This window comes from Argiope bruennichi, chromosome 6 (assembly GCF_947563725.1).
Source record: "Argiope bruennichi chromosome 6, qqArgBrue1.1, whole genome shotgun sequence".
Taxonomy (NCBI): domain Eukaryota; kingdom Metazoa; phylum Arthropoda; class Arachnida; order Araneae; family Araneidae; genus Argiope; species Argiope bruennichi.
The window spans coordinates 136,550,324-136,622,412 of NC_079156.1; the positions used below are offsets into that span (position 1 = coordinate 136,550,324).

At 32.1% G+C, this 72,089-nt stretch overlaps 3 protein-coding genes across 5 annotated transcripts in view; all 3 read left to right on the forward strand.

Moving 5' to 3' along the window:
- The first annotated feature begins 417 nt into the window (after window positions 1-417).
- On the forward strand, window positions 418-28,035 carry LOC129972483 (pancreatic triacylglycerol lipase-like). Its single transcript, XM_056086628.1, has 10 exons — window positions 418-797; window positions 3,815-4,014; window positions 7,385-7,531; window positions 8,439-8,547; window positions 9,431-9,532; window positions 9,620-9,739; window positions 12,652-12,900; window positions 14,968-15,118; window positions 19,148-19,348; window positions 27,799-28,035. Exons 1-10 carry the CDS (start codon window positions 656-658, stop codon window positions 27,893-27,895), a joined length of 1,518 nt encoding a protein of 505 aa, XP_055942603.1. The 5' UTR covers window positions 418-655; the 3' UTR covers window positions 27,896-28,035.
- Window positions 28,036-36,274: 8,239 nt separating this feature from the next.
- LOC129972480 (pancreatic lipase-related protein 2-like) lies at window positions 36,275-56,969 on the forward strand. Of its 2 annotated transcripts, XM_056086625.1 has the most exons (10): window positions 36,275-36,422; window positions 38,578-38,867; window positions 40,197-40,340; window positions 41,523-41,631; window positions 44,361-44,477; window positions 45,762-45,872; window positions 48,166-48,405; window positions 53,356-53,482; window positions 54,552-54,713; window positions 56,551-56,969. In XM_056086625.1, the coding sequence occupies exons 1-10, from the start codon at window positions 36,317-36,319 to the stop codon at window positions 56,690-56,692; spliced, it is 1,548 nt and encodes a 515-aa protein (XP_055942600.1). In that variant the 5' UTR covers window positions 36,275-36,316; the 3' UTR covers window positions 56,693-56,969. The 2 variants fall into 2 exon arrangements, with proteins under 2 accessions (XP_055942600.1, XP_055942601.1); XM_056086626.1 differs by lacking the exon at window positions 44,361-44,477.
- A 7,446-nt stretch (window positions 56,970-64,415) lies between these two features.
- LOC129972718 (aurora kinase C-like) overlaps window positions 64,416-72,089 on the forward strand; it is a 21,831-nt gene continuing 14,157 nt past the window's right edge. Inside the window, exons 1-2 of one of the 2 annotated variants that reach the window (XM_056086959.1) lie at window positions 64,416-64,590; window positions 64,794-64,833. In XM_056086959.1, the coding sequence (XP_055942934.1) occupies window positions 64,801-64,833 (33 nt within the window). In that variant the 5' untranslated portion in view covers window positions 64,416-64,590; window positions 64,794-64,800. Of the gene's footprint in view, window positions 64,834-72,089 lie in introns of both variants that reach the window. The other variant, XM_056086958.1, reaches the window with a different exon arrangement.

Consider the following 72,089-nt stretch of genomic DNA (forward strand, 5'->3'; position numbering starts at 1 on the left):
AACGAAGGATTCTCAGCTTTTTGTAGATTTAGCTTTAATCAGAATGTCGGATCTCGAAGTTTCGATCCTATATGAGACAACTGCAGCTTCTCAGATTGCGTCTTATCGCCTAAGTATTAATTGTTCGACAATAAAAAGGTCAGATTGGCCACGTTGTGCCAAATATATACCATGGGAATAAATTATGTTTATATCAGATATGTGTACCAGGAATCCTTTCAACGCAAAGAGTTAAGCTTAATTTCATCGTGTGAACCTCCTTCAATCCCTTCTCTCATATGACACTGAGGACATGATACTCATGGCAACAGATCCGTGAATATCACTGTAGAATGTTCTATCACATATAGTTAATCCTTATTGAAATTCGAATATAGCCTTAATATGAAGATGAATCCTGAGTGGACGTTGCCTGAGAGGAGAGTGGATTATTGACTCAGAAAATCTCTTTTCACTTGAATAATTATTCAATATATAAAAAACCATTCCAAGATATCCCTAATTTGGTTTTACACCTTCATCTTAATGAAAGTTTCTCATATTACGATTGGCAACATTTGCAAAGAGACACTAAAGGTGATAGTTGCGGATGGTTATTTTTTGGAATGCAATTGAAATAGAAAATTTCGGTTGAAAATGCTCCAAGTTTTTTAAAATGCGCTTCCATATGGCATCCGTAGCAATTTTGTGTCTATTATTATTGGAAAGATTTCTGGCTTCTGACATGGACACCTTCACGGAACCAGTCTTGAACGGTCTTCGGGTTCTGGAGAAAACTGCTCTCGGATACACTTCACGTAAGTTAGAGATATGTTCATTTGTTTCTGTTACTTGCAAGATTACTTGTTACATTATTGACCAATATGTACCAAAAATAACGGACTCATTGTTTACGGTTAAATAATTTTATATTTTGAATTATTTTCATAGAATTTTATAAGAGCAAAGTGTTTTCTACTAACATGATAAAAATATTAAACAAATTTTTCCGAAGCATTTTTCTTGCTATTTTAAATCTGTTATGAATAAAAATTTCTTTTGCTATATCTTGTTGAAATTGCAACATTGCTTATTTCATTCGTATTAACTATTACTTTATACTACCGTTTCGTCATTTAAAAATACCTAGTCTCATGTTTCATAATTCAGAATTAATAACTTGTTAAACATATAGAGAATTTAGTCTATTTTTATGCTACAAATACTTTTATAAACATGGGATGTTTCAGAGCCATAAAGCAGAATATTCGCAGCCTGTTTCACTGAATGGAATCGATCGATGCCGACGTGATAAAAAAAAAAAAAAAAAAAAAAAAGAAATGCCTCACACCAACTTTGAAATTTATTCCGCATTTTGTGTGGCAAAAAGAGCATAAGATGTTGATAACATGCGCATCTACGTATAAACATAAGTACTGATTCTGCTATACTTGGTTCCAAACTTGTGATCGCCTGCTAAGAAATTATGCTTTTATCAATAGATTAGAATCGGTATATTTCATATTGCAATTTTTTAAAGATGTATTTCTAATAAAAATCATTTCAAAATTATTGCTTTTATTGAAATGTACATGCATTCTTCGGAGATAAATTGCCATACAATATGTTTGAATACCGACGAATAGTGATTTTAACAAAGTTGTTTTTTAAAAGTGTTTAACCTTTTATTTGGCTCGGTAACTTATACGCAACGTGTTTTCATTGGTTCTTGTAGCAGATATACGACTCTAGATACTTTACAAGGGTATTGTAAACATGATTTCATTTACAGATTTTCTGGTAACGATTGAAATAAACGAATTAAAATGAACTTCTAAGAATTAATTTAAAAATTCTAAGAACGAATAAACATAATTTTTATATCCTTCTTTTTTCTAATGCGTTCCTATTTTATGCTACTTTTACATATCCTATTTTTTACACCTTTGCACCATTGCTAATAAGAACGTTAAAAGTTAATTAGTTCTATCTTAAATGCAGGAAATAGCTATTCTAATATCAATAATCACTTTACAATTACTAATGGACATAAATTAATAAAACTGCAATTATTAAATATGCAATTATTAAAATTATGCAATCATCAAATATGTCTGTGAATCTTAAATGTACTCGCTCTTGGATTCCGTTTTTCTTGCCATATAAAACATATCTGTCTGAAACACGATTCGAAAACAAAGATTTGCATTTTCATACGGAGTTTGTCAAAATTATATATAAACTACAAAGAGTTCCTTAAGTACTGTTAAAGTAGCAAATCTAAACTCTGGATTATTTTAGCAATTACAATACTTTGTTTATTCCTTAGTAAACAAACGAAAATAAAACTGGTCTGGAATAAATATCATTTATACTGGGTTTTACAGAAGTCTAATTTTCAAAGAAAGTTTCCTCGTACTGCGAAGTACTTCCAAACATGGGGGAGCGGGAATCTGCCAATTCGTTCTTAAATACCGCAAGACCTGACAATACTCTATTCATACAATTTAGTTATTGAATTCTGTCTTCAGTTAGAATCATACTTGCCTTCATCTGAAATTACAAATGGCATTCTCGATTAACTCTAAGTTTAACCCTTTATAGTTCTTGGGTATATATTCTTATCACCTGCAAAAGATTTTCTGAGGGCTCAAAAAAAATTTTTAAAGTGGTAAATAGAGTAATCGGATACTTAAAATTAAATTCAGCTGCCCTAATAGATCAGAAATACATTAAATCTATAGTTACATATCATTGAAATTCAAAAGTGTTAAATTTGCTTACCGCTGCTTGCTCACGATGTAAGGATTGTCGTAGCGTCTTTTGTCATTGAATTTTTAAGCCTGAAAACATTTTCAGAAATAAAACACCACTGTGTTGTGTCCCTTATGCTTCCGATATTCTTATATTTAATTACCATTATTTGTCATTGAATTTAATTAATTTAAATACAGTATTCATTTTTGAAAACAAAACTGTTGATGAAGTTGGAATTTCTTAAAATCTAATAGGAATCTTCCTATTAATGATTTTTTTGAATATTTTGACTTCATTTTTGATGCATTGATTATTTGAATGTTGTAGTTTACGACATTTTAGTTTATTTCTTAAAACAAAATGTGGCTAAGATGTTATTAATAAAATTGCCTCAGATTGCAACAGTTTTATTTTTTTGCAATGTAGCGATCTGCCCACCCAGCCTAACAATTGTAAAATGAAATTCAAACTTTTATATTAGATAATATTGAATTTGAATTCCGAGCCATTCGATGATTTCTAACTAAAAAACTGTAAAAAGTTATTTTAAATTTCCTGCAATAGAGTCGTAAGTGTTTACCAATAAACATTCGATAATAATTTTACCCTTAACACTCAGTGGTAAGTACGCTTACCACTTTCAGTTTTCGCTGAAAGTATATTTAACATCCCTTATTTCATAAATTAAATAACAAATCAACTAAATTTTGGTGTTTTATCAACAGTTTATCACGATATAATAAAAAAATCTTATTTATCAATACCCCGGAATTATGCCCTATAAAGGATTAAGACCTTTGCAAACAGTTCAAGCTCAGTAAACATGTAGAGATGCAGCTTATCGAAACTTCGCGAGCAATCCTATGACAGAATTCGGAAAATTTCATTATTAGAGCAGAAGTAAATTTTTATTTGAAATTTAGCTGGTTTGGGCGCTTACCTATCATGCTGGTTTTACGATCTTTTGGAACAGTACACGGGGGAGGGGGTGACAATAAAATTCCTAGTTTACAGCAACTTAGTAGGATTGAATAATTGTAGCAATGAATTTACTGTGAATTACCTATTTTCTCAAAAGAAATAGTTCCTGGTGGCTACTTGCGGCCAGCCCACAAGCTTTCGAGGTTCTACCTCTTCACTCCTGAGTACAGTGGCGGGGAAGGTTTGAGACTGTGGCTGGAAAACCCTCTCAATTTTCGCTATTTCAATCCGCATCTGGAAACGAAAGTCATCATACACGGCTTCCTGGACAAAGTAAAGATCGCCGACTGGATGCACGTGAGTCAACGGTTTGATTTATTATTTGTCTTTGGCTTGAACTTTCGAAGTGAATGTTTTAAAATGAACTAATTAAAATTCTGCGATGTGGATACAACTCAAAAATGCACCTTTAACATAAAAATAATGACAAGGAATATCGAATTCTAATTTCACTTTTTTTCGAAATGGATGATCAAATTTCAGAATTCTGCTATCCAACGGAAGGGAATATTTTGAGCTTTGGACAACATTGCAATAATATAACACAAAAGTCAAATAATAATGGCAAGTTCTACTGTGTTTTACTCATTTTACAGGGATATGTGTTGTGCCTAACTTCATTTGAATCTTATATGCAACATTCGGTGTTCATGACCCTTCCAAAAAAGTTTTTTAAGCATGAAACTGAGTCAAACATGAAAGCTTTGTTATTTTAATAGCTCTAAATTTATTTTGTTTGTGTTCATGAACTTTTCTTATGGAGTTCAGTCCCGTTCTATCATATTCCTATTAAAATATTGGGTGTTTGGTTAATCTATTTCACATTGCTTTTTGTTTTCAGGTCATTTAACTTTCTGCTTCTATCTGTAATTTAATAAAATCTTACTTCCTTAACTTTCAACGATGGCAGAAAATCACGCAGTTAAATATTTGAAGAAACGCTAAAAATGGTTTGTATTTAACTGAAACAATGAAATTTTTGAAAATATATGAAAATTGTACTAAGCAATAATTGCAGGACAATTAAACGGTATCATTAAAAATATTTAAATTTTAAAATGAAGTAAAAAATTAGTTTATTAGTTTTCAGTAACAATATTTTCGAGAGTTATCGGGGTGGGGACTTAATTTTTTAAAAAACTTTTTCATTAAAATTTTAATTATTTTTAAGTCTCTCCTAGTTGCATACTTTCAACCTTCAAGATGTATATCTGAGCTAGATTTGGAAGTAGATTGGCAAACAGCCTCTTTCAGAGCGCCCATTTCGATGCACCCATATTCTGCTTTATTATTAATAGATACAGATTAACCTCTTTGGAGATAAATAGTTTCTAAAAATTTCTGTTAAATATTTTATATAATTTGCTATGAATGGCTTCTTGGGCAAAACTTTTATAGACATAAGCTCACTATTTTTGAAGCCTTGTGCCGTTTTGTTTAATGTGTTATTTATCTCCCTCATTTTTTTTTATTTCACTTTAAATTTAATTTGAAAAAAAAAGTGATGAAATTTCAATTAGAGTACCTCTTGCTGAAACTAATTATTATTAAAAGATACAAGGATAGGAAGTCGAATCCATCTGAATGAATGTATTATGCAGACCACAGAATGGGTTTCATACTTTAATACTTCGTGGGATTATTCATTTAGCAGGACTCAACAAAAATTTCAGAAATACCGCTATGGAAACGCAATTTTCCGGTTATAAAAAACAAAATATTTTTATGCATCCATTATATTACGGAAAATGCCAGCAGTATTTAAAAATGAATGCACTTTTATAAAATTTCCATTGCTAAAAATAATACATTTAAGTTATACTAAGTAAGTGCAATACAATTTCAATTTTGTGGGTGAGTGCGAATGGATCACATGTATTCTTGAGAGTATAATATAATTATATCAATTTAATAATGGTGCGTATTTTTCCTAAAAATTGTCAGTTTTTTTTAATTTTTTTTATTTCCAATGATAAATTACATTATTACCCTGAATTCAAACCATTTTTATTTTCTATTAAGTATTTGATTTTTCCCCCATTGTTAAAAGCTAAGGATTCCATTTCAATGTGAGTGATTTACAAGACAAAGTGGTTACAATACCGCGAAATTTAGAAAATGGGTGAATGGTACATTTACGTTTTTAATATCACTATGATGTCATGGGACTGCTTTCCATTAAAAAGATTCATGCACACAGTGAACATAATATATACGAAACAATTGAAATAATACTGCTTTAATAACTGCCCATTTTGAGGCAATCGTGGACATGGAAATATATCTAAACGATGGAACTGAAATTGAATATCAATACTCCCAGCGAAGCAGCTGGTCTTCAAATTCGACTAGAAAGACAATATGGCTACTTTTGAATAGATTTGTTTTGCCTTTTTATTCATATTTTATTGTTGGATTATTCTTGATTTTATATAAATTCAAGACTTAATATGTAAATGTAAAGTACATTAGGAAAAAAAAAAACGTATAAGAAAAAAAAATTCATAATTTGAGAAGAAAAGCCTTAACATCTAATCATTTTATTAATAAAAAATAAACTTTTAAAATAAAATATTTTAAAAATGCTTCTTAATATTCTAAATTATATAGTTCGCATTTTAGAAGGAAAAAAATCATCTAAATGGTTTAGAGACGCAAATAAACTATGAAAGATGTTATAGGAAAGGCAGAAAAAAACCATCAAAGAAATAAATCCTATAAAAGAGAAAGCAGGTTGTGATTAGTTAACATTTTTTCTTGTAAGCAAAAAAAAAAAAAAAAAAAAACGCATTCATTTAGAGTCACCAAATTTAAGAACAGCTGAGGTACCGGGAATATAAACTGTAAATACTCTCCGGATGCCACGAAGGGACCGTTGTGTCTTCAATGTTTGAGAACTTCATCGGAGGATACCAGGTCCGAAACTCGACTTTCAAAAACTCTAGGTGGCCTTGCGCCTGTTTTGACTTCAAGGATCCAATGTCTTCTTACCTACGTGGAGCAGATGTTTCAAGAGAGGGTTACAGGTTCAGCTGACGTCCTCGTCATCAAACCAGAACTTAGAATAACCTCGGATTGCTTCAAAATGAAATATTAATGAAGCTAACAAAGTGCAAGTGAGCAGGAACTGCTTCTAGGATGAAACCTATTCTTCAGAAAAACCAGACATTTCAACGCCACCTGTTAAAATACAATGCGAAAAATGGGTCTTTGTATTCTCGCTAAATGTTCGAGGCCTATAAAAAATGGAGCGTGCATCTGAATATTGCCTATTAAGAAATATATATAAACGATCATTTTTATTGAGCCATTTATTTAACTTATTTCATGTTAGTAAATATAGATTTTTAAGAATTTTTCTCTCTTTTCTATGTGCCAGAATTTTGAAACTTCTTGTGTGTTTTAAATGACATTATTTTCATATTTTCAGGAGTTAGTAATCCGTTAATAAATTGATTTAAACTTTGATTCTGTCCAAGCACTACGCGATAGTGAATTTGACAGAAAAATGAAGTACCCAATTTTATAATATTTATAATAATGCATTAATTAAAGACTGGAAAGTAGAAATGAAAATTTCTAGTATAAATGTATATTACGACTAAACAAAAAAAAATCGACTGTCCAACTGCAGCGCGTTTAACATTCCGCTTTTCTCTTCTCTCAGGACATGAAAAACGAATTCCTGATGCTGGACAGTTTCAACGTGATCGTGGTGGATTGGAGTTTCGGCAATTTCATCCCTTACTCGAAAGCCGCGGCGAACACAGAGCGAGTCGGCGAAGAAATATCGGAGCTGCTCATCAAGTTGAGGGTGAGTGTCTGAACATAGTATATCAAAGCTTACGCCGATCTCGCCAGTGAAGGAGATCATTCATAAGAAATGTCTGTCGAATGAACAGAAGGTTGCTATGCTTTGATTTTCACATTTTATTATTTGCCAGCTGCTACCCGCAGAAGAAATAATTTTGGAAATATCGTTTGAAATTTGAAACGACTGTCTTGTTTAATTAGGAATGATAGAAAGAATAGTTATTTTCTTGTCGACAATGAATACATTCAATGGAATGAAATGATATACAAAGAAGTATAAATAATATTTATTCCATTTTTTGACCTTATTCGTCAAGTATAACTTAGGGCAGACAAAATTGTTGGATTTTCCGTATTCAGCAAATAAATTGAATGGATGTCCGACTTATGAGCATACAACCGGCCATATGAAAAACATGTATTTTCTAGGTTCAAAGCAATAATAAATACGAATAAACATTCATTCACAAAAATTCATTTTTAATATTGGATCATTATACGCTGAATAACTGAATGATTGAAAACTGATGTTATTCAAAACAGGGTCAAAATAAACACCCTGATTTCAACGCTTTATTGCGTCCTAGTTTCTTCTTTTATCACTTAATGTGATTGACCGAGCATCTCTTGTAAACCGAATTATTATATTTTAAAAATGATTTAAATTTTCATTCAGATACATTGATTCGGCATTAAATGGACGTGGAATACTTAAAAATCTCAAATGTTCATTGGATACTGCTGATTAAAACGACAGTGTATTCCCAGAAGAGAAGGCGTATTTATATAATTGGATACTGGAAAAGACTGAACCGCCAATGACTACTAAAGACAAATCATCCTTTCTATATAACCAGTTTTTTTAATATCTTGCATCTCTGTTATATAGCAGAACCTTTTTTCTTAAGGATGAATACGGAGCAATGCCCGAGAGATTTCATCTCATAGGACACAGTCTAGGATCTCACGTCGCAGGATATGTAGGAGAAATAGTAAAAGGATTGAAGAGAATAACAGGTAAAGAAACACGAATATTAACTTTTTTTCTTGTTTCATAAAATTTTACTGCTATATGCATTATATTAAAATATGTACTGTCATTTTTTTAAATCTAAATATACTTTCTTTGAATCTAGTAAGTGCAAATAAACGCAATGCTGATAGTTCAGATTTATTCTATTCAATATTTTCAAAGAACTTCAACTGTCCCAATAATTGAATAGAATTTTACTTCTTTGAGCGTTCTCCATTTCTCAAGTATTGTAATGACTAAAAAGGCACTAGATGAATGCGAATAAATAATGGAGAAAGAGTATCGAAACTCAAATTTCCTACTTCCTATTTCTCTCAAAAATTAAACTCGGTGGATTCACCGCCTCTATGAACCTTTTCTAAAGCTTCATAAGACAAAAAAAGCGAATCTTTTTGGAACGCATTACTATATAAGGTAATAAACATAAATCTAATAATAAGCACATTTTGTAAAATAGTTTTAAAATTCAGTAATGTTTTTAAATGCCAGAAGCATATTTTGATAAAATGAGAAAAAGTAATTCATCACATGAATGGTTATTCAAAATAAGTTCAATATATTGAGTTTTATAAAAACGTGAGATAGATTTTTCACACACACAAACAATATGTATATATAAAATCAGAGAAAGAGAGAGATTTGTATTTACAAGTGTCGTGATGATAAGGCAGAATATCGTGATCCTTGTTACAATGACATTTAACCCTTTTAAAGCCATTTCAGTCACGCATAACGAAATGACCAAACAGTTTACTAAGAGCGCTCTCTTTATGAAAGACAGGATTCAATTTAAGACAGCCTATTGATCGAAATAATCACTGTTAAAATGATCCTAAATCGCCTTAAACAAAAATTGCTCCCCAACAGGTCTGGATCCTGCTACGTATCTGTTCAGCGACGCATCCACCAGAACCAAGCTGGACAGGACAGACGCGTCGTTTGTGGATGTCATTCACACGGACGGAGGCGGTAGGGATAGCCATACGATTTCTCGCTCCTCATTTCAGTTTTCAGTTGAGATATTTTCATAAATGAGCTTTCGTTCCGATTCCGCAGGTATCGGCATGGTGGAACCCGTTGGCCACGTCGACTTCTACCCGAACGGAGGGCAAATCCAGGCCGGCTGCACGGCTTCCAACTCCCTCAGAGCCTTGCTAGAAAAAGGAGTGGTCGAAGGTGCGTTTTCGAGTTATCAGTTGAAAATCCTGCATAAAAAATGAAACACTTCCAATATGTAATAATGAGCCTATCTAGATATATCTAATATATACATATATTTATATGTTTGCTGCTGTTACTTATGGCACTTGTCAAAGATAAGCTCGAGTGAAGCATCTCTTGTTTCATTAGCGCCATCTAGTATCAAGAGTACATCTTAGCTACTCAACGTCGCAGCCCTTTTCATGTGGCGGACTTCATTCATACATTTCGTCCTCAGATCGTCATTTAGACCTGAATCAGAGAACGATCACCCCTGATCCAGTACCCCCAGTGGTATTACTCGCGACATGGAGGACTTTGTGACCACGACAAATTTATGCGTGCACCAAGCCGCCATGTACACTGTGAGTCTTTGACCGGGGGGGGGGGATGTCGAACACACAATCTAAAGGATGCGCCCTACCAACCAGGATATCCCGGGCACTTGAGCATGTTCAAATTCCTATAGCACTTTATAATATTAGTTATTCTTTTTATTATTCACTAGCATTTTTTAAATTCACTGGCACTTTTTCAAATCCCTTTTTACTTTTTCGCCTACGAAAATTAAAAACACATTGAATTAGAACTCCAGACTTTGTCGAATCTCCAAATGGTAGACCTAAATAAGTTCGAAAATACATTTTCGGAAAACGTCTCTGTCCGTCTGTCTGCGATAAAGATCACTCACACTTTAAGCTGGACGGATGCCATTTGATATTGTTCCAAATGTGTAGATTTCTATCCAATTTTAAATAAAATCTTTTCTGAGGAAGTCAATCGGTTCGGTTGCTTGACTTTAAGATAATGCGATAATTACAAAATGAAAAGAGACGAAATACCCAATTTTAACATCTGTAGTGTAGACACCTGTCACATTTGGAGCCAAATTCACCAAGGGACTGAACGTCTACATTTAGAAGCACGTGAAAGCGATCATTCAAAGATGCTGTGTCTTAAATATATCAAATCCTGTACTTCATTTTATAATTGCCATTGTAATTCTGTGTCATTTAAAAAAATGTTTTCAATCAGTTGGCCATTTTAGTTTCAATCTATTGGGGGGGGGGGGCGCTTCTAAAAACACATTCATCTTTGTTTTGAAGAGCATGCGAGAAATTTTGAGAAGACCCATCACTCATACCATCGTCGCTCATGACTTTAATATAAACAAAGTTTTAAGATTCACAATTTAGAAGTGACGATGAGCAGAACTTGACAAGATTTAAGACAGCATGACTTGAAACAGTATTCATTTAAAGGGAATTCTTCTTTGAAATGGAGCAGTGCTTTACTCAAAGTCGCAAAGAGTAAGCTACGCGTAAGAGATTTTGCTGAAATGAAATACAACAAATGAGTCTAGAGAATCTTCATTGTACAAGCTAATGAATCTGTATCTGTATATCTGTCTTTGGTTGTCAAAAAAATATATGATCGAACTGAAATTGAATTTCAGTGGTAATAAACAAGGTAAATAGATTATTTATTTCTATATTTGATTATTTTTTCCATTTTATATTCCGTTGCATGAAAATATTTTGGAGCTGTTGCAACTCAAAATTCTATTCGATGATAACGTCGTGGCATCTGTTTAAGAAATATAGACTTAATAAATTATGAAATAAGCGTCATTTCCCTTTTCACAAGAAAGAATAATCGGAGACATGCAATCAGGCAGGTGCATCAGGTTTCATATAATTTTCTCTACAAATTTTGAAAAAATAATTACTAAGTATAATAAATATAGAAAATTTCTGCCAGTAAGTCAGAAAAATTAAGATTTTTTTTGTGTATGGGTGTAGGATGTAAAAGTAGGCATACTATTCTCTTATACTTTACGGATTTTCTCCAGGACTGAATTTCAATGTAGAGCCTTTAATTGAGGCTACCGTCATTTCAACGAATATGAAGCAAGAACAAACTTGCAAATAGGTTGCGATGTTCTACTCTACGAGTAGAGTTAGCGATTCTTAACTTCTAAGGAATGGCAATAATCAACAGAAATGGTTCACGATGACGATATATTTATGTGTTCTAATTTGAACAGTCTAACTCCACTTGTTAAAGAGTTATTGGGAATTGAAAATGTTACATTCCCTCATTTCCTGCATGTTAGAGCTGGGATTTTTAGTTGAGAGTACTTCCGAGAATTTCCGCTTCTCTATAGTATATCTTCAGCCATTTAAATCCGATTAGAAAGCAGCCCTCGTGGTAAGATCTAGGCTTCGGAACCGGAGGGTTTCTGGTTCGAGACCCGATTCCACAGAAGAACTGGCGTTAATCAGGTCTGGTGCACGTTAAATCCGTCGAGGCCGAAAGTCCTCGTTTGGGTGTGGTGTGGAAATTTGAAGAGGGGGTGCCAGCTCAGGTGTCGTCCTCGTCATCTGACCGCGGTTCAAAATAACGAGGTCCGTCCCAAAATAACCCTAATATTGCTTTATAATGGGACATTAATATAACTAAACCAAACCGATCAGAAACTATTCTAGTTATTGTGCTCACAAAATAATATAGACAGATTATATACGCATATAATCCTTAAATGGAGGGTAATTTCGTGTTCTAAGGGCCATAATGGAAGATATACAGAAAGTTTTCGAAACTCATTTCATGAGAATTATTTACAATGTGTAGAATTTCTAAACGGTATCACCTAATGTAAAAAATAATATTCATATATCTTGTATTAGAATCCCTGCTTCTCGCAATCGAGTTTTTAACTGACTTAATCCAAAATGTTTAAGCATAATAAAAGTTCATCGAAAGACATGAAAGGTGCTGCATGTGCAAGATTGATATTTGTGTAAGCCTGTACATGATTGATGGCAATTTATATTTCCTCGGATCTAATCAAAATGTCCATGACGGCCTGTGCTTCTCTCTTTCAGGAGTTCGCAACATGATATGCAGCCACATGCGCGCCCCTCTGCTGTTCACGAGCACCATCAACGCCCAGGGCTGTCAGCCGATCGGCTACAGATGCGGCAGTTGGGAAGCATTCACCAGAGGCGAGTGCGACTCGTGCGGCCCTTCAGGGGAGGACTGCGCTCACATGGGCTACCACATGAGCATGGTCAGGAACTACGGCAACCTCTCCATGTATTATATGCTCACGGCGGACAGCCAACCCTACTGCGGTCAGTTGCATTTTGAATGCTCTGCTCCGAGTTGAAAATGAAATATTGTACTTAACAAAACAGTTATTCGATATGTTGCATTCAAAACAACAAGAATTGCTTATCGCCATTTATAATAAAAATGAGCTCTTATGTGTTTGTGTGTTTTAGCGCTAGATCATTGAAATGACTGGAATTTAAAAGATTTTATAAATCGGGAAATGTATTTCAGTTGATTGGTATTTGTTTCGACTGATTTGTGATCCTAGATGACACATTCTGCTAGGGGTTTTGGAGAAAGAGCAGGAGGCCGGATCCACGCCGTCCTTCTGCAATTGTCTCTTGCCCCTTAATACCAGTATTACTCCAGGGAACACCTCGCAATTGAGGATGAGAAGCTTCCAGCATGGTTGTTGGTTCTCTCCACTCTGGTGGGTACAGGAAAAGGTGAGGGTCCGGCTCCACACATCGATGACGGGACGTAATTCCTAAGAGAAGGGTTGTACCTTGGCAGGCGATGGCCCTTAGGACTCAACCACAGTTCCCACCAGTGTTGCTGTCCGATCATTCAAAATTTTTCGCGTGCTTCCTGGCTGGTCGGAATAGCCAGTTTAAGATCCCTCGATGCTAGTGGAATAATAGCCTCATCATTTTATCCGGACTGCCTTTGACTTTGATAAGAATACTAGATCATTTGACCTATAACCACCGAAAGTGGCACATACGTATTTTGAAGCGTGGAAATACGAATTTTGAATCTATTAGTTTGAAATTTTAATTAAAAATAAAGCCTCGTTTTGGCCATATATAATAACAACCGAAATAATTTCAGCACAAGTTATTTTTACTTTTTAATATTCAAATGCTTATGATTATGATGCTTATCTTTTACCATATTTAATCAATTTAAAAAAAAAACCTTACTGGGAAATAAGCTTAAAATATTTCACATAAAATTTTACCTGCCTGAAAAAAAAAATGAGCCTTTATCAGCGTTTTACCATTTCGCTAATGAAATCTCAAGATTAAATCATTTAAATCGTCTATCTTCTGTGTTCAAATTAAAAGGTTAAATCAATTCACTGCAAACTAAATCTAGAAAAGTGAAGCTTTTAGCATGCGTTTATATGAAATGAAATAAATGAAACATTTTCTAAGAAAATAAATGCAAGAAAATGTTTGTGATTTGTTCAAAAAAAATATCCGTGATTTTAATTAAAAAATTCTGTACTATTTAAGGCAATCATAGTTTATACATACAGGATATGCTCTCTTACAGAGGTCCAACAGTCATATTCTAAAAAGTTAGTAACAGGCATACACATCTACGAGGAAAAATATCTAAAAGAAAAAAAAATATTTTATGAAGTTTGAGTCAATAAATGTTCTGGTGAATTATGAATTAAAATTTTTATATAGACTCTCGACACTACAAACTATATTCAATAAATTCTTTCTTACTGTAGGAACTTAATTTTAAGTTGAATAAAAAAAAAACTTCTATTGAATAACTCTCTATTGCATAAATTATAAAAAAATAAACATTCTGTCTTACACTTAAAACTTCAATGATGAATGATTCTATCTTCTGTATTCTGTTATATTTTTAAAAATGCATATTTGATTTCAGCATAAGGATTTTGTATTAGTTAAAATTTAATCATTTTCGTTTCGAATTAAAATTCACATTTATGGAGAGATGAGAGAAAAGTTGAGAAACGCTTAGTACAATGTAACGAATAATGCAAAATTTCTGAAATAGTATATTCATAGTAATAGTATCAAAATTTAAAACTTAAAACATTTTGCTGTGGAAACTATTAAGACAAAGTTATATAAAATATTGAACAGAAAATTTTAGCCACCATTATTCCAGGTGAACCAGATGGGTGCCAGAGGCGGCTGGTATATGCGAAATTAAAAAAAACAATGAGGTTGAACATACACAGGAGATGGCAAAATAATTAAACTGATTTGTCTTCTGAAATATCTGAGAAAAGACGGACATTTTAAAATGCACCATTTTTTTTAAATGGAAGTGCATGGTTTGAATTTTTCTCTAGTTTGAATTATTTCTATTTTTAATAGGTTTCGAGTATAAAATCACCTTGAAAAGGGACATCGACCCCGCAGACGGCAACAGCTCAGAGGGCAAAGACGACAAATGGCCGACCTCCGATATTCTGCACGTCTCCCTGTACGGCAGCTCAGGAAATGCGAACTTTCAGATAGAAGGGAAGTAAGTCATCTCTCCCTTGATCTACTTAATTTCCTTCTACTGCTCGATAATGACGCTTTGATTTGGGGAATTTTTTTTCATTTCTAATCGGTTCTAATTTTTATAATTTCAAAAACGTTACTACTAATTCCACTGCTTTTCCATTAAAGAAATTCCAGACAAAGCCCATTGAATTATTGGAATAGATCTCCAGGAGATTGTCCAAAAAATTTGGCGATTTCGAGCCAAATTCTAATTACTTTAGCGATTTATATTGTTCCAAAATGGAATAATACCAGCATTTTAGCTTCATGTTGATTTTGTTTGCTTAACTTTGAAAGTACCACAATTTCAATGTATTATCAGAAAAAGCAGTAGCTTGATGGCAAAGTTTCAACAACGAAAGTTCACTCGAATCCAGACACGATTCAAGATTTTATGAGAAATCAGCATTGGAACACTATTAAATCGAGTTCTTTTTGCATACTACAATGTAACTCCAATTTTGCCTTATTCAAAGAAGTGAATGCTGCATAGGAAAAACGTTAAATCGGAGTGTAACAAAAACAGAACACTGAACCATGAAATAAAAATTTAGGTCACATACTTTTTATTTTTTCCTTCATAATAATTTGGGCATCAATTTTTAAAATTATTTTTTTTAAGAAATTCGAATATTTTACTTTGCATTTTGCTTTGCTTGCTACTATTTGAATTCTCAATGCATATGTGTTTATATAAACCCTTCTCTTGGCTTTCACTATTTGAAAGGAACATCATTTTCGAAGATTGAATGGCTTCTTTTGAAAAAGGAATTCCATATATTTCATTTTCATCTTGATCATCGTTAGAAATGTGCGGCTATCAAATCACTTAGGATCGGAATCTCTAATGTAATGACATTTATATTACAAGTTGCATAATATTATCTGAACTGGACAAGAACATTTTCTTTCCATTAGAATATTCATTCTCAAATTCATCACTTCTGGTATCCGGAAAGCCACCTTTTACAAAAGAACTTGAGGTGCATTCATTTCCGACTCTCTCCCATACAGAATAAATAATATGAAAGCTTTCTAGCAAGCCTACCGACTAGCTTCCAGTCTCTTGCTTGGAAGAGTATTTTTCAGAAAGTGGTTTCAATAGTGGACTTTAAACGCACCATCTCCAAATCACAAAACTGAGCTTTTTTGAGCAATTTCCAGGGAAATATTCTACTCGTATATATTTTAATTGCCATATAGACTGTGAATGGATCAATAGGCAAAATCTTGAGTATCTATGAGTGCACTTGTTGCCCGCCCAATTTGAGAAGATACTTTTCAAAAGATTTAAGATTTTTTGGTTGAGGCGTTTTTAGTGATAAAGCTTTTCACATTCTTAACACTCTTTATTTTTATTTTCTAACAACTATAACGGTGTTAACTTTCCCATTTGAATCGGTGCATAGCCAAATAACAAACGGTGTTTCGATACTTTCCCACCGTGAAGCTTTCATCCTTTACTGTACATTTTCTGTCAGGGAGATTATGGAGTTACTCAGTCTTGTTAGCACTGAAAATGTCTTTATTGGAATATTATTGTATTTAGGACGATAATGTTTATCCCATCCAGTTTTGAAATCGACAGCAGAAAATTCGCTACAAACAAAGCTGTAGGATAAATCGAACATCTTCTGAAAATGGTTTGTCCAACCGTTTGAAGCTGAAAATCCTCGAATGCACAGTTTTGAAGCAATTTCTTTTGTTGCCTTTAAAACTAGACCATTTATAGGAAAATTTCTTTCACGAACTTCAAGAAATGTTTCCCACACATCTGCAAAAAAAGTTTGCAAACTTAAATAGCTAATTCCAATTAAATTAGCAAAATCAACTTTAATGGTAAGCTTCGATTTTTTTGCTATCCAATTTTTTCAACCAAGAAAGTCGATTTTTTGATGCCTTCATTCCAACATCCAGAACTAATGAAAAATCTCGAAAGTATGTCGACTTTCAAGATCGCAATCGCAGCAACTAAATTGTATGTTATGGATGAGACGGAATTCAAAAACTCGGTCCTTTGTCTTTCAAAGATCAAGCGGGAAAGGATGATAAAGAGTGTTTTCTCATTTATGATACGAAGAGTGCGAAGGAATTCTGAATAGTAAAAGAAAGCTCTTTTTTAGTTCATTAAAATTGTTGACAAGTGATATTAAATCCGGTAGTTTTAACATTGCAAATATAAGAAATTATTTAAGATTAATGAAGAATAACGTGAGGAAAACCGTTCAAGACAAATTTTAACTCGAAGCTTCCATATATAGAAATTTGAAGAGTTGAATGCCAGAAAAAGATTAAGCCTCTTCATAGGCCTACAATTCAGAATTTCGAATTCTCTCTCCAACAAGTTCATTCAGTTTTGAATGGTTTTCTTGCATAGAAACAGAACAGTGCAGTTCAAAAATGGAATTTTATATAGAGTTCATATAATTGTATGTTTTATCTAACTCTCGTCAAATATTTTCTTAAAATACTTCAATTAATCATTGTCTTTAATACATTTAACACAAATAACACTGGCCTTTCCTAACATCACTGATCTTATGCAATGCAAAGATATCGCAGTAGATTGGATGGGACAGTTTAAGAGCGAGTGATGAGGAATCTGCAGCAGTATACTAAATTCAACAATTTAATTCTGACGAAGTGCATGCTCACAGAATGAAGTTTTCAAAATTATATTTTGATAAATGTTCGCTATAATAACCACTTTTATGCCACTTTAAAAAATGTACCTTTTTGGGGGATTATGGTAAAATCCTTTCCTTTAATTTCATTAGTTTTAGGGATATTTTAAAATAATTCTCATTATTTTATTTACTTAATTTTTACACTCGTTTATAATATCGATATTAACTCTGACTACTACTATTAAAATCACTATTCAGATACGTTATTTGCAAATAAGTAGATAAGTTGCAACTATTTGTTCTAAATTTGATTTCTCCGAAAAAATCTTCATCTTCTTACAACTCTGTAGACATTTTTAACATTAAAAATTAAATAAATAAAATGCCAAAAAGGATGAGAGTTTTGGCATTATCAGAGTGCAAAGGATTAACCTTTGTCGAGGTTAGAAGACTGAAGATTTTTATAAGCCATCTCCGCAAAACGTGCAAGTGAAATTTATAATTCTTGTTAATACATCCTCAATGATGAATTCGCTGGTATATTCGTGCAACACATGAAAATCTTATGTTGGTTGATTCACAAGGAGGAAAAATAATTTTTAACCCTCTGCGTAAATTTTAAAATCACTATTTAGATACGATGTTTGCAAATAAGTTCTAATATTTTTCAAACAAAGTGAACTGATACTGTATCTTACACGATAATAATATAATATAATAAAAGTCTGTAATCGTAAAAATAAACACTCTAAACTGTGAAAACCGCCAGATGCAATTGAAAATGGACTGATTGCTAACTCACGTTAATCTCCAGAGTAGCAGCTGGAGAGTTAAATACCATTTTTATGTGCTCGTTTTTATTGCTGTAAATAAAAGTAAATTTTTAAAAATACTGTAAGATGAGGACTGTACTGTACTGTAAGAATGGGGACATTAGAGTTTCGAATTTTTTTAATTTTCAGTGTATGAAATGAAGTTGGTTCGATATAAAGCCGCTTTCCGACGGCATGTCTGCGCCTTGAGACCGACATATTTTGCCGTCTTTCCATTTTCTTGTGGTTTTCCATGATTTTTTGATGTCCATTTTACTGACAATTTGTAGGAAGTTCCCGACCGACGTCCACAGTTGGCGGGGGTGGTCCAAGAATGGATCAGCTGACCTATTTATGACCCTATTCGTAAAGGCCTGCTTTGATGCCTGTCCAGCTTACCGGCAATTTACCAGAAAACCGCAAATGAGGATCAAGGGGAAAAAGTGTGCCCTGTCTGCAGGCAGACAGGTCGTAGGAACGCGGCTTAATAGAGCACATACTCAATTTCATGCAGGTGCGAAGTTAATTCAACGCTCCTTTTTTATTGCTTTTCCTCTTAAATTGTAGGAAAGGAATCCGTCGCAGCCACGTGTTGTTCAGCCCCACCTTCCTCGGGGATGTAGTGGGAGCGGTTATCCGCTGGAGTAAGCGTCCGCTGAGCAGGGCCCAAGGCATGATGGACATGATATCGACGGTGATCCAGGGACCGACTGAGCCTCCCTCCATCAGAAGCATTTATGTTTCTTCACTCAAAACATACACGCAATGGTAAGATGAAGTTCCCAGTGCTTGCTCTTGCTCCTGTGAATGTTTTTATAATGAAAAAAATATTCCTCCATTTCTTAAAGAAAAAAAACACAACGGAAATGATCGCCTTAAACAACAAAATTTTGCTTCATTTTGATTACAATTTCATAGAAATGTTTAGATCTCCATACTTCAAGATATAGAAACACCAAATTTGGCAGTTTATAAACAATATGCGAATTTTATAGCACGTGATGCGAATAAAAAATAATACAATCTCAAATGACATTTTATTTTAGAATTTATTTTTGTGGTCTCTGAAATAGAACATATACTGATACGGGTCATTTTCCACGTGCATTCATCCCGTGCACTTGGTGGAATTCTAGTGGAATTACGAAGCTCGAATAAAATAATTCGGTACTAGGATTTATACAAAAAACGACTTTTTGAAAAACCGGTTTTCAAATTCCATATTTCCAAAAAAAAAAAAAAAAAAAAAGAAAACGAAGTCAATATATATATATATATATATATATATATATATATATATATATATATATATATATATATATATATATATATATATATAATATAATGTGTGTGTGTGTAAAATTAAAGATTACATATTACTTGTGAAAACTTAAACAAAAATTTTGAATAGTATTTATATTGTTTTCAGTAATTTTAATTTCTCCTAAGAAAATAAGATTTTAAAAAACATAAAATATTGACTGAACGGTGGCTTTGTTCTTATTTTGGACACAGTATTGCCTGAAATTGAAAATACTCGTTCATCAGCTTCTGAGATTGGTTTTACAGTTTTAATGGCATCAAATAACAAATCTAAGATTTTTGTTTGTTGCATCAAATATTGAAAAGTCGGCTTTTTTTCAGGGTTTTCAAGAAACTTATGAATTGATTTTTTCATGGCTTCTTTTAAAAAAGCATTACTCTGTTGAGTAGTTTCTTCTATTTGCTCTTCATCAGAATCGGTTTCCACATAAGAATTTGGAAATATTCTAGACAATATCTTTCCAGATAACGTCATAATTTCGGTTTTTGAAGCTAAAGAAAGTAAACTAGATTTCTTCAATGAACTAGAAATGTTTTGTGGATTTTGCAAATACAGCAAAAGAGTTGCTAATTCTATTTGTCTTCTTTTTTGAATTCGTTCTTCTACAGCATATAATAATTTCAAGCTTATTTCAGTGTTCAAATTTTTTAGTTCATTAAACAAAAATTCAAATATACCTTCACACTTGTTAATAAATTCGCATCGCGTCGTCTTAATCCCTCAGCTGTTAAATCGGTCCCAACCGATAAAATTCAATTTTATTTATTTATTATTATTTTGAAGAATTGAAATATCCAGGCTTTCCGGTTTTATTACTTTAAAAACCGGTTTTCGAATGTGACAAATTTACTTAAAAAACCAGTTTAAAAAAAAAACTGTCAAACCCTATTTGGTACCATCCGGCCTCCACAACTCTTCATAAAATCCGATTTAGATTTAAATTGATTTAGGGATTATTTTAAAATTCAATTTCCCTTGAGTACTGAAAGAAAAATAAACATGCTCAGTTCTGAATTTTCTTCAATATTTAGCATGCAGGATGCTCATTCTTCGGTGTCCTCACATGCTCGCATATTAAGGCACCGCGGGTAGTAATAATATGAAGGATACCGAGTATGCGCTTTGGATGTCTAAAGAAAAGACATCCACAGTGCAGACTCTTTATTCATTCTTTAAATGACTGGGTCCAAAAGTTGACACATTTTTATAATTTTGGACCACATGACTACGCATCAAATCTCATTTGCATCTTTAATATGGGATCTTCAATCCCCATGAATATTCAGACCGATAAAAGATTAATTCTCGGTCGGATTTGAGAAGCCGCGGTTTCCTGGTGGTAAGGTCTCGGTTTCGGAATCGGAGGATTTTAAATTTCGGATTCGTTAAATCCGTCGGGACCAAACGTCCTCCGGCTGGTGGGGTGTGGTAGTTTGGAGAGGGGGTCCCAGCTCGGGTGTCGCCCTCGTCATCTAAATGTGGTTCCAAATGACGAGGTCCGTCCCAAAATAGTCTTAGTGTTGCTTTAAGACGGGACGTTAATATAATTAAACTAAACTCCGTCTTGCTTGGCTCGAAATCTGAAACATATGCAGGTTTGGTTTGATGATGACATTGCATGACGGATTACATTAAGGCAAAACAAACTAAAAAGTTTTTCGGACGTGTTTGTTTGAAGCATGGTTTCTCAAACTCCTCACGAATTTTTTGATTACTTTTTTGCATATTTCGTGTAAGAAAAGTAAAAATGGAAGGGAGGGGGGGGACCCTTTAATATTCTCATTTTGTAAAGTATCGAATCTAGTAAAATCATGAGATCAAAATTCTGCAACAAAATGAGTGAACGAATCCGTCTTCACAGTATGGAAAAGTGCCATGGTCTGCCGGCGATGCACTCAGACGGAACTTCGCTGCATCATCGCTCTTGAAATGAACCGGAAGTCCCCGGTGGCGGTGAGTTTCATCGAGAGAAATTATCGAGACGGTTATGGTTTCTATTATGCAGTTATCGGAAAGAGTGTGAAACGGGAAGTTAAAAAGAAATCGACGAGGAAGGTTGCGTGATTGCTTTTGTTTCTGTAAACAGGAAAATATAGACGAAAATAATTCTGAAGGATTAATGACAATATAATCTTTGTCTTTGATTTATCTTAATCCATCGCTGATTTTTTGGCTTACAAAGTTTTGTAGCTTGACTTATGAGCAAGGATATAACGGATGCTGCTGCTTGTTTCTTTTTATTATGTGTTATATAACTAGTTTATTTCGTTAAGAAAAAGGGCACTTTCTTGGGGAAACGCATTAAAATGAAAGGAACAGCTACAAAAAGTCATGTAACTCGAGTGACTTTGAAGCTAAAAATATGTAACTTGTACAAAATCCGTTCTTTCGCATTTATTCTCGATTATTTCAAAATATATTTGCGATCTGTAGGTGCCGTAGTTGTTTCGCAGTTAAAGAACTGGATTTCATATATTGTAATAGCTAAATAGATTTGTTTAATCGTAAAAATATTAGGCAAATTCCATCTGGAATTCCGAAATCAAAATGGATGACACCATAATAAAAATTCGAATTTTTAAAAAACGGAAAGCGACAGAAATAACCAAAAATGAGAGTAGCAGGATAAATTGACAACTTTTTAAGTAAAAAAACCCCCCAGCAAACTTTTAATGTAGATTTTGACAACTTTAAAGTTAATTAATGAAGAAATTTTAATAAAGAAACAATTGTTAAAATTTTAAAGATTTTTATGATTATAATAAACAAGTAATTTTTTATCTAAACAATACATAGCAGTTCAAATATAATGACCAGACAAAAAAATTAATAAATAAAATTAATCACATTTAATGTACTCAGAACTTCATGAAAAAGTGAAACTGTTTGCTTTTTTCATTGATTGCTTTGGGCAGCAATAAAATAAGATCACTGAAAACTTAAGGCATGGATGAATGGAGTGATAAATCCAATTTTTTATTATTTCTAACACCGACTTCAAATCAAGTAAAGTAAATTCGAGTAATGTATGGATATAAATTCTAATCGTAAAGAAGAAATCGAATTTGGTATTTCAGCTTTAGAATAATAAAAAGAATGAAGAAGAAATGAAAAATTCGAATTATCAACGATCAGCAACTTTTCCAGTGAATTTACAACTACTGCATCTCTCAGTTGCAATCGAAAGCAGATTCATGCACTCATGATATGTCATGATATCAATAGTCTTGTTTAATGATCAGAATTTTTCTTCAAAAAGTGAAAACATTTATTAAAAATAATATTCTAAGAATAATTTCTTAAAAATAAAACAAAGGGCCATTCATCTTCAACAGCCCCAAACCACTTTCATTGAAAAGTACCTATTTATGAATTTAAATGTTTTTTAATATTATGCTAATTTTATTCAAGGTACATTGAAAATGCATCTATAATTTTAGATAATAAAGTTATTTCAAATTTCTAAATGGTAGCAGTTTATCAAGGAGCTTATATTTTATCTCTTATTATTATTTCCTTTAAGCATTTAACATTCACAAATGTCAGATTACGAAAAGAATTTTTATCTCAAATGGCTTTTCACCAAAACTCAAACTATTTCGAAGTATCAAGAAAATTTAAATTATAAATAAAACGAAGAAAATCTACAACACATTTTGCGAGTTAGAGGATACAAAAAGGTGATATCATACTGTTCCAATTTTACAGTATGCACGAGAGTCGCTCGAAATGCGAGTAGCTATTGAATTCCACTCTGCCAAGGAAAGACTCCAGTTAATTGTTTTCAAAATGAACGAAGGGAAAAACAAAAACTTAGCAGTTTTGTATCCATTCATGTGTTATTTAATGCGGATAACCAATAAATGGTTCTAATTTTCAAAAATCAATGCAAATATGCCAAGCATAATTGCCGACAATTGTAACAGCAAGAGAATACGGACAGTTAGAGGAGCCGCCTTGTCCTGGAGGTAAGATCTCGACTTCGGAATGGGAGGGATTCAAGTTCGAGATGCGATTCCACAGAAGAACAGGCGTGTAAGCGGGTCGGATGCCCGTTAAATCCGTCGGGGCACAAACGTCCTCTAACTGGTGCAGGATAGAAGTTTGGACAGGGGGTGTCAGCTCAGGCGTCGTCCTCATCATCTGACCGTGGCTTAAAATGACGATCTGTCCCAAAATAGTCCTAATGTTGCTTTAAAACGGCTCATTAATATAACTAAACTGCGGACAGATCGCTTCTGTTGGGTTGTTTCAAAAGTCAGCTTATGCAATGATGTGTAGTAAGTATGGAAAAAAATGAATGGTTTGATTTTATTAACTTAGAATGCTTGTTAATTTGACTGTTAAATATATTCAAGGCTACATTTTAAAGTAGAATTCTTAAATTTAAAGATTCGGTTTACGGGCTTTCACAGAGACAAGTGGAAAAGAAATGGAAGCATTTTCGGCAACTCATTTTGTAATAATTTCAACCAGTGGGAGTGGTCACCTTCAGATGCCCTGTAATAAAGGTCTTATTCCCCCTTTAGTCTCGCATAAAAATTGTTAGCTTTGATCCAATCTGTGAATTTTGCGAGCACTCTGTATCTCATGCGTGATCATTTAGTATTTCGCAGTGCAGTGAAGAAACCCACGTATGCATTTTGAAAATCATCCTCGACCGACTGATACCTAAATCCACATTTCACTTTGTGAAAGTTGCTTGGATTTCTGTGTAACAGTAGATGTCCTGAAAATGTGTACAATCTTCGAATAACTATTGAGTAATTAATAAAGCACACCAAATTTTCATTTCGTAATATTTATCTTTTACATTAAATGAATGAGATACTTCTTTTAAAAAGCAATGGCAGCAAATCTGCAAATGTTTCCATTTTTAAAGATCCTTTTCCCATATTTTTGCACCCTCTTTATCCCCCCCCCCCTCCTTCTGCGGAAGAGGGAAACACTTAAAAGCTGAAAATAACGACTCTCAGACAATTACTACATTAACAAATCCGGAAAATAAATTTTCAAAAAAAAAAAAAATTAAGCTGCAATCGGGAAACATTTTCTTTTATTAAGTCCAACTGCTTAGAGTGAATGCAGAATTCTTTTGAAGTAATTTAGTATAAGAAAAATGTTCCGCCATTCCCAAATATCTCAATTTATTATATTGACTCGCATTCTAAAATACTCCTAATACATAATCATTAGAGGTTCAATAATTTTCTAGCATAAATCGTACGGAGGAAAAACATAACCAATCTGTCAAACGATAAAAAATGCTTGCTGACGAAAAGCAGAATTTTCAAAATCAAATAATGGGAGTATCAAAGGCCTTTATTACGGGATATCTCACCGTTTGATAGAATCGCTTAGACGTATCGTGTTCAAAAACCATTTTCCGTGCCAATGTATTTTACTTAATGACGCACTTTTGATTCTAAAATAACTCTATTTGGAGTGAAAGTTATCGCGCTAGAAAAAGAAATTGCCTAATTTTCTGAAAATGGGTTTCTAATGATTTAACTACATTTATTAACATATTTGATCTTTGCGAATGGCAGCCATAATATGACTATTTTTTAGTTTAACAGATGAAGACGGCTCGAGATGACAGTGAGAAAATTCTGCATTTTTTTTGTTCCTTATATACATATTGTTGTTTGGAAATGACGGACTTATAATCCCGATTTCAAAATTATTTATTCATTGAAAGCTGCGAGTTTATAAGATTATCCGAATTTATAAGTTCGATGAAATAGCTGCAGGAATATATTTTGAATGGTATAAGTTTAAGTAATTTTGATAGTTTCTAAAATAAGAAATATGACAATTGAAACATTTTTTTTAATTGAAATTCGTTTTCTTAAATTTTAAGAGCTAAATAGGAGGATATTATGGTAATGCTATTGTCATATTTGCTCCAATTTTATTCACTTTTCTCTTTCTTTTTTTTTAAGTTTTTGTTTCCACTTTCATGGAAAAAAGGATATATCTAGATATAATGTTCTTTTGCAAATTAAGGTGCTAAATCTATAATGAATACATTTTATTCAATTATCTGTTTTAACTACTCTAAGACCTGTTCGTATACAGTCTGTCAAAAAAGTATTGGAACACACTACAAGTTCAGATTTTTATCATAATATTTCACTTAAATATGCAAATGAAACCAAAACAAAGAATTAAATGTTATTTTGATATATAAAAACATAATTCAAACAGACCCCTCATTTTAAAGAAATTATGGTTATAATTGAAAAATAAAAGAAATCCAGTAAAAATACGTGCTCAAAAAAGTATTGGGACGCTACCCAATAAAGAAAGAAAAACAATGCAAACTTAAAAGTTAATATCTTGATGGGCCGCCTTTGCTTCTTATGAGCTCTCGTAGTCTATTTGGCATGGTTTGGACCAACTTTTTTGCAAAATGATCCATCGATTTTAGGCCTTACTTCGACCAAATGTTTTCTTAACTCCTGCTTGTTAGAAATTTGCTCATAAAGTTTTTGCTGCAAATTATCCCACGCATGCTCAGTTTGATTAAGATCAGGATTTTGCGCAGGAGTCTTAATAGCAATAGGATAGTGGTAGAGGATCCATTACTTGCAAATATCAGTGATGAGTCCTCTATGTTTTCGGGTCATTATCTTGTTACAATTTAAAATTTCTTGAGATTCCCAGCTTGCTCGTCCTTTTCTTTTTTTTTTTAATTTCACATGAGAATGTAAAGATAGACATGTTTATACATTGTACAACCAATAAAATACAAGTTCCCGACACCAGTGCTTGCCATATAACCCCACACTATTTACTTGCCACTTCTATATCTGACAGTAGGCCGTAAAATTTTGACATGCATAGCTGGATTTGATTTCAGCCAAATGTTTTGCTTGCCATTCGATCCGAAAATATTATATTTGCTTTCATCAACAAAAATGACATTTCCCAAAATTCTGTTGGCTTCCTTACAAACATTTTAGCAAATGTTAGCCAAGTTTGTCGATTTTCTTTGCTGTTGTTGGGCTTTCTTTAAGGTACTCTGCCATGATATTGGTTTTCTTAAAACATTTCTGACAGTTTCAAGATTTATAGATTTTCCGAACTTATTTTTACAATGCAGAAGTCAGTTTTACTGTACTTGGTTTTAGATTAAAGAGTGATGTTAAAAACAGTAGATAGAATTAATCAGTTTCAACATATGTCCTATACAGCGAACTGATTTTCCATTTTTCCAATGACTTTTACAAGATTTCGCACATTAACCAATGTATCTTTGTTTCTCGCTATCTTTTCGTATAAAAAATCTTATCTGTTAATATTTTTATGTGTAAAATTATAGTCTAAAAAAAGCGGTAATAAATTCAGTTCTATTGATGTGTTATATGTTGAATTTCACATTTCAAAAGTGTCCCAATACTTTGACTCCTATTCGTCTTTGAATTATCTTTAAAATGCTAGATCAAATTATAATTCTGAAATACCAATAAAATTTTCCTTACAAGCTGTACACCAAATGTTAAAATATTTCTTGATTCCTTTTGTTTTTATTTAAATGTGATAGTTTTATAAATTGCTCTGTAGTCATTCAAACCAAGTGTTCCAATACTTTTTTGAATGACCGTGCATATACCATTGAATAACACGCCATACGACGGCAATTCATTGTTTTTGTGCGTTTGAGGGATTGAGTTATTGACGGAACATTTTAACAGTGCGATTCATCGTAAGGCGAAAATGCAAATTAAAATTTCTAAAGATATTATATGAATAAGCACCTATGGCAAGTTTATATATTACATTTCAAGTTGAGTATTCTTCTGGTTTGAATTGCTTACGAGTCACTTTTATGAAATGAAATTCTGGCAATATCACTGAATCTGAGAGAACTGCGTCATATCTGTTGCAGGAGAATTGCGCCCATTGTTTTTGAGCTGTGCGTCAGTCCACTACTGCCAGCCGGGAACGGTCAGCAAGGAGCAACATTTAGAAGCGAGTATTGCTGATTCAACAAGACTCGCAGCAAATAATCTTACGATTCCGCAAATATTTTATCTTGTTTTGTTAAAAATCCGAAGTTTATTAAATATTTTATCTTGTATTTATTTTAAAGCTTGTGCTTCGCAAATGAAATATTGAATTTCTAAATAAATGTTACAGTTTATGGATGGGAAAGCTCATTTTTCATTATTCGTATGACACAACACTATAGTGCACTCCGAGTATAGGGCCTAATGTGGCGGAACGGCAGATCGGATAACAAAAAAGCCGCATGGGCCAGAATTCCATGGTCTCATTTCTTTATCCGCTCACACCAGAAGACAAAGTTTTAATTCCAAAACTCACTGTTATAATAGGCATTTTCTTATTGAGTTCAATACCCTCCATGTATCTCGAGCCACACAGAATGTGAACGCAGCCGTGGCCCGGTGAATCATGGAAGCAGGTAGTTACCGATAGTGGGTCGAGTTGAAATAAAAGGCTCTGTTCTGGTAGTTTATATACTGTACTGCACGTTTCCAGAATTAGAGAAAAATTAAAATATATTAATTGTTCATATTTTATTTTCACATTTCATTCTACAACTCTTAACTCCGAAGCTATATTATATGATGTTATACTAGTGTCTAGTCGCTGTATAGAGCGTCATTTTTCCGCCACAGTTCGATACAGCTTTTTTTCATTTATCACCCATTTTGAAATCTTCATTGTGGTACATTTAAAAACATTAAGCATAACTCAAAACAATTTATGATTACTTACTGTGCAGTTACAATCAGGAGCTGTGGCAACAATTTAAGTTCGTTAAGCACTGACTGAACAATGAGCAGAATGCTGCTCTTTTCCTGTCACAACTTGTATTTTGCAAACAGCACGTAGGTCGATCGTAAGAGGATCGTATTAGCAATGTTGCTCATGCAACCTCTTCCCTTCCTCATTTAATGACGATAGAAAAATAACTAGGCCGGATAGTCGAGAACTGGATACTCGAGAATGTACTGTAATTTCAATTTTGTAAGATTTAAATGCAGACACTTTTTTTTTCTCTTCAGATTTCTTATGACAATGACGGGTTTCTATGTAATCGAAAGAACTTGTAAGCTGATTCTGCTTTGACTAGAAAACACGGGTTTTCTAAACTATCCGGGTCAGTAATATAATGCTGTAGGCAATCGATTTTTATCATAAGATGATATAATGGGTGGAAGGTTAACTTTTCAATTTATAAGAAGCTGTATGGGGCAATATAAGTAAATCATATCTGGAAACCTTTCTGTCAAGAGTTATCAACGGAAAACATAACTTCGACTCGCAATCTATTGATACAAGAAATGAAACGCATAAAAGTTTCTTCATTTAATGAATCTCGATAGAAATTAATCTTCATATTAATGAACTTTCTGAATTTCCTAGTAACGCATAATATTGACATATAGTTGAGCATAACATACAGTTATATATATATATATATATATATATATATATATATATATATATATATTTAATGAAATAAATTTAAAATAATTTCTGGGCCAGTCATGAAACTTGAAAATAATAATAATAAAAAAAAAAAACTAATAACTTGTTATTTCTGTCCTTCTGAACTTTCATTATCTTCGATTTAGGATTGTCAGATATTCCATCTTAAATATTTCAGCTTCATTTCATAAACAATCTGCGCGTTTGTTTTCTTAACAAAAGCATTTTTTTTTCAGAAGAGGCCGCATTTTAAATGATGTTGTGGTCATCGTGCCGTTATTGAAATGCATTCATTGATGGATATTCGATATATAGACATTAATTATGCAATATTATCATTACAAGGATTATTTATTGCTTGCTTTTTGTCGCATAGTAGTTTATAACTCCGGAATTTGCAACACTTCTACATTAGCAGACAACAATGGCAAGAATAAAATATTCAAATGATTGTTTCTGAATGTTGCCATTAATATTGTTTGATTCCTTGATGGAAAAAAAAAATCTTTTGAGATGAATCGATCATTTGGCATTTTTAAAAGTAAATCTTTAACTCTTAAATACTCCTAATAATGAAGAAGGATATGTATTAATAGGACAGACAGAATGATTTGGAAGCTGGGAATATGCCCCTGGCCGCAATTTATTAAAGATTTTAATTAGGTCTTTAATTAATTCAAAAATTAATCGAGACCTTCTGAAAATATATTAGCACAAATTTGAACATCTTAAACTTTACATTACTTTGCTGAAACCAATTTAAATGTCGTTTTCCTGAATATTTTGATTTTTTTGAAAAAATTGCAGGATTTTCAAAAATATATTTCATTGAGATAAAATTCAAACCTCATTCATTGTTCCACCAAATATTAAGTCGGGAGATCTTTCATTGTTGAAAGCTAAATATTTTGATAATTATCTGCATAGTTTACGTAAAAAATCGGAAAGTGAAATAACATTACCGCAAAAAACAGCTGGAAATGCATCATCCTGGCATGTAAGTGCTTTGAGAATTAGGAATTTTTATGTGTGAAAAATGAGTTTAGACGCAAGATTATAAAAATAAGACGATTTTAATATTGTCAAAATTTAATGCTTAAAAAAGTTGTGTTGGAAAAAATTGCAAAGAGCTCGTTGTGTGTGAGAGATTTAATTGAAATTAAACACAACAAAATCTTTACAAACCAGTTGGTCACCAAAAGTGGCTAATTTATAATATAGCAATAAAACCTTGACGAAATTATCAGATCAAATAAAATATTTTTCAATGAACTCAAGCAGAAAATTATTATTAAAAAGATATGATATACCAATGAGACATATGAAATATTTAAAAATACCAAAATATAAGGCAAATCAACTAAAAAAAAAAGAAATTTCAACAATTTTAACGTGTGTATACAACGAAATAAAAACGAGAAAGCACCCTAGCCTTGACAAATTTTATCATTGATCAAAATGTCTATAAATAATCAAATAAAATATTCAAAATCAAATATTTAAAATTTAGTTTTGAATTTTGAGCTATGTTAATAAGACAGTAAAAACAGGGGAAACAAGAATTGTTGTCACCAGGGGAAAAAAAAATGTCGATTCTAGATATATCGAAATCCAAAAGGAGCCAAAAAATCTATAGTTTGACACTAGTAGAACATATCCATTGCCATGTTTGATAAAGTATGACTTTGAACCCGATATAGCACATTACATAACAATCCAATACAAATTGACAACTCATCAAGTGAGCTAAAATCTTATTCAATGAATCCAAGCTAATAACAGCCATTAAAAAAATATGTAATACGACCACTGGGCTTTTCAAAGATTTAAAAATGATAAAATTCAGAAATGATAAGATGCCTTGAATCACGATTACGTCTACTTGTGTGCCAAATTGCAGACTATAATTGCGATAGATTGATCTGGATGCCGCAGATAAACAAGTACATACGCAAAAACACAAAGACTATCCTCTTTATAAGTATAGATTACATAGATAGTTCAATTTTCCTTTCCACTTATCTTACTATTGTTGATTTTTACCGGATTCTTTCATTATTTTTTACATGAAAAATTGTTTTTTAAAGCATTTAAGAACGAAATCTTTGTCGATACGCTTTCCTGAACAAAGCAGGGACAAAAGGACCGTGTTACGGTTCGTGCGTTTCATTATCATTCTTTGTTTCTTTTGTTTTATCCCATCCGTAAAACAATTTATTTTTCATAGCAGAATTTGATATTTAACTGAAAAGAAAATTTAATAGATGGTGCTCCGTGTCTGTTTTTATTGCTTAATATACATTCCATATCTTAATACGATCTTTTTTGTGGATGAACTCGGCTGTTAATTTTCAGTTTAGCGGGCCAAAAATATGAAATTTTATCAGTCAAAAGGAAATATTTAGAATAAAAGATTTATTTAGCAAAGAAGTATTTTCAGTTTCGAAACTGCAATTGAAATTTTCATAAATCATCAATTCCATCTTGTAACTCAAAAGAATTGTAAAATGTTTTCCACCAGGAAAAATCAACTGGATTTTTTTTTTTTGAAATATGCAGTATATCATTTTTCATTCACTATAGCATCTATTTTCATAACTGACTTTTTAAACAGTTGAAAATCAATTGATCATTCACCATTATCCCTAGTGTTGCTTTAAAACGGGACTTTAATATAACTAAACTAAGCTCATCATTATTTTAACTACGAAAATGGGCTAATGATAGCAAAAATAAATATGGATCGATCGAGAAAAATTATTAAACAAATAGATTTTAAGCGAAATTTATCGAGCAGGAGCTTTCTTCTTTCTACTATCTCATGCTCAAAAACCGATGCCTTTCAAATTTCAACAATGATAACAAAAATCAAGCGCACATTTTGTATTTCATATCTTTGGTGCAGTGCCTTCAAAATTTCATATAAATCCGCTATTTTCATGTCAAAATCAAACTTCAAATTTTATTTTTAAATTGCTGCATTCAAATACGCACAAATAAATAGACTATCAGACATTTATTCTTCATACTTATTTGATTCAAAATTTTGCACAGATTTACAACTCTAATTCAAAATTCATAATCTAGGCTTTATCTGTTTGAACCAAAACTGTACAAATTTTGAACTTAAAGGTCATTTTGGTGTATCAATATAATAAAATTCAATGGAAATTCTAAATAATATTATCGAACTATCAACCTTTAGAGACCCTCTGGTTCGCTAGGATTAATGACTCATTATAATTTTTAGTGAAATATATTTTTAAAGTAAAATATTATTTCAGTAAAATATTTTTAAGCTTCAAATTTTGATGTTCCTTAACTCATACTACTAAAAAGGTTTTTCACCGCTCTATTCATTGTACTATGAATTTTCCCAATTTTCTGTCATCTCCTCTAAAATTTGCAATGAAAATGATGAAGCTTTAACTAATAAAAACATTTCTGCTGAAACCAAATATGGCATTTTAAAAATATAAGTACAGAAAAGAAGCATTGAAGTCTTATGTGAATATTTTTTTAAATTCATGCGATATATTAGAGAAATATTCGATAAAATTTCCTCTGATTCAGTATAAAACGTCCTTTATTAAATTTTATATTGAATCAGAGAAATTTTCAATTGATAAGAATGATATTTTTGTCTATCCAATTTCACTGCAGAAAAGAGCAACATTCTTTAAAAATGAACAAACTTTAACACATTTTCTCCGTTTCTTGCTTGTAAAGTCAAACCTTAGTGCAAAATGAAGCAAAACTTTTAAAAAAGGAGTGCTTTAAACAGAAATGGCTCATTATCTAAAATAAGCCATGTCTTTTTCCTTAGACTTTAATAATAAAAGAAAAATACAGTAAAATATTTTAGAAGCAATTAAAACTATTCGTTTCTTACAGCAATGAATTGCATTACAAAATATGCTCAAAACGTTTTTAATTAACCTTTTCTAGGGCCATGGAAAGTATGCATCCCACCAAATTTATCAATCTTTGTATGAAATTATGTAGGTTGGCATAAGTTCTGACAAATTTTTTAGAAAGACAGAAACTTAGATGCTTCAGTTCTTTATCTTACACAAAATGATGTGTCTTGATTTGTTACTTAATTATTAATTTACCTAATTAATGAATGAATCAAATTAAATTTATCTAATACCTAAATGAATACCTTTTCTTATTCTCATTTCAAGCCTAAAAATATTTTAACATAATATGACTAGAAAAAAAATGGCCCTTTAAAGGGTTAATTAAAAATATATTTAAAAAATGCATTCAAATTGAATTGGAACGTTGAAACTCTTTTGGATTTTAAGATAACGTAAGAAACCTTTTCGTACTGTAACAACTTCAGAAGTTTGGGTGAAAAACCATCAAATTTTTTTAAATTCTTAATGAATGAATTTAAGTAAAAGTAAATTAAATTTTCAGAAAAATGGCTCCGTTGTACGCATTTTAATCTTCTAAATATAACTGGGCCGAGTGTTGTAGCTCTCATTCTGATGGTGTCTTCTGTATAGCGTCCATTCATATACATTCATCTGCGCTAATACTCCCTACTGATTTTTACACCATATTAAAATCCGAAAGACAATCTTTCAAATGGCCCAATCTCATTGCAGTTTAAAGCCGCGTTATGACGATCTGTAGCTTTACGAATTTGGCCATACATCTGCCAACTGACCCACCCTCGCCTGTGGACGTCGGTTCGGAGTTCCCCGCAAATTATCGGTAAACTGAACAGACATCAAAGAACCCCGCAAAACGACAAGAAACGGGAAAGTGTATCTGTCGCCAGATGCGCACGGGCCTGTGCTCGCGCTAGTGTGTGTATATAAGTATTGATGCATTACAGAACAAATTATTTATCCTAGAATCATCAACATTTGCAATATATATTTTGAATGGTAAGAATAAGCAGTTGGGAGCTATTATTTTTTGAAAGGTTCATAAGAATTTTAATTTACAATTCATAATAACTTCCTAAAATATTACAGCATAAACATGATTTTTGCGTCATCTAATAATGCAGATATCTAATTTCTAAATTATCTATTATAATTATGCATTTTCAATTTATGAAATGCTATAAATGATGTAAATAGTAATATTTTATTTTGTTTCGTTCAATACATTTATTTCTTAAAATTTTATGAACTCTACATTTTATACGGTAATTTAGTTCTAGTAATCATATTCAGCAAAATATTCTTTACACTCTATTTGTTATTCAAGAATATATATACTCTTAATATTCTTGACGATTTGGTCACAAATAGATTGAAACAGTGTTTCAAAATCAAACAATGTTTCAATCTTTTGTGATCAAATTTGAGCAAGTTGTAAAGCTTTGAATCATTATTTTGAAAGAAGAAAAAACTTAGTTATTTTAGGCCAGTCAGCCTTGGGGAAAGTCCAGGTGCTGATTAACGTATGTTTTTCGAGACCAGCAATGGAGCAGTCTAAAAATGGCGTGTTTTTATAAAATCATTTTTGACTTCATTTTAGACCATTTTTCTTATTAAATGTATAAGCCTATTACTAACGGCTTATAATCGTTAATAAATCGTTAACGGAAATCGCTTATAATTGTTAACGGAAATGAATCGTTGGGCTCGATTAGAGTGAATGTCTTACACATATATAAGCCATGCTTGCTTAAATAATGCAGGATTATTGAATTAATTATATAGATTATTAAAAGATCACATAAATAAATTCTTGCCCATATGTTTCTTAAATTTATCATGTTCTTAATATTTGCATCTTTTCATACAAACATGTGCTGAAAATGACAGATTCCTAGGTTTATTCTGTACTGAGAATTACTTTAATTTTTTTATTTGATATTTTGTTAAATGTGCTTGATAAACGCTTCAATTTTCTCAAGTCTGAGTAACATTCTCGTGCAGGTTAAACCTTATTTTATATGAAATCTATTGTTTAAACTCACTTAAAGAGTTTTTTTATATTGGTTAAAATGAAAAAAAAAATTATACGGCAAAATAATCATGCTGGGATTTTAAATCAACTGCAGTTTGGATAGAATCTGAAATGGGCCATAGTTTGCCCAAGACTGATTCTACTTTGTTACATTTTTGAATTATTATGTTCAAATGAACATGATTGAATGCACGGAATTACCACGAACCAAATGCCGTGCACCATAAATGATGCCGTATACGAAATTTCATCCTTAACTCCTGGCGTCTTTGCACTGTCATGTTGGGTGCCGCGGGGCGCTGGTCGTAAGGTCTCGCCTTCGGAACCGGAGGGTTCCAGGTTCGAGTCTCCATTCTACCGAAGAACCCCCATATAAGTGGGTGCAGTGCACGTTCAATCCGTCTATGTTCCGCACGTTCAATTCTTTTGTTATGTGGTGTGGAAGTTTGGAAAGGGGTGTGTCGGCTCAGGTGTCGTCCTCGTCATCTGACCGTGGTTCAAAATGACGACATCCGCCCCAAAATAGCCCTAGTGTTGCTTTAAAACTGGACGTTCATATAACTAAACTGTTGTGTTGGCAGATATGGCTGAATACATCACGGAGCTTTCATATGTGATCGGAGAGATCTGAATGAGTTTTTAACACATATAGTTCCTTCTTTTCGCTTGCAAGAAAATAAAATGAATCGCAAGCACTTTTGTATTTCGATCCGATAAAAGATCGACTCCGTTTCCTTCTTTGAACTGTTAAATATGAAATACGCATAAAAATGCTATAATGATGATTACAATGCTCTTATAAACTCTTAAAAATTTAATTTCCTTCATAGCACAAATGCGCCTCCAGGGCACTGAAAAAGCAGGAAGATGCAGAGTTATTCGTTCAACTTTAGAGGAAATTTTTCCGAAATGACTACTTGAGTTTCCTGAGGATTTTCTTTATTCTCTGCACTCTTTTAGAGAAGAAATAATCCTTTTTGTTCCATGAATGTGTCGGTGACAGATCTATCATGTCAAATCTGAAATGGACGCTCTTTTGGATGTGTTACGTGTGGATATTCCAAGCGATGACAGAAGCGAACAGGAATGGGACTGTCGTATATAAGAAGGGTCGTCGTGAGTACAATTTCTTTTTTGTTCGCTTCTTCCTAACAACTGCATAAATTATATTTTATTTAAGAAGAGATCATCTTTTCATCCTTAAAAGTCTTCTCTACGAGCTAATAAGTCCGGACATTTTTGATCGGTAAATACATCTATAAAACACTCGAATCCATTAGGATTCCACAAAATATTTGTATCGAATTATGAAGTCTGTAAAAGGCTTGAATTCAGTCAAATTCAAAATTTGAAACAGGATGCTTCGATTCACGAGTAATGGTTTGGAAAGGTCTTCAATGTGATAAAATTTTCAAAAGGAATATTTTAAGATGACCAGTGGTAAAATAGCTTCTCGTATCTAGCTTTATTCGTATTTGATTGTAAATGTTTTATGTGAATATTTACGACTTACCTTTACTAATAAACTCAATATTCAGTAAAAATGTTTAAATGTTAAATATCAGTTAACGACAGAAAAATGTTACATTTATAACAGATGCAGAAAGTTTTATTTGTGTTTTACATGAATGTGGGAATGATGAACGCTTCAAAAACATTCTCCATTTCATTCTCTATCAAATGTGAAACATATTTTTTCATATGAATGATGAATAGCACATTTTTTTAGAACAGAAGTTTTTTCGATTTTTTTTTAAATAGAAACTTTGAATAAAATAAGAATATTAAGAATAAGAATAGATGGATGAATCTTAGAATATAGATTTTTTAAAATAGAATTTAATATAGAAATTTCTTAGAATAGAAAAAAAATTTTCAAAGTTCAGTTTTGATTTTTTTTGTGTGTATTTTTCTATTGTTAAATGTGAATTTCCCATGACATAAACATCTATTATTTTGAACTTTTAAAAAACTGTTATTGAAGGGTTAGTATATAAATTTAATAGAAATGTTTATTTGGGAGTGCTTAAATGTTATCTTTAAAAACTAATTAAAAAATTTCGTGGGAGAAGCATGTATCATTGTATGCTAAAAGCGAACGGAGACAACTCAATCATCGTATATTTTTATTGACTGCTGAAATCTTTTCTAAAATATATCAATTTTTGTTTATTTCCCGTCCTTGAATCTTAAAATGATAATAATAAAATAATAATCATTAAAATAATAATAATTAGTGAATAATATTGGTGTGAACCATGAACCCTGCATCGTCTTCAATGTAAAAAGCTTATTTTCACATTATATTAGATGATTTTACTGCGAAAAAACTTTTGTGACCAAAACGCAAAAATGAAAGATAATGCTGTAAAATCAAGCTATACAGGATAGCTCTCATATATTTGAGTCCGTAATCGATAAACGGCATGGACTTGACATGAGTGAACTATGCCAAAAAAAAAATCTGAAATGTCATAATATTCTTAATATTCGTAACTAGTTATTTATAAAATGATTCGCTGCCATTATCTATTAAGGACCACTGCTACTCATCTCTCTCATTTCTGTCCTGTAAGATCTAATGAGTTATTTCAATAATTCCTTACTGATTAACGTTTTATTTTATAATTGTTTTATTTTATGCTCAAACCATTTTCTTCGTGTCTGTCTAGATGTACTGATTGTCCTTAGAACAGTTTTAACACCTTCACGTGCCTATATATTAGGTGTGTTTCGATGGATAGTATTTTGTATGTTAAAATCAAATCACTCGTAGATATTTAAATTTAATACAAAAATTTTATAGAATCTATAAATCTTCCAAACAGATAATTGCAACACATTAGTTTGTAATGGAAATTTGTTGCACTGAAAACATATAAAGTACCTGAGGGTAACACGGCCACTCTCATTTCAAACTAACTCGATAGTTGAAATTAGAGTTTGTTCATGTTGAAATAAATGAAAACACGGGGGTTCTTCTCTTTAAGTTTTTAAGGGAATTTTTTCTCTGATTTTCAGTTTAAAATTTAGAATGTTACAAGGCACCTTTCTTTGAAGATAATATGGCCATGAAAGACAATTCTGCCCTTTTTCTCAACAAAGCCGTTTTAATGAATTTGTTTCAACTTAGCAATGATGGAAACACATGTTGTGATTCTATTTTACAGATTCTAATTATTTATTCATTTATTGAAGCAACGGTTGTTCAACCGGATTTCTTATTTTCATCTTACCCTTAAAAATGATGCTTTTTATATTTCTTTTTCAGCGCGTCTTCTGAATCCCTATGTAAAAGTCTGTTATGGCAAGCTGGGCTGTTTTTGGAACGGGCCTCCCTTTCAGCATCCCTTTTGGAGACCGATCAGTGTGCCGCCCCTGCCGCCGGAGCTGCAGAAGACCCTCTTCTTCCTTTACACCCGCAGCAATGTGGTGAGGCCCTTTCTCGTCTCTCCCTTGCATCTGGACGCTGCCCTGACATCGCACTTGAGGCCCCGCACCCCGACTAGGATCATTATTCCGGAGGCCGTGGATGGTGTCCTCATCTCCAATTGGATGAAAGTTTGTAACATTTATAAAATGTAATCGTATCTCTTACCGTAGAACTTCTTAAACTTTTCCACTTGTTACATTAAAGAATTTTTCATGTAAAAATAGTGTGTGTATGTGTCGAAATCGAAGAGACAATATCCCAGCACACACTACTAGTCTGATTTTGCTCATTTTAATTTCTCATGAAAGCTCTCATGACTCCTTGATTTGTCGTCAACGATCCTTGTTTATTACCACCCTTCGACTCGAGATAAATCATAAAAAATACTATTTCAATGTAAATTCTAAAGTGGAAAAAAAACTACTTATAATCCCTTAGCCGCTGCAACCACTGTGCAAATTTCGTCAATTTTTATTTCATATGAAATTTCAAGATTTTTAGATATGTCATCAATGATCGCCATGTCCTATTTTAGGGAGATACCTCAAGAACACTACTTCCTTGTGTATACTCTGGGAGGAAAAAACTGCGATCCGTCTCAACCCTTGCACCGATTTCGCTAACGTCTATTTTATGAAAGATCATGAATTTTAGATAGGTCATAAATGGTTTCATAATCTCCAATACCCTCCAATTTTGAAACATAAATCTCTGCCCCCCCGCAGTCCCAACAATTAGACTGATGTCGTTATTTTGTATGCATCCAAGGTCAAGAAACCCGACTTAGCCAAAGCAGTATGTGGGTAGATTACAAACAGAGGGAGAAAGTATAGCTGACCAATCACAATATTCTATCTTTTGTACAAGTATGACTTTAAAAAAAAACTTTTCTTTGTTATGATAAAGATGTTCCTAAAAGTTGATTGATATGACTAAATTAATACTATTAATATGGCGGACAAGCATCTGGTTTTCGAAGGTGGCTCTAAGTTTTAATCAAAAAGCAATCAGGCAGAACTGACTTCTGGCTGTTCAACATATTGCAAGCTTACCTCTCAGCGTATCTATCTTTAAAATTAATCCATATTGCTCCAATCCAGACAACAACAAAAATATAAATTCCATGCCATGAGAAAAATGCCATCCAGATGGTTTTTTTTTTTTTTTTTTTTTTTTTTTTTACTGGCTGAACAAGAAATTCCAGCAAACATCAACCCTTATCAATGGTTGAAAATAAGAATCAGTTTATTCTCTACTTCAAAACAGATTCACAATAAACGAACATTTCAGCGAAAATTTAAATTTTTTTGGTTCGAGACTAAAGGATTTTGATAATATAAAGCGAATGATAATATTTATTATGATCACATTAAGTGGCGTCTACGCTAAATCATGCTATTAAAATTTATTATCAGCTCCTTTATGAATTGACATAATTATTTTTTTCCTTCCGAAAGGATTTAAAGAATCAATATCTTACTCTGGCTGACGAAAACGTGATTCTTGTCGATTACGGAACGAGGACTCCCCTAACATTCTGGAATGCAGCTAACGCTCGCGTTGTCGGAGCTCAAATTGGAGAACTCATACATTTTTTGCATGTAAGTACAATGAATTTTTTTTTTAAACATTCTTGCTATAAATGTGCGATGAAATAAATATTAATACGTATAACTAATAAAGGCATTCCTATCAGTCATTGTGCTGCTCTCTAAAATTTGAGTGGCCAAAAGAGAAATCTGTGCTTCTGCTTAAAATGATTCGAAGGCTCACCGTCGAAGAGATAGGGACCGTAATTGAGAAAGGGTCAGAGATCAACCTCAGAAAAGTTTTTGTTTAGACTCTGAGTCTAAACAGAAAATCTGGTGCCAAATCATACTTTTCTCTTCCTCTTATTGGAGCATGTGGATAAACATGTATGGAATTCATTCATGTGCCAAACTTTGAGCTAAATGAACAGGAAACCAAGTGAATAACTTGGCTTCATCCTCGAAGAAGTAGAGGTGCATTTATGAAATTCTAGTTTAACTCATTCTAAAAACATGATTGTATATTTAATTTTTTTTTTTAATCTTACTTTCTAAAAATATAGAATTTTATCTCATTTAAAGGTTGATTTTTCAAAAATAAAATAATAAAATAAAATAAAAAGTTGTGTTAGACTCCTTTTACATCCTAACTTTGAATGGTAGCTTCTTTGGTCCTCAATACACGTTAAAAAGTGACAGAGGCTGACAGAAATATTTGTTTTTTGCCACTCTTCGAAATAAATTGTTTAAAATCTTTATTTATTTATATATTAATTTTTTGTTTCAGATTTTTAAACAGCATATATATTTGGAATGTTACCATCTTTCGATACAAACCGAAAATATGTTTTAGAAGATTCTGGAATTTATCATATTTTCAGAAAAATAGCGTAGCATAAAAATCGAAGCTGAAGTGTATCAGTCTAAGGAATTTATAAAAGAATTTCTTGAATAAGCTCGAACTCTCATGCCAACATTAACATTTTGCTTGGATTATAGCTGTACATTGCTTGCCAATTTAAAATATTGTGAATTTTAAATATTTAAAATTTAAAAAATATTGAAACTGTAAAATTTCCAAGTGAAAGACAAGTGATTCTCAAACAAGTCGACTTCGAATGGTCTCTGCGAATTCTATTTCTTTTTTAAATATCAGAACATTATCAGTTATTGTTTTTTCATTCAACCCTACTATGTTTCCAAATAAAAATTAAATTTTTAAACGAATGAACAGACTAAAATAATTTTTTTCAGGAAAGGTGCGGAATTCCAGGGGCGATCGTCCACCTCATCGGACACGGTTTGGGAGCTCACATCGCGGGTTATGCCGGAGAGCGACAGCACGGACTGGGACGCATCACAGGTACCTGCCTCATTCACGTGTACCATTTTTGACCAGAGATCTGACTCAATCACTTGTAACAAAGGCATAAATTCTAGGCTTTAATCGACAATGAATTGTTGGCACTTAACAGCGAAAGTCTTCGATGTTGCATTCATTTTTTCAATTCATGCCCGTAATACTCGTTAAATCCGCAAAATTAATTTCATTTTAATAAACTATTATTCATTTTGAAAATAGAGGAAAGATATGAGGCAACAAAACATCCAAAATCAACACTTTTTTTTTATGGCATACTATGGATTTTCACCCAACACGTTAAGCTATTTCAATCGACTCCACTATTTCGAAGTTAAAGTCCTTTCTCGAAGCACATTAAAAAAAGCTCTGCTCAGTAATCATGTTTACCTGTGGGAGCCATTACTTTTCATATTAAATTCAGACGGAAAAAATATCGTTTCTGAAAAACGAAGGTCAGATGATAAATTTGATGCGTACACATAAGCTATTGGATCCTTGGTAAGTAATATTAATTATCCCAAAGTATACGAGTTCCGTTATATTTTGCAGTTTCTTCAATTAGTAATTCAAAATACTTTATTTATATTAATCGAATAAAAATTCATTGCAACCAGAGCCATTTCAATGTAGAATAAAATATACACATCTTGGATTTCACAAGAAGTGCGTGTGGCGTTTGACGAAAAATCATAACTTTTCATATTACAAAAATAATTTATTTCAAATTATTTATGCTTTATGTACACAGTATGTTGCTCAGCCAAATGAAAAAAAAAATAATAATAATTTTATACCCGAGAGTAAAATATAGACGATCTCTACAACGCGTTTCCAATTTTGACACGCCTCGATAAAAAATTATCCTTGTGGTGAATAGCTTATAATCCAGTTAACTACTACGCTACCCGAGCAATTGCTTTTGTATCCTGGTTATGTTACTGGGCTGCGAACCACAAGGTCCCAGGTTCTATCCCCGCGCATATCAATCCGCTATACTGGTGACCTCGGACGATGAACCTTCAACCTTCGTACAGATGTTGTGGCGCCATCTACCCACAACCAAAGTCGTCCGATTCACTTGACGCAGCAACACAAAACAGCCGCAGCAATCCAAAGTCGTCAGACTCACTTGACGCAACCACTCACCCACACACACTCGCCATAACGCTTGAACGCTTGGCGCTACTCAAATGGGTTCAGGCGCATTAGAATCAACAGCTAATACATCATCACTCAACAGTCATATCGTTCGTCTCACCTCCGACTCACTGGAGGGAGAGTCTGTGGTGAATAGTTTATAATCCAGTTAACTGCTACGCTACCCGAGCAATTGCTTTTGTATCATGGTTATGTTACTGGGCTGCGAATCACAAGGTCCCATGTTCTATCCCCGCGCATATGAATCCGCTATATCCTCTTGAAATCAATAGCATCCCTCCAGTTTGCCATCAATCAATCTGATTTGTTCGCAGTATCTTTCCTCCAACACAGTTCCAATTTCGTTACAAAAGAAATCCCACACACGGTTCTTGTAATACTTAGCGTTGCTGTGCTTGTGATATTTCAATGAAATGCAATATTGTGATCACAATTTTTAAATGAAATGTGTTATTGTGATCACAATTTTTAAATGAAATGTGTTATTGTGATCACAATAGTTGAAATGTGTTATTGTTCCACACCTCTTAGATGTCATACATTATTTCATCTAATTTTCTGAAACAAATCATTCTAGAAATAAAGCTCATGTTGGTACCTTACCAGGAGGACTTTTGATAATCAAAATAATATAGGAAAGAATGCACATCAAATATATCTTAATTCAACTTATAGCTATATTTTTTAAAATATAAAAACAGCAGGTGTTTGATAAACTTACACTTACATTTAAGTGAGATAAAGTTGAAACTCATAAAAAGGTTGTCGTTTTTCTCAAATTATCATCCCATTTTGCATGACGAATATCAAGGGACATATTGTCTTTTAGTTAATAAGATACTTCTATTGCAGAGACCAAAAAGAAATAAAATGTGACCTAATATACACAACTTAGAAGCATTTCCAAGTGGTAATACTTATAACATCTAGCAAATTGCAAACTGCATTTTACTGATATAATGTATACCCGCCTCTCTTTTGTCTCTAAATACTCAAATGTCATAAAACTAAAGAATTTTCATTGAAAGAAATTTTTTGAAATTGAATCTAAAATTTAAACATACAGCAATGAACTTTCCTTACTTGGTTAAAATTTTGAATTAAAACTTATTTAATTAAGTTTTTTTTTGTTAATTATAAATTACTGCTTAGTTATCCTATCCTTTTTTTATATGGATATTTTTAGTCACAAAAAATGGTTCGTGATCTAAAATATCCTTGTAAATTATTCAGTTGTTTCATTGACGGGGTTGTAGAATATTTCTACAAGCAAAAAGGGGGGGGGGAAACTTTATTAAAGGTCCAATGAAGGATATTGATGGAATCAAAACAAATATTTCCTATTTGCAGATCTTCATTGGATAGAATAATTATTTTCCTAAATGACCTTCATTTATGTTTTTGGAAGTCTAAGCTAATGAAGAAGTGATAATCGAACCAAATAATATCATTAAAAATGAAATTTATTTTTTTCATTCATCTAAAAACTTTTATTTATCTAAAAAACTATAAGCTTTGATTTATCGGTTTTATTTGTTTTATCGCATTTTTTTTTTGTTTGTTCTGTCCAGGTTTAGATCCCAGAGGTGATTACTTCAGAAACACTCCCGATGTTGTGAAGCTGGACCAGACGGACGCTTTACTCGTGGATATCATACACTCCAACCCGTCTAGAAATTTCTTTGAAGGTCATTTAAAAAGTGCCTTTCTTAATAATTGAATAAGCTTCAACAAAGTCAGAATTTGTGCTTGATTCCCAAACTTTGTTACAGCAGCTTCCGCATGCAACAGAATGTATTTTTGCAACTTCTAGGTGCAACAGGATGATAGAGTTGCAGCTCTGACTAGTTTGATTCCAGAGGAAAGCACAATTCTCTTTAAAACGCAAAAATGTGCCACTCGATTACCACTTGATTTTTCATAAATTTTTTTCTTAATATTTTAGTATGTATGTCATGATTCTTTTTGTTATATCTCTATATTTTTAGATATTTTGTGATTATCATGGCTTTTTTTTTTTTTACGTTTTCTTTTATGCGTCAGAAGAGGGAAGAGGCGGGGATCTTTTTCTTTTACGTTATTAGGCTCAATTAATTTTTATTTTCTGCTTTTGATTTTTGTACTCTACCCTTATTGAAGCAACCAGAGATTTCAATGGCTTTAGACACATGGGTAGGAAAATGTTTTTTGATTTTGAAAATCGTTGCTTCAAAATATTCTCCGTGTACCCAATACTGCAATTGACACTCATTGGTCAAACAAATGAAATATTGTTTTCAAAAACAATGATTCATTTATCTGGTCAATGAGTTACAATCTGACCCAAGAGTAAATATGATCAATCATAATTCTTTTTAAAAGAGAAATAACTTATAAAAAATTATAGTTACAGTCTTAAATTTCAAATACATGTTGCCATTCACAGTGCTTTGTCTAACCATATATTTTGAGAAAATGATCATAAAACCCGATAAATTAATTGACTAGCATAATTAATCACACACACACACACACACACACACACACACACACACACACACACACATATATATATATAAAGGAAGTCAGGTCCATCTTTTACTGTGTGTGTGTGTGTGTTTATTTCAGGATATTATCATCGTAATTTCAAGAAATTTCGATTCATGAAGAATACAAATTGAGAGAAAGATAATAGCTAACATTAGTACTTAATCAGAAATACGCGAGAGAGTTACGAGTTTCAGAAATGAGAGCAGATTTGCTCACAACTTCAATTTGGAATTTTTAACAGAAAAATCTCTAGTTTACGAATAAATCCTGAATAAATATTTCCTTATTCCTGAACACAATTTGTCGCGTGTTAAGTATATATATATTAAACAATTACATTAAATACTGAGATCTGAAATTTTTTCAACTACTCCATCATATTTCTGTTCTCATTATATAATACTGTTAGAAATACGTTATACTTAATATCATATTTTTCATAGGTTTCGGAACTCCAGAAGATCTTGGGCATGTGAATTTTTTCGCCGCAGGTGGCAAAAGAGCAAAATGCATCCCACAGAGGACATTGGCCACGGGAGCAACTCCCTTAGAATGTAGGTTCGGTCTGTTTGGATTCTTCCTCTACTCATTTGCATCTTTAGCAGAAATAATCCACTATTTTTCAGCTAACTCAATTCAGTATTTGAACATTATTTTGGAATGTTCTTTCGATCATGTAGAATGTAAACTTATTCTTTCCTATTGTTTGTCTGTCTTTAAATAGAACACGTATTATATAAGGTTTACAAAACTGAAAGTAAGAACTAAAAACGTTTAATAAAACCGTCATGTAATTGCTATTCGATTTTTTAACATGAATCCGGTTGGTAACGTCTTTGATGCAGTTTTTAATGATTCCGTTTCTTTCTTTTTCATTTTTGTATTTGTACAATGAACATTGATCTTTTACTTGTTTTTTCTCTTAACTAGGAATGGGATTAGTCTTTCTCACATTCTAGCCAACAAAGATCTTATCTGTCTCCTTCCGCATAATGTGGACCTCGGCTGTAAATTTCTTGCATGGCATTGGTGAACCAAAATCACAAAATATAGATCTTCGGCGTGAATCTAGCATTTTTGCTGAATTGATCGTTAAAATGTGTATTTTGAATGGATTTTTTTAGGCCACTTTTCAATTGACACTAAATTTGACACAAAACTATATTTATAGTCACACGATAACGTACCGAATTTCATAAATTAAGTCATCCCATTTACGATAAATTGCTTTAACATGCTTGAACAGTACAGAATAGTAGACATTCCACTCTTTGACAGAGTGGATTGTCTACTCTGTCCACTCCACTCTTTCAAAGTTGCGGCTTGATATTTCAGATGCTAAATCAATGCATTAAATTTTATCTACCTAGTTTTTGCTCTTTTGGGAGTTCATCTGTAATCTAACTACTAGAGAGACAAACTTCTTATGGATGAGTTTCGTTCAAAATTTGATGGAAATCTTCACATTTGGTCTACAGTCCGGATGTCGAATTTCATCCGTCTAGTTTAAAGCCTTTTTGAGTTATCGTGTTCATAGACTCGTTATCATGTTCACAAAATCGTGATGGCAAAAATGCGGTTTTTGTATTCAGGTATTGTTTTATTTACTGTATTTGCATTCGCGCTCTTTGTAATGATATTAGATACATTTTTGGAAGCGTATAACCGTTTCTAAATAATTAGGAGCAAATTTTAAAAATAAAACAAAGAGAGACTCATAGAGCTTACAGCACAATGGCACGCACGCTTGTGTGTGTGTGTGTGAGAGAGAGAGAGAGAGAGAGAGAGAGAAAGCTTGATTTGAAGAAGCAACATTTGAAATTATTTAACGATATTTTCTTTTCATAATTTAAAAGAAATAATTCCTTAATTTTATCAAAATTTTTTTGTCCAATACACAAACAGGCATCTGATTAAATAATAGCAATAATGCTCAGAGACCACAATTTCTACCCCCCCCCCTCTGCAAATTCATCTCTAGAAAACGATTGACTACATCGCTTCAATCTTTCGAATTTATATAAGTTTACCGACAGAACTTACATTACATGGAATTAATTCTCTAGAAAAAAAAAATCTCTAGATACTAATATTTCTTAATAGATGCAGACATTTCTTAATAAAGATGGAGTCATAATTCTCTCCTTTTCCAGAACCTTTCCCTTTTGTATGCTAAATGATTGTCAAGTTTGTCACCAAAGTCGAAAGGTGTCATTGAATCCTCCATCAGTATCCATTTAGAATCTCAGTAAATTTATCCTTGCAACTATATAACTTACATGGTATTACAGATTTGTAATACCATTTTCTTGCCAAATTTAGAAGCAACATTATTGAAAACATATATCTAAAGTTAAAGTTTTTTATCGCTTCAGTAGTAAAAATAGTAATCTTTATCATCAATCACAATCCACGAAATGTGTAATCACATAGTTACTTTTTAAAAAACAAGCTACATATCAGTTTTCTTATGTTTGTATATCGCCTAAACTTTACATTCTTTATATTGTCTATTGACTTTCTGACCTCGTGGAAACTACTTTGGAATCAGAAGATTCAGGACGAATCACAGTTAATCGATGCTCCGTTATTCATAAGCTCTTCGATAGTGTTAAATTTGTCATATGAATCGAAATTTGGAGAGTTTTATGCCGCCTCAGTAACAGTTCTTAACATCTGGCAGAGATTTGAAATTACGACACCTTCCTAACATAATCTTCTTGTAGCTTCAAGACTAGATGTTTATTTAACAAATAAATCAATCAATCAAGATGTGTTGTGTTTTCTTTCTAAATCTGTTTTCCTACACCTCTTTGATATTTTTGCCATTTCTTTTTTCCATTTCAGTTTTGCAGAACGCCTTGTTTTGCAGTCACTTCAGGTCCATCGACTTCTTCCTTTCTTCTTTCGATCAGAAAGGCTGCCTCTTCGTAGGAGTGGAGTGTTCGAGCTACGAAGATTTCTACGTAGGGCGCTGCAACTGCGGTAGCAAGGGGCAAAAGTGTCGTTTCATGGGACATTTTGCCACAGGTGCACCCTACGAGACTCGTTACTACCTCATGTTCGACAACAAAAAACCTTACTGCGGTAAATATTAATATTAGTACGAATATATTAATGAATGATATGTTTTATAGAATGGATCAACAGGTTAAAATTAGGAAGATGGCTGTATTGATACACCAGTATATTTTGCTTTGCGTAGTAGAAATTCTCTATGCTAAATATATAGCTATTCATCATTAGTTTTACACTAATTTGACGATTGATTCTCATTTTTCACATATTTCATTGTCGAAAGCTCTAAACAGATAATTCTTGTGTTATCTCTCATGTATTCCATATTGTCTTTGAAGGCAGTTTTTGTTCTTTACTTTGAAACGTTCTTACTTAACTTTACTTTGTTCTTACTTAAACTAAAAAATACACCCTTATTCATGATGGGGAACAGAATGATAATCTCACAAAATAAAAAAGGAATAAATGAAATCTCAACCATTAAAAGAATGAAAAATAAATTTAAAATTAATCGAATTATTTTCATTTAATTGCATGAGAGAGAGATTAAATTTTCAATTTTCGATATAATTTGTGTATATTGTTTTCGACATTATTTGTGTGAATATAGCGAAAGGAAACAGAAATTCTTTCATATTTCTATATAATGTGTACAAGCAAAATTTTATCGGTGATTTTCACCGCATCTAAATAATTATTAGTTAATAAAACAATTGTGAAATGTTAAAATTATAATAGATTTAGTTATAAAAATAGCGAATTTTATTTAAAAGTATTTGAAATTTAATAGTGACCAGCACATAATTAAAACCAATACATCACTGAAAACAGCTTGAAACTATGTTTAGTGTAATATACAGTTAGCTTTCAGCCATCTGGAAGCTGTCGAATATCTAGAGCAGTGCTAGTGTTGTTGAGGCAATCTATCGCCTTCCGAAAGATTTCCTGGTTCATTTCGGTAATAATAATCTTATTATTCTTAATTAATTAATTAATTATTCTTTTCCCACTGGAACTGAGAGTAACTCTTCTCAATGATCCAAGAAGTGTTCCCTTTTCAAAGAAAAATAAAATTCATTGTCAAACTGTCCCAGCAACCAGCACCTTATATTTTGAAAAGAAGAATTTCAAGCTTTTGTCCTAACCAAGGAAGTTTTAACATAAAAAGAATTTTAAGAATATTGGGACTTTTATGTCTTCTTAAAAATTGACTCTTTGACGCATGTTCAGTACTTTGCTACCAACGCGCCAAATTGGCAAGCTCTCATTTTAGGGTTTTTCCCTTTGGTAATAAATAAATTGCTTCATGTTGTAAATATTTTTCATGACCTGCTAGAACTATATTTGAACTCGGAGCGCGATTCTAACCGTTGATAGATGGGTAACTGCATTTTATAAAAGCATCGTATTCATCTCTTTTATCTACACCGCAATTTGTTAGTTAATTTCTCATTATCATTCGTAGAGCCATCATCGGCCTCTACAACGCACTCGTGGACAACACACTTTTTTGATGAGCTTCAAAAATAGACGATGATTTACGAAACTTACTGGAACTAGCAAGCAGTTATATTTCTAATTCAAATTGTAAGTTATTTATAGGAAAATTTTAAATACACAAAACAGAATATAAATATTCAATAAAATTCTTAGAAATTACAATTATACTGTGAAAAGATGTGGCAGGTTGAACTGACGGAAAGTACGTAAGTCATGATGGAATTTAACACATAAATACACTCGAATCTTGGGAAAAGTCTGTCTAATATGGAGTGTGACCACCGTGCACTGTTATAAAAGTTTCACAACGAGCTTTAATACTGTTTATGAGGGTGTCAATAAATGATTGGGGCAACCAAGCCCGTTCTTCCTAAAGCGCGGCTTTTAACTCTTGGAGGGTATTAGGAGGGGGGGGGGTTACGCTGTGCCATGACTCTTCCAAGATCATCCCAAACATGTTCAATAGGACTGAGATCCAGAGGCCTCGAGGACCAGTCCATATGTCGAATATCCTCTAACTCAAGAAAATCATCAACGATTTGGGCTCTGTGTGGACACGCGTTATCATCCATAAACAGGAAGTCTGGGCCAAAAGCACCATGGAACAACCTCACATAGCCATCAAGGATCCCATCCCTATAGCGATGTGTATTTACAGTACCCACATCGAAGACGTGCAGTGGTGTACGACTGCCCAACATTATGCCACCCCAGATAAGAATTCCTCTGTCCCCAAATCTGTCGATTTCTTTTACGTAGGAGGGATGATAGTGAGCTCCTCGCTCTCTCCAGTTGAAGATTCGACGAGTGTCATTCTGTGTGGTAAATCTCGACTCATCACTGAAAAGAACGCGCCGCCATTCTTGCTGCGCCCAAGACTGATGTGTTCGGCACCACAATAACCGGGCTTTTCTGTTGGATGCAGTCAAAGGAACGCACTCAACTGGTCGCCGGGCATAAGGGGCCCTCTCTGCTAGACGTCTGTATACTTTTTGTCTGGAAATTCGTATTCCAGACGCAGCAGCAAAGTCACGAGCAGATTGATTAGCCGTTGTTAGCCTATGCCGTCGTGCGCTTAATGTCAAATAGCGATCCTGTGCTGGCGTCGTTACTCTGTGACGACCTTGGCCGGTCTTCCTGGTTACAGTACCACTTGTTTGGAATTGATTCAACAACATGGACACCACTTTCGATGTCACTTGTAACCATCGAGCCACATCCGCTTGAGACTGCCCAGTTTCAAACCTGCCAACGGCTCTCCATCTCAAAGAATCGTCTAAACGATTATGAGAACTCATTCTCACTGGAAACAGGTTAAACTTTTTTGTTTTAATGCAATATTCACAAAATTGCAGGCAAAAATGCCAGATGCTTAAGCGGTCTAATTTCAGTAGTAGCTCAAAATCTAATGCTAAACAACATTTTTTTCCCACAACAAAGGTTAATATCGTGTTACCGGTCCATCACAATACATAAAATATAATTTGTTTAAATTTTACTGTAGCCGTTTAGAATTACTTTGAAAAACATTTTTGTGACCTTAATTTTGGACATGAGTGTACTTGGCATAATTGGCGCCTTCCTTTATCACATGTTCAAATTGATGAATTTCTGGAGTTGTTCTCGGTTTGCTTTTGAAAAAAATTGACACATTTATATATTTATTATTTGATTTTATTTCAGAATTTCGCATTTGACTCGTATTCCAAAACGAGAAATATTCGGAATGGAAAAATTCTGGAATTATGCAAATTCATATTCATAAAAATTTAGGTATTACTGTTTTTTTAAATGCAAAACATTTCGAATGCACAAAAAAAAAATCTTCATAGAAATGGATGCATGGAAATGTATCATATAAATTTGAACATTTCATTATTTATGCCATTTTATTATCACAGACAAAACGAATACTATAGCATTCTCTACTATGTACATGTTAAAACTGAAATCTACGGTAATGAATATTCAGGATTGATATAATTTAGAATGAACTTGCTGCCTTTGACGACCAGCCGATTCGCCAATCTTAATGTTCATTAAAATTTTAATAATTAAATATTTTTTGTAATTCCTACTTTAATAGCTTCTTCATCAAAATATTTTAAAACTCCAAATTTTGATATTCATATAATTCACTCTTAATATTATAAAGGCTTTCAGTCATAACGTAACATGTATCTCTCTAATTTTCTGTTAGCTCCCGTAGAATTTATGCTTTAAATTAAAGTGGAAATGATTAATCTGCAATTAATATAATAATATTTTTCACTGAAACAAAGCATTTTTATATGATTACTGAAAACAGAGTCACTGTGCATTTAAACTTTATGGGCACTAAAGAATATCTTTCTTAATTTATGTAATATCTCAAGAATTTGTCAACAAAATTTCTCTAATTCATCATGAGCAGATCGATTCATTAACAATGTTTAATTTTAAATGCATCAAGCACTAAGAAAATAAACAGAATCGTTTAAAATAATCAGTCAAAAACAGGTTAAAAAAACTACTTAAAAAACGATGTACTTAAAACTATAAGCATATACAAAAAATATATAACTAACATAAGTACAATTTAATTACAAAAGCATTCAACTAATCTAAAAATAATTTGCCGGCGTCCTGGCATAGGGGTAGCGCGTCTTCCCCGTGATCTGGGCGTCCCGGGTTCGAGTCCCGGTTTGGGCATGGTTGTTCTTCTGTTGTTCTATCTGTGAGATGTGTGAATGTGCCCTCCTGTAAAAAGGGGTTGTGCAAGCGAATGAGTGATGCGTGAGTGGCAAAGTCGTACTCTTGGCCCTAGTTGGCGCTGCTATAAAAAATAAGAGACGTTCCCCCTCAGGCTTAAATCGCTGTCTTCGTAACAGCGGGCTTGTCAGTGGCAAGTGCCATAAGAAACAAACAAACAACAAACAAAAAATAATTTAAATCAAGTCCGCATCCGTTGAAAATAGTAGTCAAAAATCAGAGCACGATGCGCATGCGTGAATTTTCAACACGAGTTGTAGTGACGCAAATGCGTGAATTTTTCTACGCCAGTTGGGGTAATGCTATGCAGATTAGAAATTTTTAATTTCCTTTATTCTGTTTTATTTTAACTCAAAAGTACTTCAGAATGAATATGAAAGATCGATTCATTAACAATGTTTAATTTTAAATGCATCAAGCATTAGAAAATAAATAGAATCGTTTGAAATAATCGGTTGAAAAATTTTAAGCCTAACCTCGTTAGCGTGGGAAAAAACTGAAGCCGTACTCATTTGGCGGTGGGGAAATGAAGATTTTTTTTGGCGAGAAAGTTAGTTTTTAATTAATAATTAAAATTCTAATTAAAAATTCATCAAAGGTGACCCCAGGTGCACATTCCCGACCTCCAAGGTATACATGTAACAAATATTTTAGCTGTAGGTCAAGCGGTATGACCTGTAGAGTGCCAACACATACACACACGCACCCACATTGAGCTTTATCATAAGTATAGATTAAGATATGACAAGAACACTTTTTATTTTTCAGTGCATCAGTATCAAGTGATTGTATACATAGAGCTGCCATATCTACACAAAACGTACGGCTCTCTTCCGGTTTCAGCAGATTTAGTAGTAGCTGGAGGAAGAAATTTTCGACAAACTTTTCACTTTAGGTATGTTACTTGAAAATAAATTAAGTAAATATGTGTAATGGAAGTGATATGTAATGACACATTTTATATGAAATGCATCCTAATATTCATTTTCTATCAAAAACATGTCTACATACCTTAGAAATATCTAATTGGAGACAGACACTTTATGAATATATAGATTCAAATCAATAGGTTCTTTAATTTTTTTAACCAATATTCGCAGAATATCGCGCTGTGTAACTTTACTTAAGAATGAACTAATTTTTTTTCGAGCTCTCAAATGTCATATAGTTAATAAAACAGAAGAATAACGTGAAACTGCTAATAGTAGGCAATAATGCTATTGAGAACACAATATCATCTGGCGGATTTCGATTTCACTAATGCAAAGTGCATTTTAGAGAAGAGGTTAGTTTTGACTTCTCCTTAGATCTTTAATTATTTCGCAAATTTATCTATAGTTAGCAATAAAATGCGTGTAACTATTTTAACGCTCTCAACTCACCATGTGATGACGCCGTTACAGAGCTCGTGCTGTTGTGTAATTCCGATTCGTCTACCTTTATAAAGCCTTATTTAATAGTACTGTAACAGCCTGTATCTGTTAATAGATTTTTTTTACATATATTTAATTTTAATATATTTGAGCAAATACAATTCAACGCTACCACAATGTGAAAGTATTCAAGAGCTTTGAATCTCAGTGCTGATCTCAGCTTTACAAATCATTAATTCAGAATAAATATATTTTAAAAAATTATTTTTCATTACGTTGTTAGCCACGTTGGCAAATATGTAATTGATTCTATGGGTTTTTTCAAAACTCTTATCGTTAACGAGGCTGATTTTTTGAAAATTTTGTATATTGAAAAACAAAATTACATATATAATAAAATATCTTTAAAAAACAGCCTAAATCGATTCATATAAGACATAATTAACAAAATAGCCACTAAAAATGTGGGTCTACTGAGGTTTTATTTTAATATAAAAAGAACTTTTATAAATGAGAAATCATTGAAGCGAAACAAAGCAAAATTTTCTTTATCGAGTGCTTTTAACGTTTACTTCTTCATTTGACTTACAGGGTGAACTTACGAGAACAGCGCCAATTCAGAACTTTTCTGCTGACTCTTAAGCAACCCGTTGGCCAGATCGATTCTGCGGTTGCAGTGGTGCAATTACCGGAACAACGGTATAACATAAGCGTCAGTTTAGCAGCCGTAGAAATAAACTATTTATTTCCTGTGTAAGTATTAAAATATGTGGAAAACCAAGCTTCAATCGATAAGGGTTTTTTTTCTTGTGTAAAATTGTGTTTTTTTTTAAAGAAAGTATTTAGATACTAATCACATAAGATGATATTACATATAAATATTTTTCCATCTTACCTTCATATGAACTGGCCATTTAAACATAAAAATAAAAAAAAATCTCGTTGTTGATTATGGCACTTGTCATAGACAAGCCCACTGACAAAGTCAGCGATTTTAAGCGAATTTCAACGTCTCTTATTTCAGTAGTGCCATCTAGGGCCAAGAGTAAGTCTTAGCTACTCATGCGTCACAGCTCCTTTCACGGGGCGGACTTCATTCACAGATCGTAATTTGGACCGATCACCTCTGATCAAGTACCCTCAGGGGTGTTGTCCCGACTTGTAGGAATTTGTGGCAACTACTGATTTATATGTGCACAAGATGACACTATATGAGATTATCAGCATGAGAGAAAATAGAAAAAAGCTTTAATAATTAGTTGTAAAAAAAAGTGTCATTACATTGTGTGTGCATTGTGTAAAATCGCTTTTTTTTTTCAGGAAAGACACTTATTTAGATAAACTTGAAAAGCTAAAGTTTGTCTAAATACTAAATTTAATCCAAATCGTTAGAGTCGTTTCCGAAATACGCTAAATAAATAAATTTATATGTATGCAAGAATTGCACGTTTAAAGGTACAAGATGTACTGATTATTATTATTACTTGCCAAACTGGCGAATTCGAAATGACAGAAAATACTTATTTTTAACAGTTCTAATAAAAAAACAGTCATGAATTTTAAGAAATAAAAATAATAATTTCAAATTAATTTTAAAAATAATTTCAATAATTTAGTAGTAATTTCAGTAAACAACAAAAACCTTTGAATAAGACGGTTGTGTATTATACCTTCAAAATAATCAGTACAATTCGCTTATATTATTCTCAGTGTGTTGTTGTCTCCATATCAAAAAATGTAAAGAAAATTGCATTAGTTCTTTACTGAATACTTTGCGCAACCGTGAAGTCATGCATTGAAATGAAGAATTGGAGAAATAATTCGTTTGGGATCTGGAAAAACACAATGAAAGTTTGAATTTAATTTAAGGAATTTTTTATACTTTTCCAATTTAGGTTTTGAACTAATCAAAATAATTCATATCAGAAAAGATATTTCAAAATTATTTTAATAAGAATTTCATGGTTTTGAGAAAAATTCGATATATCAAAGAAATCAAAAAATGTTGGATATTAGTCAAGTTCTATTGTGTTTTATTGAAGTGAAATTCTAAATTTCATTTGTACAAAACTTCTCAAATCTTAATTCTAAATTTTTCTCAATGTATTTTAAAATATTTATGTTTGCATTTTCTTCCTTTTTTTTTTTTTTTTTTTTTTTTTTTGCTTTTGTGTTATGCTAGCCACCTTTAGCAACCAACTGTTCCACCCCAATATTAATAACAAATTTAACTATATCAACCAAAAGAATTAGAACGCATCTAACAAAATAAAATGCTATTTTAAAGTGTACAATAGACATAGCCAATTCTACCTGGATAGCTGCATTTATAAAGTGGCGAAATCACTTCAGTTATTGAAGCTGGGGCTCTGACAAGATTTTATCTTGTAATATCTTTCGAAAATGGGAGATGATGGGGCGATAGATGACTTTTGATGATTATTTAGATGTCATGACCTACCAAAAGAAATAAAAAATAATTGACAAAATCGGACCAGTGATTAAGATTGAGATATTAATTTCTTATTTCGCCAATTGTATATGTAGATATTAAATATGTTTTAGAATAATTGGGATCTCTGTTTTTCAGACCGAAGCGGGAGATATCAAATGTCTTGTGCAAAGAAACAGAAACATTAAGTAGTCAAGGTCAACAAGTCCTGCTCACATCTTCTGCTTGCCATACTTTGATTGAAACAGCAGATCGATCCAATGAAGTGCAACTCAGCTGAGAAGCCACTTCTTAGATTATGAAGCCCAGCACAAGAGCAACAAATGCTCAAATATTTCTAGTGGATTGCAAAACTGTTGTGAATTTAAAAATCAGTGAATAATTTATACTTTTTAGCCTTCTTTAGAGCATAACCTAAACACATTTTCCAAACATCATTTTTATGATTGCAAATATTGTCATTTCTTGCCACAGGTTGTATAGTTGGTATATACACTGTTTGTCTGCATAAAAAAATGTGACCAACTGTTACAACTATATGACTCATCTATTGTAAATAACAGAGGGTTTCCAAAAGACTTTTTTTTTTTGTAATATTATAATGTACAAATGTCCATAACAATTGCATAATTTCTTATGAGTTTTTTTCTTATTCTCTGTTCTGTTTATACATAATATTTTGTACAATAACAAAGACTGCATGAATTTGAAAATACGTTACTCTATGTAAATTTGTTGTTATGGAAATGTCAGTTGGTTTTTCTGTAAATATGTTCTTGTGACATCCTTCTGTAAATTTGTGCCTGTTTCCTTTTTTGTATGTGGACTTCAATGAGATATTATTCTTTCTTGTGAATGCTACAAAATACCATTCTAATTATGTAAGATATTGTACAAGTATGCGAAATGAGATAAAGCTCACCTTTGGTCTTTCATTTCCAGTCGGTTGGGTAAATGATCGGTCTCCCCGGATAAGGCTGATCATTCCTCCGACCACGGCCACTCCACGCTGCGTCCAGCCAATCCAACACCCCTCGGAAGACGTCTGTATTTTTAATTAAAGAAACCACCTGTTTTTTCATCTCAGCTGAGTGCCACGTCATCCTAACGCATCTCTTTTAAGCTCTATTTTTATCTTATAATATGAGATCGGGTTGAAATGGGATTAATATTATTGCGTACGTATTCATTGACTTTGTACACTGGAGCTAATAATTTCACATAAATACACTACCAGCACACCTCCACACTTACATACTTCTCAATGGTGTTCTACATTCACGAAGCAGTAGCGACCAATCCATATGAAATGGAAAGTGAGAAAAATTGAATATTCGACCTTGCACATCACGTCCCACAAATCCGGTTTGTTTCCATATTTATGTTCGGCTTTGACATGGAATGTTTGTATGAAGTGGATCTGCTTAGTGAGCAAGAAAAAAAATCATATAAACAGTTTAAGACTCATAGAATATTTAGTATTGCTTCATTGATTACTACCATATAACCTTTACTTTAATTTGCATTTTAGAGATTTTTTAGTTCAAATTTTTTAAAGAAAACACCATAAAACGACTTAATCCCATATTTTCGGTTCTAGTTTCAGTTTCTAATGCCTATGTTGTTAAGAGTCGAAATTCTTGCTGCAACAGTGTTAACATAACAAGTGTCTAGTGCAGATAGCCCTTAGAGACAACATGATGTTCACATAATACGACTGAGTAAATTTGCACGTTTTTTTTTATGCAGCACGAACTATTTCCATCAATGGCGTGATTCTTATGCAATACGAAGCTGTTAACCAAGTTTAACAGGAAGTTTGAATGTGGAAAAACATTAAATAACATAGATGGTTAAATGATTAAGTGAAGTGAATCATATCAGGAGATTGATTGGATACGTTCGTGTAATCGGAGAATCATCTCTAAAATAAATGATGAAACAAACTGATGCTTTCGCAAAGCTCTGCAATAGAAATCTAATGCACAGTTTTCTAAAATTATTACATCATAAATAATTTGTTGTGCAAAAATTTGGAGTTAGTTCAATATTGCCAGATCACATCCTCAGTTTGAAGTTACTATAGAATTCGAAACCACCCAAAATGGTAGTTCGTGTCACTCGTGCATAACAATATTCAACTGAATAAACACAAGTATAAATAAGAAGAAACTTGCGTTTAAGATACGTTTTGAAATAGATTATAAAAATTCAGAAGCTAAATACTGTTTGCTAAACAACACGAGAACAGTGTCTTGTTTACCCTGCTAATAAATAAAAGATATTCGATAAAGGAATCTTTTGAGAATAATAATAATAAAAAAAAAACATCTGCTCTTTGTTGAATTCAAAGAATGCAATTTTTTTATTATTATTATTAATGGAGATGAAATTTTACTAAACAATTACCAAAATTTTTCGAATTTATATTTTCAGCCTTTCGTCCCATTCGCAATTTCCCAAATACCTATCCTATATACCTCAATAACAACAATTCAACAATAATAAATTCATTTCTATGGTTCTTAAATGATAATTTCTATTTCCATATTAGGACGCATATTTTAAGAACTAAATTTCTCTGATAATCATTCTATTTTGTACAGAAGACTATTCCATATTAACATGTATATTTGTAAATTGTTTTCTAAATTTCAAATTAAAAAAATTTCTTGAGTGAAAATTTTATTTGCCTGTATGTAATTTTTTACTTCTTACTCTTATTTAATTTCTTTTGTTTCATTTCAGTAAAAGACAAATTTTGTTTTCCATTTTTTACTCATTTTCTGAAATGTTGAAGTTTACAAATTTTGTCCACTTGCTTGTCCTAAACTATTTTTATATTTTCAAATCTTAATTATCGATTAATCGATCAAACTAATTACAATTTGATTTTATATAAACAGTTCAACCTAAAAATGAATTGAAGACAAAAATCGATTGCAAGCTCCCACAATATTTATAGTAATAAACTGCACAAGCGCGCTTATTAACGAGTCTTGATAGCCTATAAAAAATTTGGGGACAAAACGAATATAATATCCAAAAGTTATGTAGAATCATGATTACTTTTTGACGGAACTGGCGTGAAGATTCAAGCATTTGTCACAGGGATGGATCAGATTTCCGATTTCCTATTCGAAAAGTATTGTGCAGATGATGTGAAACGGTATGGTGAGTAGACGTAGACGAAAGATACTCTTTTCACACTTCATTTCTAATTTTTTGAATTAATTCAACTGATGAATTTGTCATTGATTCCGTGATTCCATTCTTTCAACTGGTTTATTACATTTTGCTGGAAAACTTTCAAAAGTATTCATTTCTTTACTAATAGTAATTAATTCATTTCTCTACTTTTCATGTAAACGTTCCATATCATACTGATTAAATGGCCTAATTATCAACGATCTGTAAAAATGAAAAGGTAATTTTTATTTTATTTGAGCAAATCTTAGTTTTGTAATAATGTCTATTAATTTCGAATTTTTCGTTTGTAATTTGTTCGCTTTAATTTTTAAAACGTCTCGTTCTTTTTTTCACCAGTTCCATTTCTTTCTGAAATTTATCTATTTTAATTTGTAATTTTGACATCGTCTTTTGCATATTTTTATATTTTTTCTCCCAACGACTATTTACATAACTATCCCATTCTTTCAACTGGTTCATTACTTTTTTTTTTTCTGAGAACTTTCAAAAGTATGTATTTCTTTTTTCTATGTCTTCTTTTCAATCAATGTTAGACCCCTTATGAAAAAAAAATCGTCTGGATGAATTTTCTGACGATGGTTCAAGAAACAAGATTGCAAGAAACGTTTCAAATTTGGTTGTTTGAATTTTTAGACCAGTTTCATTTTACAAAAAACGTTTCAAAGTTGGTTTCCTTTTTCAGGCCAACGTCGGGTTTCAATTTTCATATATACCGTAATTGGAGGTATAACGGAAAATAAAACGGAAGAAAGACGTTGGTTCCCCATTCTAAATGAGGATTCAAGACTCAAATTCTGTTACGAATGTAACGTTCGGACCCTTTTGCCAACTCAAAGAAAGAGTTAAGAAATACGTTTGAAAAAAATAAAACCGTTAAGTTTTCATTTACTGATACGATACTCCCAACAGAACAAAAATTGAAAAAATTGGGTAAAATTTAAATATATATATTCAAGGTTTAAAAAAAAAATTTTTAAATCTTTGTAGGACAAATTTCCTTTTCAACAACCTCGCAATAGTTATCAAATAAAAACATCAATCATTTCCTCTACGTTTCACTTTACCGAGATTTCATCGTCATTGGGGATAAACCTGTAGTTTGGCAGTCCTTCATGATTGGATTCAAAAAATATGTTTGCATTTGAACGAAACAGAGATTAGATACCCGAACCCATTTGGCTAGAGATAACCATCAAAGATAACTTGAGTCACGCCTTTTTTATATATATAAAAAGAGGACAAAGTTAAATTTCTATTCATTCGCTACTTGTATTCGAATCGAGATGGAGTGTTACGGTACAGATTGCTTTCCAAGTCACGTCATCACCAATCCCGAAAAGTGGTTTAAATGCAAGCTAAATTTTGAAGCATTGAAGACTTTGTGTCGTAGATGCTCGAAATATACAAACTGAATCGAAAAATTTACTACCAGTTTTTGGAAAAGTCCAATTTCATCCTGTCGCATGACATGAGGTGCCTGAAATCTTTCGAAAGTGCCTATGAAGTGAGTGAGATCTGTGTCTTGGGATTAGGTGATTCGAAAACCTGTCAAGATCGAAATGAAAAATTGAAATCAGAGACTATTTTCGATACAAGAACATTTTTCTGATAAAATGTTACTTTATCTTTGGATATCGAACCGTGCCCGAAAACCAATACCATTTGATCCAAACGGATAAAAATCCCATTTTATTCTACAAGCAAAGACGATCCGTCCCGAAACAAAGAAGTGACATCAGACAACGATCTTTTCATATCGTTCATCACAATTTAGTCGAAAAATTTATCCTGCAATCCTAGACGTTGTATTGCGTATCGCCCGAAACGAGTTGTGTGTTCTTGGCATGTCAAAAGGCCCTGTTTGCAGTCGACGTGGTTCCCAAGGACGTTTGAGAGGTATTGGGGGGAAAAAAAGAATATGACTTTCAAGTGACGGAGAAAATCTTTCACCCCATGCAGAGAAAATATCAACGATACTCTAAGCGGACAGATTGTAAAGACAGCGATTACTTGCCACTCCCGACTTCCGCAATTGATCAAATGGTAGATTTTTACCCTCGCTTGGAACAAGAAACGATTCCACAAGACTATGTTCCCGATGCAGAATCCTTTTTTAAGTCAAAGAGTCGAAAAGAGAAAAGATAACAACAAGAACCGCAAATAGATTCGGAGTGTTTCAAATTACCCTTTTTACCTTCAACCTCCCAATACGTCCAACGTTTTTTGCACGTATGACAATCGTTCGAAACGATGATTATAAATGACTCGTTGTGATTAGATACGACGAAGATGCAAGAAGAACAACATCCAGTACCTTAAACTGTGATGCATAATTGCATTTTACCTCAAACTGTGAGATCGGTACCCGAATCTAGTTTTAATAACACTTGTATTATAGATACGAACAATTACCTTATACACAAGCACCAACACAACAGCAAAAACGAGACGATTTAATCTATACGACTGATTCGTCTCGAAACTTGAATGCAAGTTTGCACGATAACGATTTAAATGTTCCAATAGAAAATGTCTTTATACATATGTTGACATAAATGCCTGACGATCGAGAACTCATAGAGACCATTGGTTATAAAAAACAAATGTAGATTTCTTGGAAAGTTTTAAAACGAATCCTCGAGTCTTGCGTGCGGATATTTTTAATTAATATATTGTTTATATATTGATTATTTATTAAAAAAATATATCATTGTATATATGTATATATATTTGTAACATACAATAAAAAGATTTGAAAATAAAAATTATTTATTTTTTTAAACATCTTGTTTGTATTTTTTATACGTTTTTGTTATATACATATACTGATTAAATTATTTAAATTATAATTTTTTAGTTATTTATAGAGATATAAACAAGTTGAAAATAATGTGAGAAAAAATATTATTGTACTATAGATTGAAAAGATATTATTTCGATAAGGAAGTGTAATCATTATCGTTGCAATCAATTTAAAGAAAAAGCTATTCGATACATTAGCTGTTCGGAACATAGTTGTAGTTCAAATTAATTTTTAAATAATTTGTAAATTAGAAAAAAATAGTAACAATTCTTCTATTAATCTTAGTAGATTAACAGAGGGAAATTTCCCTTTAAAATAATTTGAAAAAAAATAGTCCCAATTTTTTGAAAAAAAAAATCATTCTTTTTTTCTTCTCTATACATGTTTACAAAACATTTTTTTTTTTCACATTAAAGACTAGAAAACTAGGTCTTGGGACAGATCCCATTTCAACGTGTGAACTCGAAAACGATGCACGTCGTCATTGTTGAAAGCGGAATTAAAAAGTTTCCTCTTGTTGTTGATGTGATATCAACGTATCCTTGTCTTCTCGAAACACGGTCGTTTCCACATCCACCACATGAAATCCGAGAATTTGAAAGAAATGTGTTTGACTCGAACCTCGAACGGCCAGCCACTGACCTCGACTTCGATCGAGGCATAAACAATTGGATTTTAAATATCAGATTGCATTTGTGATGGAGAAAATTTCACCTTGTGCACGTATTTGGAAAAGTATTCGTTTTGATCCAAGTCACGGAGCATGCACGAATAACACGACATGTCCACGAAAGTTCCAAAAGTCTTGTCCGAGTAAACGTCCGAAATGTTAATTTTTTAATGGGCGTAAATAACCTTCGAATTGAAAGAAATGAGAATGATCTGCAAATCTAACATCTTGTAAAGAGTCATTTTTCGATTGGTTAAAAAGGGTTAAAAGGAAATAATAATGAGGGTTTAAAGTTCCTCATCTAGTTTTATGCAAGTTCTGGTATTTCGTTTTAAAAAAATTTGAAGACTTAAGTTTAAAAAAACTATTATAAAATAGAAATGCTGTTCTAAAGCTCGTTTTTTAAAAAATATGTTAGATACCAAGGTTGAGATAAAATAAAATCTTGTAGTTTATTTAAAATTTTTACCATCGTTCGCAAGCTCTTACATTTTTACACAAGTGTCGTGTTGTTAAATTCTGTCAATATTCGATAGGAAAGTTTATGAAATATTTTGTAATGAAACATCCAGTCTTGGGTTAAAATTGAAACATCCACACTTGGAGGTAGAATTTTGAAATATCCATCATCGGAGGTAAAATTTTGAAATATCCATCATCGGAGGTAAAATTTTGAAAAATCCATCATCGGAGGTAAAATTGAAATATCCACACTTGAGTATAAAATTGAAACATTCACACTTGAGTATAGAATTGAAACATTCACACTTGATGGTAAGATTTTAAAATATCCATCATTGGAGATAACATTGAAACACCATCATTAGCGATAAAATTTTGAAATATCCATCATTGGATTATGATTTTTAAATCGATTTTCACTTTTAATATCTGGTCAAAATGTGATAGAGTATCAGCGCTCAAATTATTTTGTAGCCGACACCCGACTGTAGAATCCCTATTTTTACCATCAGTACTATCATTCATTAGCTGATTAACATTCCACTGTAATTGGCTCAAAATAGTACACAGAACTAATTAGTGAAGAGTTCCGTCATGCGTGTTCTGTTCACTTCTTACTTCGCAAGAAGGAGATATGCTTTTTAAAAAGAAAAAAAAAAATAGGGCTTAGCTAACAGAATAATATCATTTGCTTAAAAAATTAACTTTCAGAAAATGTTTGTTGTTGTTTCTAATTCCAGGTGTTATAGCTGCGCTATACCACCTCCATGAAACCAAAGATCTCTAAAAAGTCCAAAACAATAACGGATCCCTTAAAATATCAAAAATCGTAAAATTTAAACATTTAAAAATAAAATGTTTTGTATTCCCCTTTGAAATGCATAGTATGTATACACTACAAATGCATTAACCATCTATTATTTCTAATCGATTAATCATATTTGTAACTGTTACTATTATTTCGGTTTGAATTTTGGCGGTGTATTGACGACGTAAATTATAAGTTATTCCGTGCTATTAATTTGATATTATTGTATGTATAACCAATGTTAATTTATTTCGTTTATAAATATTCTTATAACAATTAATTTTCCAATGTCATAATATTATTTGATTTGTGAAAGGGTTTTCTCTTTTTTCCCCCCCCTCCTCTTTTGAACGATTTATTTAAATATAACTAATTATCTTAGTATTCTGTAAAACTACAAGTTTCTGTCATTTACTTTTGTGTTGCAGCTGAAATATGAATCGGAGTATCCTTGACCGATCAAAACGGGTAAGCATTTATTTACTTGTAAAAATTTTTTATTTATCGTTATTTATAATTTTTTTTACTACTTCGTTTGTTTTAAGACTATGGTCTTAAGACAAACTTGTCTTTCGAAAAAAGCAAAGTCATTTTTAAATGTATATGTATTTTTCACATTTAATGACCTGTTTTTTTTTTATTTCTTTGAAAAGAAATGATTAAAACTAGATTTAAATATTTTTCTTATAGAAATTTCACGGATTCGATATCTTTACTGTAACTATATAAATATTTAGCTTGAATACTTCATAGCCTTCTTTTCCAGTAAGCAACAGTCTGTAAGATAGTTCATTAGTTATTTTTAAACCTGTTTCAAATGTTGTTTTTTATTTATAAAATATGAAGTACCATTTTACTTCATCTTTATGCATTCTTATTAAGTTTATCGTGAAGTGAATACCATGCTATTTATATGCTTGTTGTTTTACATGTTTATAGTGAACAGCATGTCAGCAATTAATTATTTTAATTGCAGTCAGCAACAGAGACAGCATTATTAAGGAGGCAATTGTTGCCCATTGTTAACCCCCCCCCCCTTGTTGATCAGAGGTCAAGAGTTTCATTCTTCCCTGCTTTGGAATATTTTTTTGAGAGCTGGGAATTAAAAAAAATAATTTAAAACCATTTAAATTTAATATATTATAAACAATTGGAACATCTAAGTTATGATTTAAATAAGTAGAATGGCTACATTTGGCAAAATAGTTCATAGGGTGACAAATCGGGAATATTTAGAATTGCACTGATAATTTTGATTGGTCGAATGAAATCAATTCATTAGCTATTGACAATGTTATATCCACAAAATTCTGACATCCAATTCATAAGTTATTCGTTCAGCTTATAATTTGTACTATTTTTAGTAGTATAACTGACAAGGTAACAGACGAAAAAGATGTTGTATTTTCCCATTTATTTTTAATCATCCAACTGAGAAATCAATGTAACGGATGATGATAATCTTAAGTCTGCAGTTTTCAGGCATACGGTTCAAACCTTATTCATTTAGCTTATACTTTGCGCTATATGTGGCTGAATAACTGGAAAGGTTGCAATTGAATACGGTGACATATTTTCTTTGTTTTTTGGCTGTGATTTATGAAAAAATAAGTTTTTATTTTCATCCACTATTTTGATTACCCATCAGTGGAAAACTGAAATATTTAGATCTGACACGAATAGAGCGATGGTTAAGAATTTGCTAAATAGTTAAAAAACGAATCTTCATTTTATTCACTTCCTCAGCAATACATTTTTTCTATCTGTTAGATTTAATTCAATATGATAATTCTGTATTTAAGATCTGGTTAATGGTTAAAGTAAATTTGATAAAACTAGTCAACTAGTGTTGACACTCGTTTGTAATATACATACTAAGAAAAGTTGCTTTGTTGTTCTCAGATCATGTAGATTTGTAATAAATAAATGAAGTAAGTAAATTGTATAATTATAAATTAGATTGACGTAACAATAAAATGTCTGTTTCTTGCAGTCTAATTTATTAGGCTACAATAACTTCGCTAATGAAATATTACCGACTGCTATTGACATCAAAAGATAAATATATGCGATATGGTAGCTTTTTTGCTACACTATAGCAGCTTATTCAAATAGGCACAAAATTTGTTAAATAAATGAGTGCTTAAATTTTCCAGGTTCTACTTCATTATTGAAGTTATGCAATCAGGGAAAGTAATTTTCTTTTCTTCAGTTTTTTTTTTTTTTTCAATTATTCTTTACTGTAAAAATTATATAATTCCAAGTACTTCTAAAATTTTAATAGACTTTGGATGAGAGTGCCTTAGCAAAACAATAATTAAAATAGTTATAGAACATTTATTTATATGCAGGGGTGTTTGTGCTCCGGGGAAACCCCGGAATTCCGGGGATTTTGAACTTCGATACCCGGAAATTCCGGGGATCGTCGTTCAAAAGGAAGTAGGAATAATAATGAATTATTTATTTTGATCTGGGCGATTTTGTTTGCTTTGAAAGCAGAAAACGCAAGGTCAGCGTGTGTGGTGAAAACTTTTCCTTTCTTTCTCCAAAGGCAGTGATAATGCGTGAAAAGGGGGAAAAAACTTCTTTTTTGTTCTTTCCTTATTGCGAGTTATGACTCATTCCCCCGTTTCTCGGACATTCTCTTCTGGATTCTTTTCGGCAAGTAGGCGCGGCAGAAAAAAAAAGGGAGAGACTTCGCGACCAGATGTGCGATCACGTGACTCTGGGTTCAAAGGTCTTATCTCTCCTGGCGTGGCGCCAATAAGTAGAGAAGGGGGATTTTTCGCCGTATTAGCTATTTGTCATTGATCGCTTCGCAACTTTTTTTTCTCCGCTGTGTAAAATTTTCGTTTCATTTATTGATGCACGTGTAAATTTTTCGTTTCTCTTATTGAAATATTTTTTATTTATGTACGCAAGAGAATTTCACTTTGAAATTTCAGCATATGAAACAGAAATTACCCCTTAAAAATTCATATCTAATTAGTTTTACAGCATTAGATTCAGAGCTAAGAGGTAAAACCAGTACAATATTAGCTTTTGAAAAATTATCATCTTTTATGTCCCATATTTTTAGTGATAATGAAAAGTCAAAAGTAGAAGCTGAAATAAGGTTATACCAGAGTGATATTGATATCACCAAAGAAATGCTCTACACATCTGATGAAAGTGGAAATCAAGTCAAGTGTACAATTGATAAATATTGGTCTAAAGTTTTTAATTTAAAAGATGATTTCACAAATGATTATAAGTATCCTACATTGGCTAAATTGGTCAAAGCCTGCCTTAGCTGCTTCCATGGCCCATTAGTGGAAAGTGCATTCAACTTAATGGATACACTTGTCACTGACTATAGAACCTCTCTTAAGATTGATTCCCTAGATGCAGTGCAGACTATTAAATATGATTTAATGGCTTCTAAAGAAACCTCATGTGAAAAATATGGCTCAAAAAATCCAATGACTGATCCAATTCACAAAGATCTCTTACTGAATATGAACAGAAGTTGGAAAACATATCAAGAGGACTTAAAAACATGTATTTCAGATGAGTCACCTATAAAAGTCTCTGAAAAACCTTCTACATTAGCAGAAAAGCAAACTGCTTCTACCTCTGCATGTGCAGTTCTCGAGGAAATTTCTTCAACTGTAAATGAGGAAAATAAAAGTCAATCTTCCTGCAATTATGAAGTTCACCACAAAAGAAAGACAAGCCCACAAACATCAGAAAATAAAAAAAAGCAGCAGAAATTAGATAATTTTTTTAAAGAATTAATTCAGGTAATTTAAAATATTTGCATAAAATGTAGTAGTTTATATGTTTGAAAATTTATGGTTATTAATTTTGCAAAAAAAGTAATTCATTGAACTTTTATAATTAGGTCATTCAATATTTCATAATTGTAATTTTTCATTTCTCTCCCCCCCCCCCCTTCTCGAAACTCCAAAATGCCGGTAGTAAGTCCGTAAAAGTTTCAGGGGATTTTTTGGGGTCCCACAAACACCCCTGTATATGGCACATTAAGAAAAACTCAATGCATGCAATTGAGTGAAAAACACATTTGAAGGGGAGGAATAATAGCTTGCAATAGCCTTAAAGGTAAAAAAAAAATATATTAAATGATTGGAACGATTGTTTAAAATTAAAAACGGGTGTGAAATTCAAAATCTAATTATTTTTGAATAAAATACATTGATTTGTACATCGAAATAACCAATATAAGTAATACATGTTTAGTTTAACCCTTATGTTCATTTTGTATAATATACCATACATACAACTTTATAAAAATATACTACCACTATAAAATAATTTTTAACTTAGTTTTATTAAACACATGATATAAAATAATACCACTATAAAATACACATGCCTAAATGTTTGTTCTTGCACATTTTTATATATATATGTAATGATATTTTAAACTTTTAATTTCAATTTAATTAATTTCCAAGATTTTATCCTAATTTAGCCCCTAGTAACTTCATTCTAAAATATTCTCTTATTTCGTGATCCAATTCCACTTTCTCTACTTAATTAATTCAAGAGAAGCTTTATAAATTTGCTTAATCAGCTAAATGCCGTTTCTTTCACGCGCTCGGCGTGAAGGGGTAAAAATGTCCAGTAAGCACATTCTTTCTTAAAAGATCCCTGTGTTTCCCTTACATGTGATTGACATGTGTCAGAAATCCCTATCAGAATCTTATTAATATATTAACATAATGAAGAAATATTTTCCCTATCAAAATCTAAGGTTATATAAGGCGAGGGATAATTTATTTTGGCCTTTTTTCTCCACATCGACTTTTGTACTGCGCTGCGGCGGACGTTTTGTCCGCGTCTCTGCTTGTAAATAATTATGCTTTCCCGATGGATTAAAAAGATAAAAAGTCTCTTCACTGCTGGTCACAACTGCATTCTACTTCTCAGAAATAATGTTACATATTAAAAAGCCGACAGAATTCGAAATTATTACATATATATATATCTATATACATTTATTTATTTATTTATTTTGCTTTTCTTCAAAAAAGCAATCTTGCCACGATAAGGATTAATGTGTCAGTAATACATTAAATTAACTTATACATTTAGTTTACATTTACATCTAATGTTCACACACATGTGCATTTTTCATATATTACTAAGCATTACACAGAAGAATGTGTTTCTGCACATATTTACAAAAAGTTTTCTCCAGCCTTGTTTAAAATAATATCATACCTTTTTTGTGTTCTGTATTATTCGTGTCCAAACAATAGTAATTTTTTATGTAAGTGAGCTCATTTACCTCGGACTGAAAGCAAATCTGAATGGCTTCTCCTTGTCTGAAAATTCTTTTAGATATGTAACTATCCCCACCCCCTCAAAAAAAGGAGGGGAATGTTCAATCTTTTTATTAGTTATTCTAGATTTCAGAAAAGTTTCTTTTGGGAAACCATTTAAATTTAATTTCTACATTCACTTTATATAGTCTTTATTATAAATTTATTCAATTAGCATAATATGTTATTCAGGTGCAATCAATATAAAGTTAAATGCCTTCTTTCTCCAGAATACTTTGATTATACTAAAATACACACAAGTATGAATCACCTGGAATTAGGTAACCAGCCTTGGAAGTGGGTTTGAGGAAAAGGAAGAATCAGTGGGAAATTGTTTTATCAAAAGTTTCTCTCTTGAAAATGATAGAAGCCCTTACAGTGTTCAGGGTACGACTGTCAGAAGTTTTTTTTTTTTTTTTTTTTTTCTCTTCCTCTTTTCTCTTTACTTTTTTGTTTCTCTTATGCATAAATACAATTATACATTGTACATATTTGTACAATATATATAATTGTATTTTCATACAATTATATATTGTAAAAATATTGTTCACTTCTAAGAAAATTAACTAATTAAGAAAAAATTTTATGATTTTTTTTATTTAATTATTTTATTTATTGTTTTGCATATGCATTATTGTCCATTGCTAAGCATTTATAATTTACTGTATTCCTATTCAATTATTTTATTTTTGCTGTAATTGAAATATTTAACAAGTGTTAAAAAATATCAAGGAAATTAAGATTTTTGTTAAATGTGAACCAAATTCAAAATGGTTAAAATCTATATTCTAAAATCTAGAATGAAATATTTTTCTAGAATTAGATCTTTGTGTAATTCAAGAATCTCATAAAACAAATTCAAATACTGTCAACATTTTGAAAATTCATAAAAGAAATTGAGTTTTTTACAAATATATTACAAATGTTTAACTGGGAGAGAAAAATTATGGTCAATATCTGAAAAAAGAAAAAATTAGAGAAAATTAGCAAAATTAGAGAAATTGTCCTCTTATCAGTAAACTTTTACTGTCGCTTCTGATCAGCAATTAATCTCTAACCATGTTAATCTATTGATTATGTTCCCAATGGCATATGGCTAATATGCAAGTACTCTGAACTGAATTAATAGTGGAAAGTTCTTTTTTATGAATAGTATTAAAATAGGATTCAAGTTTGAGTTTAAATTAAAGTATGAAGGCTAAACTTGAAGTCTTTTTCAAATGATAATTATCCTACTGTTATCCAAACACTCTGATATTGTAATAAGAATTTTAACATTGGACAAACATTTTGTGGTCTTGGCTAAAAAAAAAAACAACCCTATACCATAATCTTAAATTTCCCCCCAACTTGATTGCAATATTGGCATACGATTAAAAATAAAACTCTGTATATCTAAAGAAAAAACATTTACACTGTTATTTGTTTTAAAACAACAATGATTTAATTTTTCTTGATTATTGAGTGTGCTTTAAAAATGAGTGAAGATATATTAATTTCCTCCATGCATAATTCCTGTTGTAACTGATTGAGAAGAACATTTTATTTTTGATAGAAAAATGTTGCTGTAACCTTAGAATATTTGAAATCAATTTAAAATAATTAAAAAGTGAATTTTTATAAAATATTTTAAAACTTGATAGTTTTTGCTTTTAATTATCAAAAAAATTCGAAAAAAGTAATGTAAGTTTAAGAGATTTTGTTAATTTGCTTATTTAAGAGATCAGTGATAATGGCAATATCACTTACTTTTTAGTGATGCTCATTACTAATTCTTATAATATTCCAATTTAGTTATGTCTGAATGAATGAAAACTGTCAACACAAATGTACTTTGAAAAATATTAACAAGCCTGTCAAATTAATTTTATGGAAGGATTTTAAACATTTTATTACCTATACTGAGACTGGAAAGGTAAATGTTAAAGTGAGCGTAGATATATTTATAAAACCCTTGGTTTAGCCATTTAACTGCTGTTGTTCACATGTCTGTGGATTAGCAGCAAAAAAAAAAAAAAAAGTAAGAAATGATAAAAAAGCTTTCAACACATTTCAGAATATATAACTTAATGAAGTAAAACATTCAATACCTTAAAACCTTCAGTCTCTCTAAAACTTTTAAGACACACCAAAGAAAATTTTAAAATATAATTTGGCATGAAACTAAACCAAGATTTAAACTAATGCAGCTACGAAATTCTGATGTTTTAACGTTATACTGGATTGTTTACAGTGGATCAATGAATGGTTAATATATTTTTGGCAAAAGTAGGGACTCAAAAATATATTTTGATATCAGTTGGATTTTGAGGGCGTTTTTGCACTGAAAGTATGATCTTGTTTTGTCTTTCTGGATAAGAGGCTTCTTAAAGGAATGTGTCTAATGTCTACAATTGA

Excerpts from the sequence above, each read along its gene's own strand:
- LOC129972483 (XM_056086628.1), top strand. The coding sequence starts at position 656 with ATGCGCTTCCATATGGCATCCGTAGCAATTTTGTGTCTATTATTATTG. Across the intron at positions 8,548-9,430 it reads AGGATTGAAGAGAATAACAG|GTCTGGATCCTGCTACGTAT; the intron begins GTAAAGAAACAC and ends GCTCCCCAACAG. Across the intron at positions 9,533-9,619 it reads CATTCACACGGACGGAGGCG|GTATCGGCATGGTGGAACCC; the intron begins GTAGGGATAGCC and ends CCGATTCCGCAG.
- LOC129972480 (XM_056086625.1), top strand. The coding sequence starts at position 36,317 with ATGTCAAATCTGAAATGGACGCTCTTTTGGATGTGTTACGTGTGGATA. Across the intron at positions 44,478-45,761 it reads GTCTAGAAATTTCTTTGAAG|GTTTCGGAACTCCAGAAGAT; the intron begins GTCATTTAAAAA and ends TATTTTTCATAG. Across the intron at positions 48,406-53,355 it reads CAACAAAAAACCTTACTGCG|TGCATCAGTATCAAGTGATT; the intron begins GTAAATATTAAT and ends TTTATTTTTCAG.